The sequence below is a fragment of the Mchenga conophoros genome, linkage group LG3, assembly GCF_057382185.1.
Source record: "Mchenga conophoros isolate Kocher_MC1m ecotype Shallow Benthic linkage group LG3, M_conophoros_male_GT1.1, whole genome shotgun sequence".
NCBI lineage: Eukaryota > Metazoa > Chordata > Actinopteri > Cichliformes > Cichlidae > Mchenga > Mchenga conophoros.
In genome coordinates, this window is record NC_140528.1 from 46,891,239 (window position 1) to 46,963,327 (window position 72,089).

The window sequence follows — 72,089 nt, forward strand, 5'->3', positions numbered from 1 at the left end:
GTATTCAAATGGCTTTTAATGTAAGACAGGTGTTCATTCAAATTAAGCAGTGCCATACCCCTGTGTGTACATAGAGTAGTTTGATGGGATCTGATTCACAGTATGTGTGAGATGATTTTAGTATGCATAATGTTAGCTTCCATTAGCAGAGTTAACCTTTATACAGGTTGCAGCCCATAATACTGCGATTTAATGTATACACTGTAAGTGATCATTAATAATTAATACTGGTTTTATTTTGTTTTATTTATCCACGACACCTTAAAGGCTGGTCTATAAAAATATTGTCGGACATGAGCTCTCCATCAGAAGAAAGTATTATGATAAAATTGAAATTGCAGTATGTAAGCCATCAGGACCACAGTGCATATTCATTTGTGTTGTACATAAACATGCTAACAACCATAGACTGATTCCTGCACATTTTTATTAACATAAATATAAATAAAGAATGTACTGATAAAGGAAACAAATTCAACTGGCGTGAACAAGGTCAACAAACCTAATCAACATAGTCAGCAAAACATGTCATAAACGGACACAAATTATTTTCCATATTACAAAATTAGAATGTGAAGAGAAATATATAGGAGCTCCATCGCATAAATTCTCTAAAAGGTTCAATGAACAATTGATGCTTACGTAATTTTTCCCATGTATGTTTGCTTACAGTACAGCTAAAAATGCCTATAGGATCTGAATGGACAGCATCCTGCCTCAGGGGCGAGTCTAAGATCAAACATTTAACGGGGCTCAGCTTCCAATCATAATGTCAGCAGTGCCTTGTTTTTACTATTAATGTAATATGCTGTTTGCAAATGTAATCGGCCTTTTTCACATTTGCAAACCTCAATTCAGTTGGATAAACATTACATCGTTACCCTCAAAAGAAACCTAATTAACTGGATGACCTTGTCCCGATTCTTTTATTTGAGGTTGAGAACAAACAACCAATGGTCCAGATGGGTTCAATCAAAACAATGATTTATTGAACACACATGTGGGGAGATGTACACTGGGGCATCATCAGCATAGATCTCCGCTAGAAAGCACACTTCAAATTGATTTTGTATGTCAGGGTTCAGCCCCTTCTTGTGTCAACAGATAACATAACATGCATCAGTTAGTTAGTGACAGTTAGATATATTTCCATTGTGAACTACCTTTTAACATACTTAAAGAGGTGTTTCAACCGTCTTACACTCCAGGTGCTTCCTGTTGATCTGTTCCCCTAATGCTCGTCTCCAGAACATCCTGAGTACACCCTAAACTGTTGCTGTGCAGGCACATATGCAGTTGCAAGAAAAATGTCTCTTACCCCTGACCTAGAAATTAATCTAACTGTTCTCTGTGTCTGTAAGCGTGTTTGCATTGACCTTTCTGCACTCTAAGCCACTTCTCACGATATGTCAGTCTGGACAGTCCCGCCAGACGAAGCTTATGACCCTCAAAAGACTGAGTGCCAACTCTCATGAGCACATTTGCAATGTGTGCATGAAAATGATTATAACTACTTATTTAACAAAAGTTTCCACAAAATGCTACTAATAAAAGCCATGTTAATATTAATGTATTTTCCACAACCTATATTAATGTCTAATAATAATCCAGAGTGAATAATCAGAGATTTCAATCTAATCCACTCGTTTTAGGGTTGAGCCTTTAGCAGTCAAACCCAAGGCAAAGGGTAAGATAAGAAGAGAAACATGCATAATCGGATTGAGATGGTCCACCAAATCATCAATCACTTAATCAGTACAGACAATAGAAAATCACCCTGCCACTCCACAGACATTCACATGAAGGAAACTGGTAATAAGGTTGTTTCATATGCAATTTTTCAATTCATCCAAACACCTTTTATTATGAAATAATAGTATATTCTATATTGTTTTAAGTTAACGTTCTTTGATGCTACTTATAGAATAAATAAAAATAAGCAGACACTTTATAATTCACACAAACACCCCTGCATTATCGTAACAGTATGAACTTTTAATATATGTGTCCTGAAATGACCTCTTCATCTTCTTTCTACCAGACAACAAACGTTGTATTAGCATAATGACAAGCCATGGTGCTAAAGCAGCAGCACTTCTGTGTGAGCGCACACTAACATCATGATAACAACAACACTGGGCATAAAACCTTTATTTTCATTGTATCCTGTACTGTTGTCAGTAGACAAGTGGGAAAATATAACATTTGAAGACAATTACAGAAAATAACACAAAAATATGCTATTATTGGTACTACTGATATAATTATTTTACTCTGTTTAAAACTAAACTTGCCTGTGGCCTGCATTTACTATGCCTAGCAGGGAAAATTGGTACAGATGTGATTTTAACAATAAGGTGAACCAAAGAATTTGTTCTATTACTTTTCAAGGTTATGAATGCTACAGAGATTAACTGAGGATTTAATGCCAGGGAGGCCTTACGTAAGCATAGACTTTAACTTTGATTAGAGTCCTGCTGTGTACAACTTCACAACTTAAAACACATATTGTGTATGCAAACAAACACAAAGCACAAACAAACAATAAAGAAGATTTGTGCTGTCATTTTACATAGCCAGCAGCCATTATTCTGTATGTGACCTGAAAACTTCCATCCATCCATGTCTTTGATCTCACATCTAGTAATAACAAGTAAAGGACCCAACATATTTCTCATAATCTATGTCTTTTGTATACAGCTGATTAAAAAGTGCTTCAAATGTCAGGCGTGCATTCCCCATAACCTTGTTTTAGTTGAAATGTTCTCTGCTGCACTTTTGAGTCATCAGCAACATGTAACACAATGTGAATATCTGTGGTGTGATCAAATTCAATCTTGTTCTTCAGTTGTTGGAATAACTACAACATGAGAGTTTTCCTGTCCTATGCAGATACAGCAGAGGTAACACCAAACTGCTGGGCAAGCTATGCCAGAGCAGACACATCAACATCAAACACTTGACAGTGCTGCTCACTGGACCTGAGTTTTCAAGGGCATTTAATAATATCACCCCAAGAAACCATAGCCACAAAGCACAGGTTATTGCTGTCATGGTGTACAAAGCTCTCTGTTTCGATTTTGCGACCATCTCCTTTTCCCCCACCTCCTTCCCCTGGCCCTGGGCAAATCAGAACACAGAGAAGAGAGAAGCTGCAGAAAGATATGATTATAATGGAGGGAACCAGAAGGCAGAACAATGGGGCAGATTTGTAGATAGGACGTAATATGATTGTAACACCCGTCAGTCCTAAGCTCAGCATCCAAGCACAGCCGATGCTGATGTTTCTGATCCTGACCCCATGGGCATTTCTTAGACTCATGTAGGTGATGGGGTGAACAACAGCCAGATAACGTTCTACACAGGTCAGGAGGTGAAAAAATATTTCTCCACAATAAGCAACATTACAAACATCTAATCCTACATTCTCACTCACTACGTGATTAGTGTATGCACCATAATAAATGAGCAAGCACCCCATCACTTTCTTATCCCCCAGTCATGTCTGTCCAGTTTGTAATAACTTAAAATAATAATAAAATAATAATAATATAGATCAATGAAGTGGTCCAGTATGGCAAATACACAATAATCCAGTTGGAAGAGTAAATCCAATCGGCATCTTTCTCGGGCTTCACACAATAATTCTGATTGCTAAACTACCAAACAGGAGAGGCAAATCCCCTCCCCCCAAAAAACAAGCGAATAAACAAAAAAAAAAAAAAAACATCCTTGTTTATTCTCGGCTTACTCTTGTCAGTTTATTTACTCCATCATATCATTACTCAAAAAATTCACTACATGAATACATAAGCACCATTTGAATACAGCATTGTCATGTCTTTAAAAAACTGACTGAATTTTTGAGTGTGTTAATTCGAAGACGTCTGAGTTGATCCTTGACTCTGTCAAAGTGTGTGCTATAACAATGAGCCATAAATATGAATAAATTTAACTAATTTAAGTATTTTCTTCATTTGATTTTTGTCACGGCTGGGGCGGCAGTCGTGTGGAGGGTGAGAAAGGAGGATCCAATAGCAGACAATGGCGGAGGTGCAAGTGGGTTTTATTTACAGTGCAGAAAACCAAGGTGTGGACAGAACCGAACATAAACCTAAACTGGGAAAACTAATGCAAAATGGAGGACACGAGGCGAGGGGCAGAGAGACACGAAGAAACATGGAACAGAGCAGACTACACGAGAGGTTCACAGAGAAACGCAGACGACGCCACAAGGAGCACAGGCAGACACCAACTATAAATACACACACCAGGTAATCAGGAAATGGCACACAGGAGGGGACACAGCTGGAACTAATGGGCATAACGAGGCAGACCTACAAAGTAAAACAGGAAACCCTAGACACATGGAACCAGACAAGACATTGAACTAAACAGACAGATTCACAAACAGATGGGGTGACATCATAGACAGAGGCACAGACGCAGACTCAAAGGCAGACTGAATATAACACATAGAACTCAAACCATCATCATCATCATCATCATCATCATCAACTAGAAAGTGAATACAAACTAAAAGCGCTGGGTCACTGACCCAGGACCATGACAGTACCCCCCCCTCAAGGGCTGGCTCCAGGCAGCCCAACAGAAACACAAAACCCGCCCAAAACAAAACAGAAAACGACCCAACCAGGGCGGGCGGAGGGGGCCCAGGACGGAGGGACAGAGTCCAAAAAGGCCCAGATGGCCAAGTTCAGGAGGCCGACCATGCGAATGGCAGCGGGGCAGGTCCGGATGCCGGCCACGCAGTAGGCAGTGGCGCGGAAACAGTTCTGGGGGCCGGCTGTGCGGACGGCAACAGCGGCGTGGAAACAAGTCCGGAGGCCGGCCACGCGGAAGGCAGTGGCGGCGTTCAGGAGGACGTTCAGGAGGGCGTCCACGGTGGGGGAGATGCCCAACAAGCGGCCTGGCAGATGACCGACGATGTGGAGGTGGTAGTAGGGGACCCGAAGGCTGCGTGGCCCCTGCAGCCCCAGGCGAAGCGGAGGCTGGACCAGACGAGGCGGAAGCGGAGGCTGGACCAGATGAAGTTGGACCAGACGAGGCGGAAGCGGAGGCTGGACCAGATGAAGTTGGACCAGGCGAGGCTGACGAGGATGCGGAGGCCGGACCAGGCGAGGCTGACGAGGATGCGGAGGCCGGACCAGGCGATGCTGGACCGGACGAAGCAGCTGATGAAGATGCTGGACCAGACGAAGCAGCTGATGAGGATGAAGCGGTGGCTGGACCAGACGAAGCAGCTGATGAGGATGCAGACACAGAGGCTGGACCAGACGAGGAGGATGCAGACACAGAGGCTGGACCAGACGAGGAGGATGCAGAGGCTGGACCAGACGAGGAGGATGCAGAGGCTGGACCAGACGAGGAGGATGCAGAGGCTGGACCAGACGAGGAGGATGCAGAGGCTGGACCAGACGAGGAGGATGCAGAGGCTGGACCAGACGAGGAGGATGCAGAGGCTGGACCAGACGAGGAGGATGCAGAGGCTGGACCAGACGAGGAGGATGCAGAGGCTGGACCAGACGATGAGGATGAAGAGGCTGGACCAGACGATGATGCAGAGGCCGGACCAGACGAGGCTGAAGCAGAAGCGGAGGCCGGACCAGGCAAAGCAGCTGATGAGGATGCTGAAGCTGGACCAGGCAAAGCAGCTGATGAGGATGCTGAAGCTGGACCAGGCAAAGCAGCTGATGAGGAAGCTGAAGCTGGACCAGGCAAAGCAGCTGATGAGGAAGCTGAAGCTGGACCAGGCAAAGCAGCTGATGAGGAAGCTGAAGAGGAGGCCACTGCAGGTGATGCGGAGGCTGGACCAGGCGAGGATGAAGCAGTGGCTGGACCAGGTGAAGCGGATGAAGCCGAAGCATGCGCTGGACCAGGCGACGCTGAGGATGCTGAATCCGGACCAGGCGACGGCGTGGAGGATGCAGCAGAGGCCGGGCCAGGCAACGGCGTGGAGGATGCAGACGGAGGCGCTGCAGCAGGTGGCGGCATGGATGAAACTGCTGCTGCAAGCGTGGATGAGGCTGCTGGTGGAGCAGCTGGTGGCTGGACGGGCTCCTTGGGCCCCCCAGCTGACGAGGAAGGTGGCTGGACGGGCTCCTCGGGCCCCCCAGCTGACGAGGCAGATGGCTGGACGGGCTCCTCGGGCCCCCCAGCAAAAACAGTCTCAGAACCAGTGGGCACTGGAGCCCCTGGCACACACAGAACAGAACCAGCAGGTGCGGAGACCTCTGGCAGAGACTGAACAGAACCAGCAGGCACACGGGCCTCTGGCAGGAACGCAACAGAACCAGCAGGCACACGGGCCTCTGGCAGGAACGCAACAGAACCAGCAGGCGCGGGGACCTCTGGCAGAGACAGATCAGAACCAGCAGGCACACGGGCCTCTGGCAGGAACGCAACAGAACCAGCAGGCACACGGGCCACTGGCAGGGACAGATCAGAACCAGCAGGCGCGGGGACCTCTGGCAGGGACAGAACAGAACCAGCAGGCACACGGGCCTCTGGCAGGAACAGATCAGAACCAGTAGGCACACGGGCCTCTGGCAGGAACAGATCGGATTGTGGCTGCGCGGAGCACCGACCCTGCTCAGGCAGCGACAGCCGGGTGCAGTCCTGAGCTGGGTTCTTAGCCTCCAGGGGTCCAGAGTCAGCTGAGGGCTGTAACTTAGCTTCTGGTGAGGCCCTGGAGCAAGTAACAGTCTCTAAACTAGCCAGCTGTTGAGGGACGATTGCATTTTCAACGTGCTTGACTCTCTGCAAATAATGCGTACTAGAAAAAGAGTCCAAAATGGGAGGCACAGGCACAGCCTCCCGTACAGAGGGAGTCGGTGAAGACGGAGACGGCATAGATGACCGGGCTAGCGGGGATGCCGGGGGCCGAGTTGAATGCTGTAGTGCATCTACACGAGCTTGCGGCAGTGCATCTACACGAGCTTGCGGCAGTGCATCTACACGAGCTTGCGGCAGTGCATCTACACAAGCTTGCGGCTGTGCAGCTAAACAAGGCAAAGACAGCCGAGCAGGAGAATGAACAGGCAACAAACAGTTCTCATTGTCATCTGCCGCACCAAACAAAGCCCCTGAATAAACTGTCCCACAGTCCAAAACAGACAAGGGGTCCTTCCCACTAACCACAGCCGGTGGCTCTGAAGTCCTGATATCCGGCTGCGGGGTGACGCGCTGACGCCGCGATCGTCGCCTCCTCCCTGCCGACGGCTCCGACGGGCTGGGCAAAGTCTCCTCCAGCGGGCCGGGTAACTCCTCCGGCGGGCGAAGCTGACGTGGCCGTTCCGGGGCGGCTGTAGCCCGCTGCTGCTGGACAAAGCCTGTGGATCCCCGAGCTTGCACCACCCCCCGGGCTTTATGCAGGTCGCAAACGAAGGCTGAAACTCCCTTAAGCTGGCAGAGGTAGGGATTTCCCTCCAGGATTGCCTCGATGGCGTTTAACCCCACCACTTTTGCCCGTGCGTTGGTGGTGTGGGTTACCCAGTCCATCAGGCGTTGGATGCGTGCGAGGTCACTCTCTCCGGACAAAGCTGCTGGATCCATCTTGTGGTGGCGTCGTACTGTCACGGCTGGGGCGGCAGTCGTGTGGAGGGTGAGAAAGGAGGATCCAATAGCAGACAATGGCGGAGGTGCAAGTGGGTTTTATTTACAGTGCAGAAAACCAAGGTGTGGACAGAACCGAACATAAACCTAAACTGGGAAAACTAATGCAAAATGGAGGACACGAGGCGAGGGGCAGAGAGACACGAAGAAACATGGAACAGAGCAGACTACACGAGAGGTTCACAGAGAAACGCAGACGACGCCACAAGGAGCACAGGCAGACACCAACTATAAATACACACACCAGGTAATCAGGAAATGGCACACAGGAGGGGACACAGCTGGAACTAATGGGCATAACGAGGCAGACCTACAAAGTAAAACAGGAAACCCTAGACACATGGAACCAGACAAGACATTGAACTAAACAGACAGATTCACAAACAGATGGGGTGACATCATAGACAGAGGCACAGACGCAGACTCAAAGGCAGACTGAATATAACACATAGAACTCAAACCATCATCATCATCATCATCATCATCATCAACTAGAAAGTGAATACAAACTAAAAGCGCTGGGTCACTGACCCAGGACCATGACAATTTTACTTGATTACTTAATTTTAATTAAGTTGTTAAAACTAACATTAACATAAGATAAAAAAGATGCACTTAATAACTTTGTACATTTCATCTATGTCTTTAATGATTTCATTTGGCTGCTTAGTTCTTAGGAAAGAACTGTTTAAAATATATCATTATAAATAAGTTACACTAAAATGTATAATGAATGGCTCAGTACATGCATTGGTTGTCTGTATGCATTTTTGACCTAGGGGGCAATAATGAGAAATATTGATCACAATGCATGCTATGTTCTTGAACTGTTTATTTTCATTAGGTTTACTAAGTGTGCTCTCCATTACAAGAAAGTATTATGGTCCACCAATTCATCAAGCACTTAAAGGAGTTTTAATCAGGACAGACATTGGAAAAACACCCTGCCACTCCACAGACCTGTACATGAAGCAAACTGGTAATACATTGTTTTTCATATTAAAAATTTTCAATTCATACAAACAGTCATTTTATTATGCATACAGAGGATAATTTACCCAGGTTTTACAAGTGAAGAATAAAACTATAGTTGGTATGTAGCGGCAGCCATTCTGTTCGAGCCACGTTTAGAGTGAACTTAATTATTTGCTCCCTTGTTCTTCCTCCTCTTGTACAACATCCCTGCCCTCTTTATCCTCCTCACTCAACTAGAAACTAAACAATGACAAAAACTATAATCTTATAACAATTATTATAAGTGCAAGTCCACTCTAATTTGTTTCTTTTTGTTCTTTCTTTGTTCCCCAGCAGAGTAGAGGATCAAAGGTTAAATTTAGCTAATAATCACTAGTGTTTTAAGTTACATTGGCTAGCATTTTTTGACACTACTTATAAAGTGTCTGCTTATTTTTATTTGTTCTATAAGTGATTACATCTTTAGAGGTGCTCCAATGAAATCTAAATTTCGCCTGTACTGCATTTACTATGCCTAGCAGGGAATTAGGTACAAGTGTGATTGTGTAATGGTGAACTGAGGGTTTCATTCCTATTAGTTTTCAATGGTAGGTTGAAAACTAGATAAGACCTTGATTAATATCTTGCTGTCTACAACTTCAAAATTTAAAAAAACATATTGTACATGCAAACAATCAGAAAGCACAAACACGCATAAGTACAAAGAATAAAGAGGATTTGTGCTGTCATTTGAATGGTCAGTAGCCATTATTCTGTATGTGACATATGTATGGACCCAACATTTATCTTATTATTACATTTGTATTTATATTTGTGTAAAGCTGATATGATAATGATTCAAATCTAAAGGCTTGTGTTCCTCAAGACTGTTTTTGTTGAAATGTCCTCTACTGCAGTTCCACAACTGGTAAGCTGAAGTGAGTCTCTGTGGTGTACCCAAATTCAGTCTTGTTCTTCAGTTGTTGGAATAACTACAACATGAGAGTTTTCCTGCCCTATGCAGATACAGCAAAGGTAACACTAAACTGCTGGGCAAGTTAAACCAGAGCAGACACATGTACATCAAACACTTGACGGTGCTGCTCACTGGACCTGAGTTTTCAAGAACATTTAATGCAAGTATGCCAAGAAACCATAGCCACACAGCACAGGTTATAGCTGTAATTGTATAGAAAGCTCTCTGTTTTGATTGGTCAACCATCTCCTTTTCCCCACCTCCTTCCCGTGGCCCTGGGCGAATCAGAACACAGAGAACAGAGAGGCTGCAGAAAGATATGATTATTATGGAGGGAACCAGAAGACAAAATGTTGGGGCAGATTCATAGTTAGGAGGTAATAAAACTTTAACACATGCCAGTCCAAAGCTCAGCAGCCAAACACAGACAATGCAAATGTTTCTGATCCTGACCCCATGGGCATTTCTTAGACTCATGTAGGTGATGGGGTGAACAACAGCCAGGTAACGCTCTACACAGGTCAGCAGGTGGAAAAGTATTTCTCCGTAATAAACAGTGTCACAAGCATATGATCCTACTTTCTCACTCACTAAGTGATTAGTGTATGCACCATAATAGAAGAGGAAGCACCCCAAGATCCAGATCAGCTCCATAGTCGCCATGTGGTAGGTGAAGATGTCAGAGTGACTTGCTGTTTTAAATGAGTGCTGCCGCCGCCATCTTTGGTGACCAGAAAAAAAGATGAGGATAGAGGCGATGAGGAGGAGGATGATTCTCAATGTATAGAAGGGCATGAATTTGGATGAATATATGGGGCAGATACTGTCCACAATATTACTGAAGGTGGAGTTAAGTAACATTTCTGCTGTATGATGTAGGTCTGTGGAGAAAAATATAAAATAATAATTAGAGGGACAAACACGGGTAACAGACAGTTTAAAGTTATAATTGTTCTTTTTAAGAAACTGTAAGAAAGTTATATCTAGGTCCTGAAATCTTTCCTCCTTTAATACTATATTTCTGTCCACAAATGTACAGGCAGGAAATAGCTGACAGTGGAAAGAGAAAAAAATGGCAATGTGCTGCTCAAGTATAATATCATAATAATAGGCTGGTGATGCATGGTGACTAACATTGAACTGATTATTATTATGTTATCTAAAATATCATCGAGTTGTAGATTTGTCTTCACTGAAAAAAAAAAAAAACTGGAGCAGCATGTTATAATTATCTAATCCCATTCAATGTTACCAGATTGACCTAATCTAAAAAATATCTTGCCATTGTTATTATTCCAATTTACTACAGTTGCAAAGTGGGAGCAGCTATGAGATCCAGACAGGATATACTTTGATTACGAGCATCCATTGTGCTGCCAATGGAGGGATTGAGTTGATCACATGAAACCTGAAGTTCAGAAATAAAAAAAAAAATACAAAATTCTTTTGAGGTTGAATTTCTTTCATCTCAATGACATTAGTTTAAAAAGACAAATAACAGCTTAAATACTAATGAAAAGATGTATTTAAACATTAAAGTGTCAATATATTATAAGATGTTAAAGAGCACCTTTTTGTTTGAGTTGTCTCCTCTGGTTCACGTTTCCAAGCTGACTGACTGCTCTTCACTGTAAATGTGCACAGATACTTGTGAGTTTTCAGAGTTGACACAGCAACAGAACGATGGGAGCTTTTTGCATGCTTCAGTAGGTGGTACTTACTGTAAATTACAGCAGCAAGTTATACTTCAGCATTTGGGTCAAAGTGCTATATTCTAGAGTATATCTATATTTTCAGTATTTTCTTACTTTATATAGCAAAAACTGAATTCTTATTTTCACCCTAACATGTAGGAAACCAAAAACAAGGAGTCTGTGTAATTAGTGGAAATGGTTTAGATTTGGTTTTTATATGTGACAGAAAAGAACATGCAGTTTAGGACTGAAGGAGACATAAAAAGTGAAAAAAGTCATTTAAGAGATTTTTAAACTTTTAAATCAGTCCATTACATCTGACAGTAGTCAAATAGCTACTAATCTAAGACAGGTGTTCATTCAAATTAAGCAGTGTCATGTCTCCTGTGTGTACATGAAGCAGTTTGACTGAATACCATTTTCAGTCTGTGTGTGATAATTTTAGTATGTGTAACTAGATTCTTTATCATTAGGGTGCAAAAATGGGAATATCGGGAGAAAATTTAACCCCCTCAGGTTAAATATTAAAGGTTAAATAATTTAACCAGTTTAAATCACTACACCTAACATTTTCTTTGGATAAAAACAAAGCTATAAAAATATAGTTTTTGATGTGAAGTAGTAGCAAAGTTGCAGGGGCTGCAGCCTAAGCAAAGAAACCCAGACCTCCCCCTCTTCAGTCAACTGCTCTAGTTTTCTAGGTGCCACACCCCCAGGGCAGGGAGCACCTCAGTGTAAACTTGAGTAGGTCCAAGTTTACCCGAACCACCTAAAATGGCTCCTTTCGATGTGGAAGCATAGCGGCTATACTCTGGGCCTCCTTTTAAAAAATTCAACTGCTTACCCTATCTCTAAGAGAGAGACGAGTCACTCTTTGGAGGAAGCTCGTTTTTGTATCTGTGATTTCTCCAGTGGACCCAGGTGGCCTTGAAGAAGGGACAAAGACTTCTGACAACAGTCCTTTTATCAGGGAAGAATTTTGTTGTTCCAGTTAGCTTTGACTTTGGCAGACCTCCAGCTGGTGCCAGTGGGATAGTCACATCAGTGAATGGTGGTTTCTATCTATCTATCTATCTATCTATCTATCTATCTATCTATCTATTGTGAGATTATTATATTATCTTATGCCATGTTATACCCCTAATTAAAGATTGTGAAAGTATTATGTATTTTTAGTGTGTATTATTCTCCTGACTTAGAAGAAGGTGATAACTATTGCATTTATTAGACTGCTGATTTATTGTGAATGAAGGATATTGTTTTTTGATGCATGGTACTGCTGCGTTATGAGAAATATTGTTTCCAGAGAAGCATGGCCTTATTTGTCTGATTAGAAAAGAACAGAACATACTTCACAGGAAGCCAAGGTCATAACTTAGGCTCACCAAAAGAGAAAGAATGTGGATGTTTAGGTTTTATGACTAGGTGGAAGGGCTGAAGCTATAAGAATGTGAGAAACGCTCAGACACGTCGAGATCAGGTGGACACCCTCCCGCGCTCATTTCCCCTCCGGATGGTTAATGTGCAAAAGTGTCACAACAAATGTGCATTGAATTTTCTTGGGTTGAGGATGTTCACATGTCCACATAGCAGCAGATCAGTGAGGGCATCTTGGAAAATTATCATTACCAATTATTAGTTACTACATGGGTCGGAATGTTGTACTGCTGCTAACATATCGGCAGTTTCTAATGACTGGAGAGTAAAAAGATCCAGTTAAGAGTTTATTTGATTGTTCTAAAGCTAGAATTATTTTTTTATAGATAAAAAGCTTAAGTTTTGGACTTTTCATGAAAAAATGTAATTGTTATCTCATATGTCTTTTTTTCTATATTGAGCTTTGAGTGGAGTTGACGTATTTCAATACCAGTCAGTATATGTTATGTTTGCCATCCATTACATTTGACATTATTCAAATAACCTGCAAACAAAGGCAGGTGTTTAATGACAGTAGGGTCACGCACACTGCGTGCACTATGTGTGCAATAGGAAAATTAGCTAGCTGCTACCACTCCCACATCATACTGACTATTACTGTAATTCTTTTTTTATGCTATTGGATTTGATGTGCAAAATTTTTACACAAAGCAAAGGTACACCAGTTCAAGCTTTCTTTTTTTTAAATAATTTCTTTGTTTGCACTTTTAATTAATTTCACTTATTTTTTTCACGGTCTTTTTTTGGAATTGAATTTGAGTTTTTATTTTGTGAGTAGAGAAACTGACAAAAGAAGAATTTTGAAGACTAATTTCTGAGTATCGGCTGTCAGCAAACAGAACACTAGAGCATAGGTGGGGGGGGGTGCTTGTGTGCTCATGGTCAGACCTTTGTGTATGAGATGACTGGAGATTTCCCTTCTCTATAACATAAAAAATGGCCTGAAATTGTGTATTTTTTATACTCTGCTGAAACCCAGCTTTTGACTCACACAGATTACAAGTACATCCAGTGAGCTGCAATGGTGTTAGCTGTTCTGTTTGTTTAATTCAAGTAGTAAATTATTAAACAACATTTTTGTGGTTACTGACTTGTAGCATTGCATGAACTCTTCCTTGCTGATTATCAGAATCAGAATCAGGAATACTTTATTAATCCCGTTGGAAATTATGGATTACAGCAGGCAGCATGTTCGTTGACGCATGCACACTCACAAAGGAACCCTCCGACCAAACATACTTTACACAAACATCACATTGACGAGACAGGTCAGAGAGGTAGACTGATAAGAAAAACAATGAAAATACACAACACGAGGTGAGAGGAGGAGAAAAAGAGCTCCACCCAGACTGAGCTCCTAAAGGGAGAACAGTTTGAGAATAGAAGAAAAAAAACCTCAGCACAAAAAAGCACATGAATCTCAATACACCATAGAAATACATGACAAGCAACAGGGTTGTGTAACAGGTGAGAGTGAGCAGGTGTAGACAGCGCATTATCTAACATAGGCGCCCTTGAGCACACAGTCTTGGTGATATCAAATCAGAGGAAAGACACAAATTAATCAGGGTTTTGAGATCAGCAGAAAACATCACTGCCATATTTGCTGAATATTTACAAACAGCTCAGAGCTCTGGGAATTGCAAAGGACCCCACTCATCCTTCTGTGTTTTCACTCATGCAGTCAGAGAAAATGTATGTGAACATTCACTTCAAGTCTTACAAAACCAGTTGTTTACTCGCACTGTTATTTTAATAATTTTGAAGGATAAGCACCATCACCTTCTATCCTTGATCTACAAACTAACTGTAATAACAGTTTCAGATCTATTTATGACACCATATTGGGCTGTATATGTCTTTCATATCAGCATTTTATGTAAAGGACAATTTCATTGTTGTGTGAGTACATAAAAATGGCAAAGTCTAATTGAATATAATCCAATCTAATAGCTAAACAAATTAGTCAGAGTTGGTTTGAGGCACAGAACACAAAAGGAAAAAACTAATAAACAATCTAAGTGTTACTATTATAAGTGCTGGTACATACAGTCAATCATCAGTCCAGAATTTATAATCATCATTCTATCCATTTAAATTATGCCAGGCTGACTTACTCAAGTCCAAACCTTGTCTTCACCCACTGCCATATAAGCAACATGAGAGTTTCTGTGCCCTGTGTAGATACAACAGTGGTAGCACCAAACTGCTGGGTATGTTAAATCAGGAGACACTTGTCAAAACAATACACTGAACAGTGATGCTTAGCAGAGGTGATGACATCAGCGCAACTGAAATAAGGAGCCCAAAGAACCACAACCAGACTGCACAACATATAACTGTGATGGTGTAGAAAGCTCTCTGCTTTGATTGAACTATAGAGTTGTAACACTAGTCAATCCAAACCTCAACAGTCAAACGCAGCCAATGCTGAAGTTTCTGATCCTGACCCCACGGGCATTTCTGAGATGCATGTAGGTAATGGGGTGAATAACAGCCATGTAACGCTCTAGACAGGTGAGGACATGAAAACAAATTTCTCCATAGAAACTGATTGAAGACATATGTAGCCCTATTGTTACCATCATTGAGTAATTTGTATATCTTCCACAGTAATAGCAGAAAAACCCAAACACCCAGATTAGCTCCATAGCAGCCATGTGATGGGAGAAGACGTCAGAATGGCGTTCAGTATTGAAGGAGCTCTGCCGCCGCCATCGTTGGTGACCCAGGTAGAGGACAATGAGTGAGAGAGGGAAGATGAGGATGACTTTCAATACACACAAAACAATGTCAATATAAAAGCTGATTATGAAGCAATTAGCATCCAGAAGATCGTTGGAGATGGTTGAAGAGTTGACTGACATATTCATTGCAAATTCTGGTGGTCTGAGGAGAGTAGAATAATAAGAGGGTAAATAAAGAGTAAATGAAAAAGTGAAGCAGAAAACAAACAGGAGAGGTGAACACAGTTTTGACACATCACGTTTTATCTTGTTATGGAGTTGCAGCTAATGTAAACCCCAAAAAAGTTGAAATGCAGCACCAAGCTCTGCAATACCAAATGAGCTGAAGAACGCAGAAGACAACTAAACTGGATGATGACAAATAATTTCCATGGTAAAGAAAAATAACTTTACAATGTGTAACAAAGCTCACGGTATCATTATCAAAATGTACAACAGAGAGATGCGTTCATTAATATAAATAAAAAGGGGTTACGATAAAGTTCAAATCAGTAGTTACAAGAAGTTACAAGAATGGTCACAGTGCAAATGAATAATGAACCAAAGGAACCAAAGAGCTTCTCAAGGCTAAGAAATGGCTCAGCGGTTATCAGTTAACTGATCTCAACCCAACAAAGCAGTTTTTCGGTTATTAGATACAAAACTTAGTGCAGGCGACTCCCAAACAAGCAGCAACTTTGACTTAGGTAGGTTCAGTCAAGGTCTGGGAGAGCATTTATAGGGCCTAGAAACAAATGGCATTTCATAATGCCATTTGTTTCTAGGCTTTAGGTGGTCACTGACTGCAAAATATTCACATCCAAGTAAGAATAATAACTTTTACATTACATTTCTTTTTTACTATGTTAATATGCTTTTGATTTTGAACCTCTCACAAAGTTGATTCTGTTCATCTGGATGTTGTGTTTCCAATAGGAGCAATGTCTCATCACTCATCCATAAGATTTCTTTAGTCTCAGCTGACGGCAATTTTCCCGACCTTATAAACAGCATATTTGCTTTATGACTAAAACTGGCATTGCTAATGAACAATATGCCATGATGTCAGTTTGCATATCGTTAGTATGCAGTGTCATAACCACTGATCAATGGCCATGAGTTCTCTTCACAGAGAGTTGCCAAATGGATGCAATGGTATCTATACTGTAATGCTGGTTTTACCGTCTGGCAAATGTGTCTGTCTGTGTACATGAATCCAGTTGGAAAGCACGGGGAGAGGGGTTTTCACCCACTACACACTCTCTGCTCTGCAGTAATTCAAGATCTGGACCAAAACTAACAAGGAGATCAGTTTAATCATCTTTTTGTGACATTTGAGGACATTAACAAAGAATAAAACATCTATAACTAGTCATACATAGAACTGAACTTAGGGGGGTTATTTTCACTAACAGTAAAAAATTTAAAATGCTGTGCTCAATATTCATGGCATGTCACTTGAAATCAAGACAGGAAGACACAACAAGACACTAGAGAGGCTAAACTAATCTAGAACACAACAAATCTTTAATTAACAACTTTGATCACCAAGAGAAACCAGAATTCAAAGTAACAAGAACTAAAGGTTCACAATCACAAAGACTAGTACAAAGAAAATAAACTAAATGCAAAGCAAGTGAAAACCCCTGGACTGCTATGGAACAGGAAACAAAAACTTAAAAACACTATAAACAATGACATAAACAGAGGAAGAGGAAGCAAAAACACAAAGTCCAAACAATACAAGTTAAAGAAAACTTCTAAACAACAATACTTAAGGACTATCAGTAAACTGATAATACTGAATAATAAACAAGAATGTAAAGTCCAAAGACACAAAACCGAGAATCCAAAGCCCCAAACGACCAACTAACCAAACGACCAACTAACCTTTGGATCTGTGTTCTCTGATGTTTTTTCTGTTGAGTCTCAGAACTTACTGAGTGACATGTGTTTGGTTTTGGTTCGAAAATATGAAATGTCCTTGTGTGTGGACCATGTGTGAGCTGGCCTTTGAGTCATTTTTATGCAAAGCTGATGCAGATTTTCTAATGATTTCACGGTAAATTGCAATAGGCAAATTTGTCGTTTCCATCTCTTGATAACACAAGAAGATGTGTTTAACCCTTTAAGACCTACCATAGAGCCAAGTGCGCCAGAGCTTATATTATATTTTTACATATTTTTACTGTATTCTAATTTTTGCGTCATAACTTTTGCACTGTCCACTTCCTGCTGTGACAAAACAAATTTCCCACGTGTGGGACTAATAAAGGTTATCTTATCTTATCTTATCTTACATGCTGTGTAGCCATTTTTGGGAGCATTTCAAGTTGTATACATCAATACAACCATTACAGCCCAAATTTTAATAATATGTCTGCATTAAGTGCATAGTAATTACATAAATTGCATAACAGTGCAATAAACTACCAAAAAACAATATGAACAATTATATTGTACAATTATATATATATATATATATATGTATATATATTAATAATAACCTAATAATATTAACATAATTATTATTATTACATAATTAGTTATTGTTATACATGTCTCATTAACAATATTAATAATAATTGGAACAATGGATGTACAGATACCAGTTTTTAATGCAAACAGATGTAAATTATTCAGATTTGCTTTATGGCGTAAGATGATTTACTGATAGCTAAAATTAAAACTGTTAAAAAAACAAAGTGTTATATGTCTTATTGTTCCAAGACTGATTTTAATAATTTTAGAACTTGACAAGGACTGTGTTTTACATTAGTATAAACTAATATCTTAAACATTAGAATTAAAGGAACATCTTTGTTCCTCGTTCTTCAAATTACTGTATCTTGAGTATTCTTAGATTATGTATCTGTAATTATTTTCTCTTGACTTTGATACCATGGTTATAAGTACTAAAAAAGAGTGAGATCTATATCATAGGCATTGTCAAAGTCTGTTTTCTTTATAAAAGCCATGATGGTGTCTGCATTCCTGGCTGGCTGTTAATTCCTGTTAAATTTTATTGAGTTAACCTCACAGATTTAAATTTCAAGGACCGTAACTACTTTTAAAATATGTTGTATGTTAATAAAAAGCTCAAATAAGAACTAAATACATCTTTTGAATGCATCATATTTTCTAAAAGTGCATTTATAATTCAAAGAAATGTGTAATAAATCAAGCCGAGCTGAGTAAAATTTATTTATACACTGAAAAAAATGTTTTTTTGGCCCTGTAATTATTATTTCAATTAGCTATATAAATTTTACAAAAAATTACAAATTCAGTGCTATTACTTTAAAATAGCAGTTTTTCTTGTAGTGCATTACTTGAGGATTGTTTGTAATTATGTGTCCTCAGTTTTGTATGTAAATTGAATCATTCGATCCAAGTAATATTCACTAAACCAATTCATTGGCTTAATTAGTTGATATTTCCAAGTAAAATGTAATGGAGTGACATCAGTGAATATGGCCACCTTCTCTGCATTCGGAGCATGACGTCAAAGCCCCTCCCCACATTTGAGCGGTCTTTCTTCAGACATACCATGGTCCACATTTCGACGGTTGGCAGACTTGACGGAAACGGGAAGAAGTAGAACCATGAATGTAAGTTTTAAGCGGAACAAACTTTGTACGTTCCTGTTGGCTCACCTACTTAAGTCAGTTTCTCCGCACTGAAAGAAGCTGCGCTAGCAAATAGTGTATTTTCCTGCTAGACTTGCTGACTAACTTTCCTGGCAGGAGGTATGTCCAGAATTTCCCACAGCACTTTACAGCTTAGATGGCCACCTAAACAACACACGCCTGCTGCCTTAACTAACGTCTTTGTGAATAAAACGACCACGGTCCAGTTTAAAATAATTGCTGCACAGCTGCCATGAGGTGTATTTTGAAAAATAACAAAACAAAAAACGATATACGCACTCGATTTCACTCAAGTCTTCATATTGACCTGTTTTAAATTTGCCACCGAACTAACATATGTAAAAAAAATAATAATAATATCAGTGTGCATCCTTGAGTTAGTAGAAATTAGTTGAAAAGCATATAGATAACCTTTTTTCTTTTTTTTTCTTTTTTCTTTTTTTTTTACAGAACATAGGACCTTCTGACTGCTAATTTGAACTCCACAAGGTAAGATCAAATTAGTAACGATTAGGTTTAACTTGTCACATAATTTGTCTGTTTAAGGTGCCACAACATGAGATGGATGTGTAAGATATGTAGCTTTGAGTCAGAGAAGAGGTTGGGATTGTTAAAACACTACAGACTAAAGCATGGAAATGGTGGTCGCAGCCAGTCAGTCCCTTGTCTTCACACTGATTGCCCTTGCTCGTTTAAAACATTTAATGCCCTTAAGACCCATTTGTCTCGACACCATGTGAAGATGGTCACACAAAGTGGACCTCTTTCATTTACTTGTCTACTTTGCTGCTCTGTTTTTTTTTAATTCAGAGAAGCAGTATTTTGAGCATCTTAACAACCACTTAAGGAAGTTTGAAGTAGTTGCATGTGTCTTCAAAGACTGCAACTTCAGTACAAATATTTATTCCACCTTTGCTACACATAGACACAGAAAACACCAGTCACACACCCTTGAGGATTTTAAAACTGAAGTATTAAAAAGCAAACCTAATGAACCCATGTTTGCTCAGGATGAGACCTATGTGGAAGAGAGCTTAGAGCTTTGGGATGGGGAACCACAGGAGTTGTCTCAAGATATAAAAGAGAAATTTGGCCATCTATTTTTAAAGTTAGAAAGCATGTTCAATGTCCCAAACAAATGCATTGATGAAATAGTAGATGAGCTTCAGTTTATATCCACCTCTGCATCTGGTCCACTTTTAAGAGATGTGGTGGTGTCCACCTTGAAAAGCCATAACTGTGATCTGGATCCAGCCATTATCTCAGATTTAGTGAAAAATCTTTGTGAGACACACCCTATAAGTACTGCCTTGGGGACAGGTGGCCCTTTCACAACTTATTACAAGAGAAGAGAATTTATGAAGAAGCATTTTTCAGTTGTTGAACCAGAAGAACACATACTTGATAAAAAAAAGGGCAAAACCTTCCAGTATGTCCCAATATTGCCCTCCTTGGTGCAGGTCCTAAGTAAGTCTTTTCAAGAAAACACATTTGAAGGTGAAAAAAAAACTGAAAATGACTTTAAGTACCAGACATTTCGTGATGGATCTCACTATCAAAACAACAAGTTTTTCTCTGTAGAGGAGAACAGAGTGAGTCTCATCCTGTACATTGATGACTTTGAGGTATGTAATCCTCTTGGGACATCTCGAAAAAAGCACAAAGTCACAGCTGTCTATTGGGTGTTGGGAAACATTCCGGTGCAATTACGTTCCACATTGACATCAATCTACCTTGCAATTCTGTGTAAGGCTGAAGACACCAAGCAGTTTGGATTCCAGCGAGTTTTAGAGCCACTGTTAACAGATATCCAAAGCTTGGAGAAAGATGGTCTTTTTGTTCCAGCGTTAGGGAAAGCCATTAAAGGGACTGTGGTCAGTGTGGTGGCAGATAATTTGGGGGCGCACTCTGTGGCAGGATTTGTCGAAAGCTTTGCAGGGTCATACATCTGCCGGTTTTGTGTTGGGGAGCAATCCAAGTTTCAGTCCAATGAAGTGAGATCTGGGTCTTTTCATCAAAGAACCAAAGATCAACATACACTGCATGTACAGACAGCTGTGTCTAGTCCAGATCACCCTCATTGTTATGGTGTAAAAAAACAGTGTGCATTGTCAGAAAAACTTGAGCATTTTCATGTTACATCTGGTTACCCTCCAGATGTTTTACATGATCTGCTGGAGGGTATTGTTCCAGTGGAACTGGCTTTGGCATTTGATAACTTGATCAAGAAAAAATATTTTTCTCTCATGGAACTGAATGATGCCATTTCCAATTTCCCATACAAGTGGAGTGATAAAACAAATCGCCCTCATCTCATTCCTGCTAACTTTTCGACTCGAAAATCAGTAGGGGGCAACGCACATGAAAATTGGTGCTTATTACGTCTTTTGCCTCTGATTATAGGTTTAAAAGTACCCCAACAAGAGCCTGTATGGCAGATGCTGATGACACTGAAAGACATTGTGGACCTTGTCATGTCTCGAGCCCATACTGAAGAAAGCATTTGCTATCTTGACAGCATCATTTCAGAACACCGAAGCAGATTCCTTGATGTTTTCCCCCAACATAAGCTCATTCCCAAGCACCATTTCCTTGAGCACTATCCTCAGCTCATTCGGGAATTTGGCCCCCTAGCTGCCCTCTGGACAATGAGATTCGAGGCCAAACACAGCTTTTTCAAGAAGGTGGTAAGACACACTGGTTGTTTCAGGAATATTTTGCTGTCTCTTGCAAATAAGCACCAGCTCATGGTTGCATATCATCAATCACATTCTGTCAAACCATCACTTGCGGTCACAAAAACAACAGAGGTCTCTTTAGATGTGCTTAAGGATGATCTAAAAGACCTGGTGAAATGCAGATTCCCTGCTGTTACAGCTGTGCATGTTGCCAATAATGTGTGCAGTTTAGGCACCAACTATGCAGTGGGAATGTTGTTGTGTTGTGGTTCCACTGCAGGACTGCCTGACTTTTCTGAAGTGTTACAGATAATGGTGATTTGTAACAAACTGACTTTTTTCGTGAGACAACAAAATACATGGTACAATGAACACCTGAGGAGTTATGAGCTGGAGAACACAGGGAGTGTGCAGTTACTTGAGCAAAGAGAGCTTAAAGATTTTTATCCTTTGGCTTCATACACCCTTGCAGGAAGACGCCTGACAACTTTAAAGCACCACATTTGCCTATCTTTTTGAAATGTGAGGAGAGAAGCTTGTGAATAAATGTCTGTATTTCTCTTCTGTTGTTGCAGCTTCTTCCTGTTGATATGGCACCCTCAGCGAAACTGCGGATAATTTTTGGGGAGGATGATGTCCACAAACTACTTTTACCTGCAGGCATCCCAAGCACACTTCAGGACCTCAATGATGTTCTTCGAGAGACATTTGATATTACAGGACCATTCACTGTTATGTACCAGGACATGGATTTCGATGGTCAGTTCTTCACTTTGACCTCGATTGAGGAAGTACAAGATAAAGCTAACCTCAAAGTAGTAAAAACTGAACCAGTAATTTTGAGTCTCACTACTGTGGACATGTCAGAAGTCGAATCTCCAGTTCCACTATCTAAAGAAGCAAGCTCCTCCTCATCTGTATGCGACACAATCCTGTTGTCCTCCCCAGATGAGAGTGGACCATCCTACAGGTCTAAGCCATGGCCATTTAAGTTTGAAATACCAGACTTCTCTTATGATATAGACCTTGCACTGGAAGCAGGAAAGCAAGCTTATGAAAATGATGGCACACTTTTGAACAACCCAAGCGTAACTAGTAGCATTCTTGAGAAGCTTGCAGAGACTATATTTGGCTTCACAGCATATCCAACTGGTGTCCAGATTTTAGCTGTTGCTGAAGCCTTGGTAGCAAAATACCCATGCCTCAAAGAGCCAGGTTCTTTTAATGGCCTATATGGTTGGCAACAGAGGATAAAGTATAAAATGGGCAACTACAGGGCAAAGTTAAGAGGTCGCCAATTAGCCATTCCAGAGCTCGAGGTGAACACACTGAAGAGACGATGCTCCAGTGAAGAGGGTTCACTTAAAGGCTTTAAAAGGGCCAAAAAAGCTGAAGTCAACTATCTGCCACCACTGCCATTCGGTGAGACTGAGGAAACCTTAGAGATGGATAGACTAGATTTGCTGAAGGAAATGAAGAAGAAGAACAATGAGAGGGCAATTAATGAGAAAATGGAGAAGTCTTTCGCTATGAGAAGAAAAGAGGTTGTCAAGGATTGCCCCGCAATCCAAGACCTCTTAGAGAGGTGGCCTTCTCTGTTCTGTGAAAATCAGGTAAATCCAGTTCTTGTTCATGCAGCAACTAAGTGTATGTGAGATCTCATGAGTCATCTTTGACATGATTTTGTGTTTTATCTCTCATTTCAGATCAAAGAGGAGTTTAAGCGAATAACCACAATTCATCTGGAGCGAACGTTTTTGTCCAGATTGGACAGGTACACCACCAAACTCCTGGAGATATTTCGAAGGAAGGGCGGGACTGCAGGGACCAAAATAAAACCAATGTTGGACTCACTCAATAATTTTAAATTATTTTAATTACATAATCTAATGGAAAAGATGAGGTCATACACACTGAGAATTTATCACTCTTATTTAAAGGACAAGTTGACAAGTTTGTTATTTTAAACTTAAAGCTTTGTTTTCAGATTGTTTATGATGAAATCGAACGATTTTGATTGAAATTTGGACACATGCTGCTGGCCGGAGCTTTTTTGGTTTCTGTGGTAGCACACCCCCACCTCCACAATGGCTTCATACAAAGACGTGAAACTCACCGAGTGGTCAGGGGTGTTCACTGATATGTTCACACACAAATCGTTGCAAAAATGCTTTCCAACAGGTGTTTTACCATTTGTTGTAAAACTGGACCTATTTTTTCAAACGCCTTACACCTGTACATTCTTCCGCCGAGAGCTTGAATAATAGAATGGAATAGCGGCGGACTAATACCGTACATCACAGCACATCTAATACAAGTCAATGGAGTTGGACAAAAACTACAATAAAAACCAGTTGGAAAGTATCTTTTGCAGCAATTTTTGTGTGAACATATCAGTGAACACTTCTGATCACTCGGTGAGTTTCACGTCTTTGTAAACGACAGTTTTATGCATTTTAGGAAGGATTGTTCCAGTGCACCTATGAAGCCATTGTGGAGGTGGGGATGTGCTACCACAGAAACCAAAAAAGCTCGGGCCAGCAGCATGTGTCCAAATTTCAATCAAAATCGTTCGATTTCATCATAAACTGAAAACAGGGCTTTAAGTGTAAAATACTGAACTTGTCCTTTATTCTGATCAGTGTCTGTGTTGGCTGAAACTGTTCTCCTGATCCTGACACTGTGGCCACAATTAACAATTTATGCACATGATTGTCTCTACAAGTGTATACAAACCTGTCATCTCTCCCTTAATATGCGCTCAAAAGCAGAGAAATTTACAGAATTTTCAAAGTGACCCTCTGAGTGCAGCGAGATCCCTTCCTGCTGCCCATAGACTCCAATACAATTATTTCCCAAAATATTACTCTTGTGTGTGGGAATTCCTGTCCTTGACTGGTTAATATTGTGATAGGAGGTACTGATATGTTGCAAAAAATTCATTTGCATGTCCAGTGATGAGGCAGAAAACTTTCCTCACTGGGCAGAGACAGTTTCTGGACCCACAGATTATGACATGCACTGGACTCTTGTCTTAACACACATCGTTGAGAAATTCATGTTAAGTTGTACACTTCACAACGTTAGAATGTAGCTGCAGGCTTACATTCTCCATGGGTAACTTTCTGTTTACATCTGTATGTGCTGTTATGTATGTATGTTACATATGTTATGTTGTGTATTTTCTGCAATAAATTTTCTTTTTGGGTTTAATAGCATCATGTCGATGGCAGAAGGGACATTATCATTCGTTGCTTAGTTGAGTATCTTGGAGAGAGTGGAGAGGAGCTGATCAAAGACCATCAGGTATCTGATGATCATAATGACTGTATTAAAATTGTCTAACCTTATAATCTGGTCTTCACTTGTGATGATATATTGAAGGTCAAAGATTCTCTACCTCTTTTTTATTTTTACATTTTTTTTTCTCTTAACCTTTTCTTTTACTTGGAATCTATTCTAGTTATTTCTAATTGTGGTTTGTTTGTTTTCACAGGAGGACGTCAGCCAAGAAGCATTGAAAGAGGACTGCAGTAATCACATGATGAAGATCATCGTAATCCATCCCAATGTGGCACAGGAAAACCAAGATCCTGTGAACGTGTCGGTCATCATTGAGGGGACAGAAATTCTGGAGGACTGCGGAAGTGTGACAAACGCTTGCCTCCTGCTCATGGGTGTCATCTATGCTGTCAACTTAAGTTACCCACTGAAACTGAAATATACGTTTGAGGTATTTCAGAAGCTGTTTCTTGAGCTTGACATCCTTAAAATGTCACCAAAGGTCCAGTCTCTCCACAAGAAACTTTTAGTGTGAGTGTTCCAGTGTTATTTGTGCTTTTGTCCAGCACAATTAATTTGTTTGCATTTTGTCTGTTTTCTGACAGTAATTTCAAATGTTGCTCAGTTTTATACAAGTTCTTTCTGTCCTGAACGTTCTGAGAATGTCTGCAAAGGTAGTGATTGCAACTGTTAATGGACAGAGTTGATGTATGTGTTCTGAAAGTTGATTAGAAGAAAGGGGACAGTGCACACTGAGTTTTTGAATAGCATGTTGTTGTTTTTTTGTATATGTGTATATGCTCTGTTTTGAAATTTGCGATCAAGAAGTTCTATGGCCATGTTTTTTGTGGTTATAATGTTATGTAGATATTTTAAATATATCTATGCCATTTCAACTGTGAAATAAAAGTGTCTCTTAAGCTGCAAATATTTGTTTTAGAAAATATTGATTTATTATTTAATAGAATAATAAGAATATTTATTCAATTCGATTAATATTAACTAGTACATTCATAATAAATATTACTTAATAATTACATAGAATATAACAAAGAAAAGATGAGTAAGAAACACAAAGAAATATCAGCAATGTTCACTTGGGTTTTGTAATTGGATGCAATGGTATTCTGAGTAAAAGTTACAACCTGTAGATGAGTATTGCCAGTGCAATTTACTTGTGTATTTCACATAAAAAATAGATGGTTCTAGTAAGTAAATATTACTTAGAAATAGCCCGAGTAAAGATTACAAGCACTTTCTGTGTGGAAAAAGTTGCCTAGCTTTTTTTAAGTAAATGTCACTCCAATTTTTTTTCAGTGTAGAGCACTTTGAAAACAGCAACCAATGAAGTACAAGAAAAAAGAAATAAATACAAAAAGGTAGCCCATTTGTGTTGTTAGTGGGGTTTTTTAGAGTCAGAACTGAGCATTCTTTAATGTTGTCTGTACCAGAACTTATCAAATCATGTCATCTGACATACTTAAATTACTCTTGAAAAAGGTTTTAAATTGGTAAAAGAAAAATTATATTTTTCTTTGCCAAATCTTAAGGGAATGATTGAATGGGTGAAACACATGCTGATTGGCAAGGTGAACAACTGGACTCTGAATAATTCAGTTACTTGAGTTTATTTACAGGGACACTACCTGCTATATACAGCATTGAGCAGGCTCTGAATCCAAGGAAAGGGGAATACATTCAAACTCCACTTCTTGATAGCCAGTCACTCACATGCCCCCATTTGCACCCCACACCAAAATACACTCATGAATCACTCTAATACAATATATCCAGAGGAAACAGGGAAAGATCCAGGAAGGTTTGGACAAAGGTTAAAACTCCACAGAAACACGACAACTAAAACACAATTAACTTGAGAGAGCCGGGGCTGCACTGACTAGAATAGTAGAACGATCCAGCAATGAGTACCATAGAGCCTCCACCTTAAGTAGTAGCTGGAGACACACAGAAGATGTGCAGCAGGTGAGTAAACTGGGCACAGGTGCATTGGCCAAAGGCCAAAACCCACAAATGAGTAAGGCAGAGAGGAGAGAGAGGAGAAACAAACACACACACACCAGAAAACAGCAAGAAGCACGGATTGGAAACCGGAGAGGACCATTACAGAGATATGTAACAAAATAAGTCCTGACTTATTTAGAATCCAAAGATTCTAAAGAATGAATTTTATGAATGAATGAATGAATTTTTTATGAATTCATTTCGTTTCAGGAAATGAATTCATAAAAAGGGAAGAATCAATCAATTCATTTTATTCACACAGCACACATACATGACAGATATGTACTGGACACAGTGCCATCATGATATTACATATCTTTGTTGCAACAGTTTACTTGATGCATTTACCTGGATGAAGAAACTGTATGCAGAGGATACAAAACTCAAACAGAAACAATTACAAATATGTCCCATCCTTTCATTACAATTAGACATATTTATGTTGTTAGTTGCTACTTTACAAAGACAGCCCTGAAATGCAGAATTTAAATATAATGGCCATTTAGTCTATGTATCATCTTTTAAGGAGTTGGACAATTAAAAAAAAAACTATATGAAAACTATCATATCACTACACAAATACACAATATATTTAAAGAAAAGACAAAATATCCTACAAATTCTACAGAGACTGCTAAGAAAGCCTTAAAATCACCTTAACAACAGCTACTACAACTAACCCCAATGAAGTGCAAGAAAACATAAATACTTTTTTTAAAGAGCCAATTTGTGTTGTAAATGATTTTTAGACTCCAACTAAACATTGTTTAACTTTGTCCATACCAAAACTTATCAAATCATTACATTTAACATGATTAACATTGTATTCATAAATGTGTTAAATTTAAACAAAAACAAAAACTTGTGTCATTTTGAATTACCCTATTAGATGTCGACTTTACCCAGACACCACTTAAACACACTATTGAAATCTGATTGGAATTCAACCAATTTATCATCTATTAAAGACCTAAGAATTAAGTAATACAAGGACAAATTCTACAGAGACCACTACGAAATCTTTTCAAACACCCTAATAACAAATTACAACACCTGTTAAAATTCTGGGAAAGACTTTACAACCCAAACATTTCAACATGAACCTCTATTACAAATCAATATTGTAAAAAAAAGAAGAATATCTTATATATTTTGACTACTGCAGTATTGAATGTAGCTGGATGGTGACAGAAATATAATTAGGCCTGTTGTCTGGATCGTCCCAGACTACAGATTCATATTTTCCTTCAAGCAACATGAGAGTTTCCCTATCTTGTGCAGATACAGCAGAGGTAACACCAAACTGCTGGGAAGATTAAACCAGTATGTACTAAGTTGCACTGCACACTTCACAGTGCTGCTTAGCACAGGTGAGTTGTTCATAGCTATATAACCAAAGACCCCCAGAAACCACAACCAAACAACACAGGTTATAGTCACGATGTTGTAGAAAGCTCTCAGTTTTGACTGGTTTTGCTTCTCCTTTTCACCACCTGGCCCTGAGTGAATCAGAACCCAGAGTACAGAGAGACTGCAGAAAGATATGATTATTAAACACAAAACTAAAAAGCAAAACAACAATATGGTATTATTGTTAAGTGCATATGTAGCTGTAACAAGTGCCATTCCAAGGCACAGCAACCAAGTACAGCTAATGCTAATGTTTCTGATCCTGGCCCCACGGGCATTTCTTAATCCCAGGTAAATGATGGGGTGAACAACAGCCAAGTAACGGTCTATACAGGTCAGGACATGAAAAATAATCTCTCCATAGTAAGTAAACAAACAAGCAAAAGACCCCACTGTTTGAATCACTGTCTGAGACGTGTATATGCCACCATACTCGATAAAAATCCCCAAAACCCAAATCAGCTCCATGGCAGCCACGTGGTAGGTGCAGATGTCAGAGTGGCTTGCTGTGTTGAAGGAGCATTTCTGCTGCCATTGTTGGCGACCAAGATAAAGGACAAGGCTGCACAGAGGGAGGAGGAGGATGATTCTCAATGCAGAGACGCAAGTGTTTATGTATAAGGTGATTGTGGTGCAGTTGTAGATCAGAAGATTGTTGGAGGTGACATTGGAGGAGTTGGAAAACATTTCTGCTGCATATGTTGCAGGTCTTAGGAGTTAAAAGTAAAAAGAGACGCAGTGTTAGAATAAAAATTAAAGAAAAGAGTAAGTGAAAAAAGACTGAAACACACCTACGATAGATTACATTCTTATTGTTAAACAACTGCAGCAGATATTTTCAACCTCTCCTGATGAAAGGGATGGGTAACTACAGATACAGATAACTACAACTAAAAAGCCTGAGAATTTAAATATAAGGAAGCAAACCAAGTAATATTAGCAACAATGACAAAATCCTAACTGAAAAACTACAATCAGTTCAAATACAAATTGACTGAAAGTACTAATTGGAAAATGCTGTGTCAAAACTCAGGATTCCCTGAGATGAAATGTAGAGCACTTAAATACTTAATACTTAAAAATGATCAGTGACAATAAGACACAAGGTTTTTAGTAGTTTTATGGAGTTATAGCTACCTTTTGCATACATGTTGTGTTTGTTTTACCTTCATATTATCCAACCAAAATATAGACTGCACTGAATCTGACAACCATTAACATAAACTACAAGTTAACTTCTTGAATATGATCTAAAGGGAGTAATTTTTATTTCATTATGTTCCAAAACAAAATTCACTTTCATTTAAGTTGACTTAAATTACACATAAAAGTCTGAAAGTGTATTAGATTAGGAAACTGAACTGGTGAACTAAACAACATAAGTTACACTGTTATACTGGATTCAGTATCACTAATTATATTAACCAGTGTTTCTAAGAATTTGTTCATTTCTTTTATAAAAAAAAAAAAAAAATTGGTAAGAGCTGATAAGTTTGTAGTCCATTCAATTCCACCAAAAATATACCAACCTTTAAATATTCAAGGAGAAAAGGCTCTTTAAAAATACTTTACCTTGTTAGAAAAATGGTTTCTTCTTTACGTTTCTCTCCGATTGCTTTTTTCCTCTCTTTGAGAACTTACTGAGTGGCTTGGACTTGCACTTTATTTGAATTTATGGCACGTCCTTGTTTACAGAGCATGCATGAGTGGGGCTGTGAGTTCATTTCCATGCACATATTTTCTGATACTTTCACGGTAAATTTCAACAGGCAAATTTTTGCTGTCTTGCTGATAGAAGAAGATGTGTTTAATCATCAAGTGTCACATGACAAAACCAAGTTTATTTAATTTTATATGACTGTTTACAATATTCATCTTTTCTGGTTCAGTTAATCATACATTTAAACACATTAATTCAAGGATATAATTGCAACAATGTATTATTAAAATGCATGCAAACATTATCAGAATCAGAATCAGAAAGGGTTTTATTGCCAAATGTTGAGCAGGTTTACAACATTAGGAAATTGCTGCGGTGCTTCAGTGCAAACATACTGTCATAAATTAAATAGACATGAAAATAAAAATAAAAATAAAGAATTAAAAGTGCTAAGTAGATAGATATATACATGAGTGCAGGTGGTGATCAGTGCCAAACATGGAATGCTGCAGTGAACACAGTGTGGGGTCATGTGTTAGTGGTGGGAACAGTCATACGGTTATTGTTCATGTGTCCAACAGCAGAGGGGAAGAAACTACAGACATGATCTGAATACAGTATTCAAATCTTGTCATTCTACATATATGTTTACCCATAATTAACAGAGTATAATAAAAAATTTGACTTTTATGCAACTGATGTCAGAGCCTAAAGCGCCAGAACTCGTTTATCTAAAATCCACACAAATATGTATCTTAGACAAAAAAAAGCTGAATACATATAATTTAGAGTTTTTAAATGATGGCGTCATTTATTAAAGGTAAACGCTAATCAAACCTATGTCCTATGTGAAAAGGTAACTTCCTTCCCCCTCCCCCACACCACCGTTAAAACTTGAATCAGTTTCACCTTCCCAAAAAAGAATTAAATATTTAAATATATAGATTTTCATGTAAAAACATGTTATCTATCGGGGTGGCTGTAGCTCAGATGGCAGAGCAGGTCAGCCACTAATCAGAAGGTCAGTGTTTTGATCCCAGGCTGCCTCCTGGCTGCATGCCAAATATCCTTGGGCAAGATACTAACCCCATGTTTGCCTACTGGTGGTGGTCAGAGGGCCCAGTGGCGCCAGTGTCCGGCAGCCTCACCTCTGTCAGTGCGCCCCAGGGCAGCTGTGGTTACAATGTAGCTTGCCATCGCCAGTGTGTGAATGTGTGTGTGAATGTGTGTGTGAATGGGTGAATGACTGAATGTAGTGTGAAGCGCTTTGGGGTCCTTAGGGACTAGAAAAGCGCTATACAAATGCAGGCCATTTACCATTTTACCATTTATCTACTCTATAGCAGCAGCAATAGCATCTGGACTTTTCCGCTTTAAGACTATAGTAGTGCATATGCAATTTATCATCCTCAAGTTAACCCTCGCATTCACTTATTCTTATAAAAGCAACATGTGAGTTTTCCTGCCCTGTGTAGATAAAGGAGAGGCAAAATCAAATGACTTGGTAAGTTGAACCAGCTTACACTCATATCGACCACACACTTGATAGTGCGATTCAGCTCAGGGTGTTGGTTCATCGTGATGCTAACAAGCAGCCCTACAAACCACAACCAGAACATGCCTAATATAGCTGTGATGGTGTAGAAAGCTCTCTGCTTTGTTTGGTTGACCAACTCCTTTCCTCTGACTCTGTCTCCTGGCCCTGAACGAATCAAAGCATAGAGAACAGACAGGCTGCAGAAAGATATGATTATTATTGACAAAACCAAAGTACAGAACAGCTGAATGGTGACGTAATTACGGATACAAAGAGCTTTAACTAAGGTCATTCCAAAGCTTAGCAGCCAAGCACATCCAATGCTGATGTTTCTCATCTTGACCCCACGGGCAGTTCTTAGACTCAGGTAGGTGATGGGGTGAACAACAGCCAGGTAACGCTCTGCACAGGTCAGGATGTGTAAGAATATCTCTGCATAGAAAGTTATGTAACGAACATATACTCCTGTCACTGCCATTAATGAGTGATTAGTGTGTGTGCCATATAAATAGAAGAAACTGCCCAAGATCCACATCAGCTCGATGACAACCATGTGATAAGTGATGATGTCGGCGTGACTTGCTGTTTTAAAGGAGCGCTGCTGCCTCCATCTTTGGTGAGCCAGGCAGAGGACCAAGGTGCAGAGAGGGAGGATGAGGGTGATTCTCAACGAAGTGAAGCCAATGTTCATATAAAAACGAACCGTCGAGCATTGGCCACCCAGAACATTGTTGTAGGCGGATGAAGAGTTAACAGACATATCTGCTGTTAGAGAGACGAATAACACAAGGAGGAGACAAAGAAAAGGGACAGTGAGATTAAAACAAATTTTAAACAAAATTGTACAAGTGTTATTCTAGTTATACTGTAACTCAGTCTGTGAAAAGGATCAGTATTTATCTTTTTCATCGTTCTTTTTTCTTTATGTCAACAAATTTTAAAATGACACATCAACCGGGTCACTGCTCATGGGGTGGACTGGCCAGTCAGCTGAGCAGTTTTGCATTCTTTTTCTAACTTTAATGCTCTTTTCGTTGTTGTTTTTAGCTGTCTAGTCAGTATCTTTGTATACTTTTCCTTTTCCTTTTTTTTTGTTATTTTCGGACTTCTTTTCGACACTCGACATGACCCCAAGGCTCACCTTGTGTAGTTGAGCCTTGGGGTCATGGCTCACCTGGTGTCCGGCTTTTCCGCAGGGCTCCCACGATCTTCCCCGAGGAAATACTCTGTGGGCACGGAAATCGAAGAACTCACAATAACAAGGTACGAGCTGCAAGCCTGCGTCAACCACCTGCATGAGTACAGAACTGCCTCCGTTCTGGCTTTTATGGAATCGTGGTTAAACAACAGCGACAAAGACAGCACGCTGCACATTGATGGCTTTTCACCACCTCTTCGTATGGACAGAGACCGCGAACGAACCGGGAAGCAACATGGGGGCGGCGATTGTCTGTATGTAAGCAACAGCTGGTGCTCTACAGTCACTGTGAGGGAGAAGCTGTGCACTACAGACATCGTGCTTCTGGCTGTTTCCCTGCACCCCTACTACCTCTCCAGAGAATCCCCACAGCTTATCATCATCTTGGTTTACATCCACCCCAGAGCTGATGCAACTAAAGCCACAGAGTACTTCACCAACACTCTGTACAAACTGGAACAATGATCACCGGACTCTCCCAAGTTTATCCTGGGTAATTTCAACCACTGTTCCCCTGACAAGTCACTTAAGGGATACCAACAGTGTGTTTCATGCAGCACACGTCAAGGGAAGACTCTGGATAAATGCCATGGCTCTGTACCAGATGCATTTAAAGCCCTACCCCTCCCCCCTCTCGGCTCAGCAGACTACCACACCATCCTCCTGGCCCCTGCCCTGCTTACACCGCAGTCATCAAGAAGATTAAAAAGGTCACCAAAAACATCAAGCAGTGGACAGAGGAAAGTATCCTCACCCTACAAGGATGTAGGGTGAGTCGAAGACACTGACTGGGACAGCCTTCTTTCTCCCTCTGATGACATCGACGAACAAGTCGACACAGTGACATTAAACATCTCCTTCTGTGTTGACAACATTATCCCCTCAAAACAGTCTCCATCTACCCCAACAACAAACCCTGGATCATCAAGGAGCTCAAGGAAATCCTTAATAAAAAAAGAGGATTTTCTTCACTGGCTCTGCACTGGATAAAAAGGAGGTCAACAGGGAGGTCAAGAGGGCCATAAAAACTGCTAAACTGGACTACAAAGACACAGTTGAAAAAAAGATTCACCACAGTGGACCTCCACTCAGCCTGGCAGGGCCTCAAAACCATGGCCTCTGTGAATACTGTGGTCACCACTCCGAGAACCATCCAGGTGGAGGGCAGCAACCCCTCCTCCCTCCCTGACGACCTCAACGCTTTGTACACCAGGGTTGAGACAGACAACATCACACAGCTTGAGGAGTCCCGATCCTCACTCAAACCTGACCAGGGAGAGGAGCTCACCCGGCCCTGACAACATCAGCAGTTGAGTTCTGAGGCACTTTGCAGGGCAACTAGGAACTGTGTTCCTGACTCTATTTCAACACTCAATTGACAGTCACACTGTCCCCCAGCTTTGGAAACACTTCACAGTCATCCCCAAAAGAAACAACCCAAAGTCTCTGAATGATCTTCGTCCTGTGGCCCTCACCTCCCTGGCGATGAAGGCCACGGAGAAGATCATAAAACAGCACATCGTAAGAGCAACTGGCCCCTGATGGATACACTCCAGTTTGCTTACTGTGCACGCAGAGGTTTTCGATGATGCAAAAATCTTCATCTTGGACTCCATCCACAAACATCTGGAGCTCCCTGACTCCTCTGCCAGACTTCGGTTTGCTGATTTATCATCAGCGTTCAACACTCTGCAGCCTCATATCCTGGCCACTAAACTTTCCTCCCGATTAAACCTGGATGATCAGCTGAGGATACTGAACTTTTTGACCAACAGGACTCAGCAAGTTCAGGTCACCAACTCTCTTTCTGGTCTCCGTTCCACCTCCACTGGCTCCCCCCAGGGCTGTGTGCTCTCCCCCCTGCTCTTCATCCTCTACACAGATGACTGCAGATCCACGCAGCCCAACTGTCACCTGGTTAAATATGCTGACGACACAGTTCTCCTGTCACTGCTGTCAGGCCCCTCACAACACCACGGGGCTTCAGGAGTTTGTAGAGTGGTGTGACAGCTCCAAACTTGAACTGAACATGAGCAAAACCAAAGAGATGGTGCTGACCTTCTCCAGTAGGCAGAGGGATCTGGCTGCTTCAGTCACCACCACCATCCACGGGAAGCCAGTGGAGGTAGTTGAGGAGTACAAATACCTGGGAACCATCATGAAATTCTCTGCCAGCACTGAGGAGCTTTTCAGGTGCCACCAATAGCTATACCTCCTTAGGAAACTCAACTCCTTTGGAGTCAGCACAGCCATCAGGGTGGCTGTAGCTCAGGAGGTAGAGCTGGTCACCTACTGATCGGAAGGTTGGTCGATCCCTGGCTCCTCCAGTCTGCATGTCAAGTATCCTTGGGCAAGATACTAACCCGAACTTGCTCTCCGATGCATCCATCGGAATGTGTATAAATGTCGCTAGAAAGCACTATATATAGATAAAGTGCTTGTGAGAATGGGTGTGATTGGGTGAATGAGGCATGTTGTATAGAGCGCTTTGAGTACTCCGTGAGAGAAAGCGCTATATAAGAATCAGTCCATTTACCATCATGATGACTTTTTACTATGCCTTCCTGGAAAGCATCATGACCTTCTCCATCACCTGCTGGTTCCACTCCCTCAGCCTTCAGAACAAGAACAGACTGCAGCACACTGCATCAGTGTGCTCTAAAATCATTGGCCTGCCTGTCAGAACTCTGGCACAGGTTTTCAGCCAACAGGCCCTTAGACAGGCAGCCAAAATCATCTATGACCCCTCTCACATTCTTCACCCTGCATTTCTATGGCTTCCCTCTGGGCGATGCCTCCGCTGCATTTCCTGCAGGACTGAGAGGAGGAGACCCACCTTTGTCCCCAAAGCCACCCTGCTTTTTAGCTCCAGCCGATAAGACTATTTCCCACACCAGAAACAGAAACTACTCTCTTCTTATACTACTGATACTTTATTCACTTTTATTCACTTACAGTTATGTATTCACCTTTCAGTCACTTTAATTTTAAAACTGTGTAATTTTGAAACTGTGTATATACTGTATATTCTGTGTATTTATGATCTCACTCTTATTGCCTGTTCTTATTGTCCTTATCTTCAATGTCATGCTGCTCTGTTCTATCTTGGGGATAAATAAAGTCTTTCTGATTCTGGTTCAATTCACACTTTGCACGTTCCTGCAGGTGGTTCTGTGTAAAAGCTTTGAAGAAAAAAAAAACAGATGAGTTTAGTGTCACAAACTATTAAATTAACCTTAAGATGAATCTCTGCTCTCTTTTAAGAGTAAACCTAAATTAAACTGGACAGCATCAGTAGGGACAGGTCAAAGTCAGTCATGAATGGAACTGGGACACCTAAACAAATCTTACTGGCAGTTTAAAGCAACAACAACAAAAAATCTGTCAGGAAGACTATGGAGTTATTCCATCCTATGCTGCTGCAACTGATAATAAGTAAATGGTTTTGCCAATACATATACTTTGTTCATCTTCCTTCATGCTGCAGAACAGTTGTGTTTGCAGTATTTTAGCATATAGCTAACATTACAGAAGAGAAGCAAACTGTTTTTTTTAAGTGGCTGAAAATTTAAACTGCAGTGTTTAAAACAGCCCGACAAATATCAGCAAATACAAACTGAATCTCAGTCCTAGATAAATGTGAAGTCACTTTATGTTCCAGGGGTAAATAAACACACAATAAACAGAGTTAATATGTCATATGTGGTCCTCTATAAAAAAAAAAAAAAGAAGTGTTATTTAGGTTATCTGAGTTATTGAGAATGTCCGCTGACATCTATAGCCTGATAAGACTTTGGCTGCTGTGGCATGTTTCTTGTCTTATCTGCCACAAATAATTCTTTAACTTTTTTAACAACTGAGCCTTTGCCTCAATTGCCTTAATTAGAAGGCATTGTATGTATAACATGATGAATCTTTGAACCTAGAACCACTTAAGTCCAATTTAAGTGAGACAGGACAGTAGAAGCACTCTGAACAGAAATGCATGGGGAATTTTTGAAACATTTCTACATAACATAAATATTACAAAGAATGGTTGTTGAAAGATAAAAGAAAAACTGACATTAGTAGTTAACGAACTAAGCAAATCGAATTTCCACTTTTTAAATCTGTTGAAGATATTTTGTTATGCTGCTTGAATAAATAAACATTGCTTTTGGAAAAAAAACCAAAACAAGTTAAGTATTTGTGTGAAATGAGGACATTTAAAATATTACATTAAACATCACTTACCTTGTTAGTAGTGTCCTTTGCTCCAAAGTCAGTGAGTGCTGTTCAAAGCAGCTCTCCGCTGTGTCATCATGGTTGATGATGTTCATGTGTACAGCTGCAGAACTTTGTGGGTGTTTTGCATGAATATGTGGTGTTATGTGCGCTCATTTACGCCATAACTGCAATAAACATCAAATTATCGTTCACCATGTGGGTCAGAAAAGATTATATACATATTTTGCCTCTGTACAATCTCCAGTTTCTAAGTAACATTTTCCAGCCAAATTTGGGCTGTTTGATTCAAAAATTCAGAAAATTAAACTAGTTTGTATAATTAGCCTTGAGCTGGTATTTATTGTTTAATGCCAGAAACTAAAGTTTGAACTTTTAGTTAAATGTAAAAAATGAAAAAGTAATCCTCCTAAGAAGTGCTTTTTCTAAGCTTATCAGTGAACATAAGTGGCTCATTTCCATATAAATAGCTGTGCTGCATTCTATCAATTCAAAACATTTGTCAGTATTCAAATTTCCCACTACAGGTGTTCATTTAAGTAAAACACCATTAATGCACCATTAATGCAGTAAGAGTGAACACAGGGGAAATAACTTCTCGTTTACATGAGCCATAATTTTAGTACCCAGTTGTGATTATTAATAGCAGGATTAGTGAAATATTGAACTAGTTTTTGTATATAAATATACAAATGATGAATTACAGAAAACAGTAATGGTAGTATTTGTAATTTTTGACATATTTCTGTTATTTCTGATCAAATAATTAAACATTTTGGTGCCATGAATGCCTTTACATTTTTTTTTTATCTGTCTGACCATCCCATGTTTTCTTTGCTGTTTTCTTTTCTTTCTTTTAAATACTTTCCCGTACGTTCTCATTCCAGCACCAAGTCTTCTTATTCTCTTTCCTCAGTCCAAAGGATACACCAAACATTTTCTTCGCCGTTACCTTTGGTACTAAAGCTGCACTTTTTTAGTCATCTTTCTGTCTTAACTCCTTCCTTAAAAAGAAGCACTCTCAACAATGGACATCTGTGTGATTCACTCATATATATTATGTCAAGAGAGGTGGGATTTAAAGAGACTGAGGTCTTCCCATCTTACCTCCCTTTACAACTGAGAGAGTAAAAGGACTCTGATAGGTTAGTAGCTTGAACCTATTCGCTGGAACGTTGAAGACAATATAATTACACCGCAAGCAAGACACGAAGTAGGCAAAGTTCTTCATGTTTCTCGTGCACGGGAGAGAACCGGACAGACGCCGTTCCTTCGCTTGACCCCAGTTGCTCTCGTCTGTTCCCCCGTAACACTGCTCTTTTATTGAGGTTATATGAATATGCATAGGGTCATTAACATATAATGTCTACATACACACAAAGAGTACCTTGCCTGTGTGTGTGTGTGTGTGTGTGTGTGTGTGTGTGTGTGTGTGTGTGTGTGTGTGTGTGTGTGTGTGTAGGGTACTGCTGATCAAAGGGTCCTATAACATGAAAGCACAAAAGCAAACATCCTTGGTCAGGAAGAGGGTAGTCTCACCCTAGATGCTTCACCCTAGATAACACGGTGAGGAAGTCCAGCAGTTAAAGCACTTAGACTAAAACAGACATAACTACGTTAATCCTACCATAAAACAATAAGACAAGGTACGACCTCTCTCGTGCTCCCAAAGTGCTCTCTAATGCACACAAAGTTTGCAGACTATCACTACACAATTGATTATACACCTCTAAGCATATATGGTTAAATATCTCTAAGCATAAATGACAATCAACAATACAAAACCTAACAGACTCAACATCCAGCCTTTCATGCTAAAAGTGATCAAGTGCTAAAAAAGAATTAATCTTTATGTAAGTTTCCTAATATAGTCCCAATCAAAGGTTTATGACCACTTGAAAAAAGGCAAAAAAAAAAATCATATTTTGCCTGGTTGGATCTTAACAAGGTTCCAGGTAAAGCTTCCACATCAAACAAGAAGAAATATGGGTGAGACAAAAAATCTTTTAAGCATGCAATTTATTGAAAACAACACGTAAACTGAAAAAGGCGACAGAAGAAATGTTGTGCAGTTAATGGTTCAGAGATTTCATTAATAAATATATTTAATTAAAAAAGCATCACACCCCAAAATTATGAATAATAAATAAATCAAACTATATAGAACCAACTAACATTTTGTTTATTAATCTGAAAACCATGAAATTTTATGATTCAGTTGAATATAAAATTGCACAGATAATGTATAACGCACAACATAACTTAATTTGCCGCAGTACTCAGAAGCTGTTAAAGTCAGAGAGAGTCAATATGACTTAAGGGGATCAGATTTCTTTAAAAAAAAAAAACAAGATAAGGACAAACATAAAGCAGAGATGTGTTTCTGTTAGAGGAGATATGTTATCTATGTCAAGCACCATAGATAACATATTGGAATGTGTCACTATTGAAATTCATGTTGAAAAAGCTAACAATATAATTATAAGCTGCATCTATAGGACACCAGGTTCATGCCTTGAGATATTCAATGAAAAACTTGCTGCTATGTTTAGCAACCTAAATGATAAAAAAGTGCAAATAATTTGTGGTGATTTTAATATAGATTTGCTAAACCCAAATGGACATCAGAAAACAACAGATTTCATAAATACAATGTATAGTAACTCCCTTTTCCCTGTAATTATAAAACCAAGTAGAATAACAATTGATACAGCTACATTGATAGATAATATATTCACAAATAAAATTGACCATGAAATAGTAGGTGGACTTCTTATAACTGATATAAGCGATCATCTTCCTGTTTTTGCAATTTTTCAAAATTATTTTGGGATTAAAACTAAACAAAAGAATCAAATATTTGATATGATACGACATAGAACAACAAGAGCCATTGCTGCCCTCCAGGTGGACTTAAAGGAACACAATTGGAATGAGGTTTTTGCAAATGAAGATTCAAATAGTGCGTATGATGCATTCTTATCAACTGTAATTTCACTATATGAAAAACATTGTCCTTTAATGAAAATCACTAGAAAGCATCACAGATCAAATAAGCCATGGATCACAAAGGGGATAGAAGATGCATGTAAAAAGAAAAATAATCTATATAAGAGATTCATAAAACAGAGGACAAAAGATGCTGAAATAAAGTACAAGTTATATAAAAATAGATTAGTAAATATTATAAGAACAAGTAAGAAAGAATATTACCACAAATTATTGGAGCAAAGTAGAAGTAACACACAAGAAACATGGAGGATATTAAACAGTCTAATCAAAAAGGGCTCAAAAAATAAGAATTATCCAGATTATTTTAAAAAAGATAAAGATATTGTGCTTGATAAAACTAAAGACATTGCAAATGAATTTAATGATTTCTTTGTAAATGTTGGCTTTAATTTAGCAAAAGAAATTCCAGAGTCAAGAAATAATAACGACCTAAATAAACATATTACTCAGAATGTGTCCTCCATGTTTATTGGTGCTGTAACTCATAGAGAAATAATTAACATTGTGAAGACATTTAAAAATAAAAAGTCCACTGACTGTTTTGGTATTGACATGATATTAGTTAAAAGTATTATAGAATATATAGTGCAACCTTTCGCATACATTTGTAATCTGTCCTTTCAAACTGGTGTGTTTCCCTCACAAATGAAAATAGCAAAAGTTATTCCAATCCATAAAAACGGAGAGAGATGTCAGTTTACCAATTATAGGCCAATATCACTACTCCCACAGTTCTCAAAAATTTTAGAAAAGTTATTTGTTAATAGACTTGATAAATATATTGAGAAGCATAATCTCCTAAGTGATAACCAATATGGCTTTAGAGTGAAAAGGTCCACTTCAATGGCAGTGATGGAACTTGTTGAAGGGATATCTAATGCAATAGATAATAAGGAATATACTGTTGGAGTTTTTATAGACTTAAAAAAGGCGTTTGATACAATTGATCATTCTATATTAATGAATAAACTAGAGAGATATGGCATAAGAGGGATAGCATACAAGTGGATGAAAAGTTACCTGGATGAAAGATATCAATATGTCGAATTCAATAATGTAAAATCTAAGCAGTTGAAGGTAACTTGTGGTGTTCCTCAGGGCTCTGTGCTGGGCCCTAAATTATTTATATTATATATAAATGACATATGTAGTGTTTCCAAACTGTTAAAATGTGTATTGTTTGCTGATGATACCACTCTGTACTGCTCAGGTAAAAACTTAGAACAGCTTCTGACTACAGCGGAAAAGGAGTTAAATATATTAAAAAACTGGTTTGATGTAAATAAGTTATCATTAAATATAAAGAAAACAAAATTGATTATTTTTGGCACTAGACAAGTGAAAAATGTATCTAAAATAAGGGTTAATGGAATTGAAATTGAAAGAGTGTACGAAAATAAATTTCTTGGAGCGATAATTGATGATAAGCTGAGTTGGAAGTCTCATATAAACCACGTGAAAACAAAAATGTCAAAAACCATTGCTATTCTCTATAAAACAAAGCATGTCCTGAACAAAAAATCATTATACACACTTTATTGTACTCTGTTGCTTCCATATATGACTTACTGTCTGGAGATATGGGGTAATGCATATAAAACGAACACTCTTCATATTTTCAAGTTACAAAAAAGAGCTATAAGAATTATAAACCAATCAAACTATATAGAACCAACTAACATTTTGTTTATTAATCTGAATACCCTGAAATTTTATGATTTAGTTGAATATAAAATGGCACAGATAATGTATAAAGCACAAAATAACTTGCTTTGCCCCAGTACTCAGAAGCTGTTCAAAGTCAGAGAGAGTCAATATGACTTAAGGGGAACAGATTTCTTTAAGAAAAACAAGATGAGGACAAATATAAAGCAGAGATGTGTTTCTGTTAGAGGAGTTAACCTGTGGAATAGTTATGACAGTGATTTAAAAAGGTGTAGTTCATTTTCCTTGTTTAAAAACATGTTTAAAAATAGAGTATTAGAAATATATATATATCAAGAATGAAAAGAACAAAAAGGAGAAAAAAAACAACCTCTTGATTCTTTACTTTGATGTAGTTACTTATCTAAGGTGGAAAGTTTTTTTTTTCTTTGTTTTGTTTGTTTGTTTTGTTTGGTTTTTGCTTTGTTTTATTATTTTCTTCAAGCCCTGTGTACAGGAGCTGCATACAAAAAGATATTTTGTGAAAAGGGTTGGCGTAATAAGCAAATGCTTCAGCCAATACCTTTTGATTAGCCTTGTCTCATGCTTTCTTTCTTTATGGTAGATTTTTGTTCTGTTTTCACTGTTTTTTGTTTTTTTTTCTCACTGTTTTCACTGAGATTTGAATTTGAATGCTAATCAATAAAATCAAATCAAATCAAGGAGTTAACTCGTGCAATAGTTATGACAGTGATTTTAAAAAGGTTTTAAAAAAAGTTTTAAAATAGAGTATTAGAAAAAATGTGTTTATTATGCCAACCCTTTTAACAAAGGATCTTTTAGCATGCGGCTCATGTACATAGGACTCGAAGCAAAGAATAAAACAAAACACAGCAAAGAAACAAACAAAAAACAAAACAAAAAACTTTTCACCTTAAATAAGTAACTACATTAAATTAAATTTCTATAAATGATGAGCTGCAAGTATGACAAATCTTCTTTGTGTAACACAGCATTGTGCTTGCCAGTTTTGATACAAACATAATAACCTTAATCCACCAAAGATGCAGAGATCCAACGTTTTTAGATCAAATTAATATCAATTAACTCAAAAAAATCCTTTGGAAAAGAGTAGAATTCTTGGAACCGAGTTTAATTCACTGAATCATATGAATAGCATGAAAGTACATACAGAGAATAGCAAGACGATACATAGGAAAGGAAACTAAAGCAAAACCAGAGACAGACAGAAAAAAGCAGAGGAAACAAAGTGCTGGGGTGTCTTCTGGTCCCCGAGTATATAGGGACCAGTAACCTCGCCCCTGCTGCTTGTTTCATCTTGTTCTCTCTATAAACTTCACAAGATGCTCGGTTGAACTTTCCCTCCTCTGAGGTAAACTTTTATTAAACTCTTAATAAACAGTCATGAGTCTCTACTTCTCACCTTCCGGTGTTACACTCTCAAAACTCCGGGTGGAACACACAGGTAAATGCAATTCCCATTGCTACATCCCTTTTCTTTTACAAAGACAATGAACTATTCATAAATTGAGAACTCAGTTTGCAGCTGGAACAAAAATTAGACATGACATTTCTTTGTTAGACACAATTTTCTTGAAAAATAAAAAATTCTTTCTTCCACTTACTTTTTTACCTTTCTTTCTATTTTCCTTTAGTATTACTTTTATTCATTTTTTCTGTTTTGTTTCACTTTCCCTTATTTTTGTCTTTTCTTTTTTTCTTTTTTTTTCTTTTTTTTTCTCCAAACAAGTAGACAGATCACAAAGCCATAACTCAAAATATTATCTCAGATGTTTTGCTCTGTTCTCTAACCCGTAAACAAATCACAACATATAACTCAAAATGTCGTCACAGATGTTTTTTTTTTCTTTTGTTTTTCCTCTCACAGTGTATAACTCACAGATTACTCCTTAATTGCATACATAGTCCTTCAGATATCCAGGTTGTTGTACTACCCGTCCTGACCTGGTAGTGCTGTTTTGTGTGTTCTCTTTGCTCTGTGTCGGCACAGTAATGTTCTGTCCCACAAGCTGGAGATGTGCTGACATGTCTTTTTTGACCTCCACAGCTCGCCTCAGATGGCAACGATTCCTTCTGAGGACTCTGCCATTGTCCAACTCCACATCATAGGATCTGTTTCCCAGAGTGTTACACACTCTAGCCTTGGTCCATAAGTTGTGTGGTTCAAAAGGTTGGACTCGCACCAAGTCCCCTGGGTTTAATGTGTCCATGTCCTTCGCCATCTTGTTGTAGTACTTTGTTTGTCTCTCTCTGTTTTTCATCAGTGCTAACTTGTTGTCAGTCACTTTGGGTTGCAACAATCTGTCTCCTATTGGGAGGAGTGTCCTCGTCCTCCTGCTTAACAGTCTCTGTGCAGGGCTGGTAGTTAAACCTTGGGTTGGGGTGTTTCTGTGGTCCAATAAGGCCAAATATGGATCCTGTCCAGCCAATTTCGCCTTTTTCATGAGTCGTTTGGCAGTTTTAACGGCAGACTCAGCTTTGCCGTTGCTCTGCGGATAGCCAGGTGATGAGGGATGGTGTCGAAATTCCCATTTCTGGCTGAAGTTGGCAAACTCTGTTGAGCTGTACTGGGGCCCGTTGTCAGAAAAAACAATATTTGGGATTCCCTGACGTGCGAAATGAGCCTTTAGTTTCCTAATCACAGTACTCGACTTGGTATCAGGTAGATAATCTATCTCCCAAAAGTTGGAGTAATAATCAACAGTTATTAGGTAGTCCCTACCCTCAAAGTTGAATAAATCTGTCCCAACTTTGGTCCATGGTCTAGTGGTCGGCTCGTGTGGTTTTAGTGTCTCTTTCTGTTGTTTTGCATCCACAGACCGACATACGTCAGATGTAGCGATGTACTTTTTGATGTGGTCGTTCATACCGTGCCAGTAGATGCAGTCTCCTGAGGCACCCTTCTGTGCCGATGTGTGTTGAGTGAATTCGCTGGGTTATATCTGCCTGCAGTGCTTCTGGAATCACCACTCTCTCTCCCTTGAAGACCAATCCATCCTGTATGCTCAGTTCATCCTGCAAAGATTGGAACTGGGTTATTTCAACAGGTACATCTTTCTTACAGGCTGGCCACCCCTTTTGTATTGTTTTTATCAGCATTTGTAGTGTGTGGTCGGTTCTTGTCCCTGCTCGTATTCTGTGCATGCTTTCTGTTGAAACAGGTACATAGTCCACCATGTTGACACATTCTGTCTCCAACTCCGTCTGGCTTTTGATGCTGTCCTGCAGGTAGGCCCTACTCAGCGTATCAGCAAGTAGCATGTCGCGGCCTGGAACATATTGATTGATTGATTGATTGATTGATTGGTAATTTATTTCAACATGTGAACAATATACAAGTACATTTAGAAAAGAAATAAGAGAGAAAAAAAATACTATACAAATTACATACAAAAAAACATTCTGATTAATTTACATGTTGAAAGGGAGTGGGAAGAAGTATACACTTATTTAATCCCACCCCTGTCCCATATGTTATGGTTATATCATATTTTTGCAGCCTTAATAGCATCCTTTGCAGTCTCTTAGGTGCATGCAACAGTGGCTTTTTAATAATGTTCTCGAGTGGCTTGTGGTCTGATTGCACTCTCATAAGACGACCATATGTATATTGGTGGAATTTCTCCATCCCAAACACAATAGCTAAACATTCCTTTTCAATTTGTGCATAACCTCTTTCAGTGAGCGTCAGTGCACGACTTGCAAATGCCACTGGCTTTCCATGTTGAGTCAGAGCTGCTCCCAGTCCTGTCTCGCTGGCATCACACTGCAGCGTCAGCTCTTCTTCAGGGCTGTAATATTTCAAAACTGGGACTTGAGTTAGTTTTTCTTTCAGTCTTTTAAATGCATCTTCCTGCACGTCTGTCCACTCCCATAGGCTGTCTCTGTGCGTTAGTTGTCTGAGAGGCTCACAGTCGTCTGACAGATGCTTGTAGAACTTTGATAAATAGTTGACCATTCCAACTAGTCTCTGCACCCCTTTTATGTCAGTTGGTGCTGGCATCTCTGTGATGGCCCGTACCTTCTCTGGGTCAGCTCTCAGCCCCTCTGCTGTGAGTAGATGTCCGATGTATGGTACTTCCTGTCTTCTAAGCTTGAGTTTTTCCACATTTAATTTGATGTTTCTCTCTCTGCAGCGTTCCAGGAAAAGTCTCAGGTTTCTGTCATGATCCATTTCTGCCAACTCAGTCATCTCTCCTTTTCCAGTGATCAGGATGTCATCAGCAATGATGTATGTGCCTGGCAGGTTCTCTAACGCTTGCATCAGTTTGCGCTGAAAGACCTCTGGCGCTGGGCTTATCCCCATCGGCATTCTCAGCCAACGAAAGCGACCAAATGGTGTTGCGAATGTCGTGAGATGGCTTGACTCTTCTGTAAGCTTCACATGCCAAAAGCCATGTCTCACGTCACAAACTGTGAAAACTTTTGCTTTTGACACATCTGGCAAGATGTCATCTATTGTTGGTAACGGGAAGTGACTACGCTTCAAAGCTTTGTTGAGCGGTCTTGGGTCAATACATATCCTGGGTTTGCCATTTGGCTTCTGCACTGTCACCATCCCACTGATCCAATCAGTACTACCTTCCACTGGTGCTATTATTTGTCTGTCTGCAAGGCTCATCAGTTCCTCTTTCAGTGGTTTCATCATCGACACTGGGACTCTGCGTTTTGGCAGTTTGACGGGCTGCACTGTTGTGTCGATTTCCAGCTCATATTCACCTTGCAAACATCCATCTTGTCAGGGTCCTGGGACTGGGCGACCCAGGATCCCTGAGCAGTTATGTATTATATTATTATTATTATTATTATATGTATTTTGGTATTGCTGCTGCTCTCCTCCATGATTGTAGATGTGAGTGTGTGTGTTTATGTCTGCGGGGATGCTTGGAGGATGGAGCTCAGCCACCTGCAGGCCTGAGGGGTGTGGCCCTGCGGAAGGACTGGCCACACCCGAAGCCACACACCTGCCGCTGATCAGGGCTCGTCGGGGGAGCTACTTAGGAGAGTCTTGGAGCTCCCACCGACGCGGGATCATTGCATGAGACTCCACGTTAGTCACCCTGTCTAAGTTTAGTCAGAAAGTGTATGCCTGCCATTTCTGAGTGTCCTGACAGCTGCGCTATTGTTTCCCGCAGGAAGAGCGTGGAAGGCACGGAGAGCAGCGAGCACCGGGGGGTGCTGACACGGGAGCAGAGAGCACACGGACTATTCACAGGAGACACGACACGGGAGTCTGGGAGAACACGGGGATTTATTGTTACGTTGTTTTCACTCTGTAAATAAACACTGTTTGTACATAGAGCACCGCGCCTGGGTCCTCCTTCCCCACTCCTTCCACGGTGTGCCATGCCATACCGTGACACATCTCCTGTAAACACATCCTGAAACTCTGTCTTTATCTCTTGCAACAACCATGCGTTTTTCTCTGATGGAGCTGTTGTCACTGAGCTGTTCAAAGCACAGATGTTATCATATTTAACTTGTATTAGCTTCATCGCTTCACTAGCTGTTCTCCCAAGTAGAGGTGTTTTACAATCCTCCTCTACCACTTGGAACTCGACTCTGTACTTTTTGTTGTTTCTTGGGTTTGTCAGCTTGACCTTACACTTTCCTAATGGACACAGCCTTGACTTATTGTACATCACAAGAACCTTGTCTGTGTGCTCCATTTTGATGTTAAGGTTCAACAAGTTGATGGGAATAACGTTGCAGGTTGCACCACAGTCAACTTGAAACTTGACCAGGCTGTTGCCGATCATCATGCCTGCAAACAGCTGCTCTCGTTTTTTCATGTCTGATTCTTTGATCTGGTTCACTTCTACTGCAGTCTGTGTCATAGCTGTGACAGTCATTATGTCCTCACAGGAATCCGAGTCCTGCTCCGTCACTTTCACTCTGTCTGCTTTTACTCCTGCATGCTATAGCAAAATGATTTTCTTTGCCACATTTTTTGCATTTTTTTCCATATGCTGGGCATTTTGATTTGAGTCTTTCATGTGCTCTTCCAAAAAATCTGCATGATATCTCTTTATACAGTCTTTTTCTCTCTTTTTGTTTTACTGCATGCAGTTCCTCCACAGCCTGTCCCGCTATTGTTTTGTTGTATTCTCTTGAAATCTCCATTGCTCTACAAATATCTAGACATCTGTCTAATGTGAGGTTCTCTTCTCTGAGCAACCTTTCCCTCCAACTGGAGCTGTTCGTGCCACAGATGATCCTGTCTCTGATCAGTGAGTCTTTTAATTGTCCAAAGTTGCAGGTGCTCGCCAGCATTCTCAGGTCCGTAACATATTTATCAATATTTTCTCCAGGAGCCTGATTGCGTGCAAAAAATCTGTATCTCTCGACAGTCTCATTAACTTTGGGATTACAGTGTTCATCGATTTTTCTCATCAGCTCACTTACTGTTACTCTTGCCTCAGCTCCGATCAGCGTTCCACAGAGCTCCCTGCCCCGTTCCCCGATCAGATAGTAAAACAGCTTCACTCTCGCCTTTTCCTCAGCATCCGGCAGAGCTAGTTCCGTGTAGAGTCTAAACTCTTCTTTCCATGTTTTCCACGCTTTAGACAGGTTCACTGAATCCATACTCCACTGTGCGGGTGGCTTCAATCCATCCATCGTAGAAGCCACTGCGCTCTTCTCGTCAGCGTCTCACCTGCTGTCCTGAGCCGTTAGCACCTCCGAGGCTAACTAGCCTAGCTGGACGCGTCGATACCGTCCGCTCAATCTGTTGTCTTCAAAGCGCGGTGTGGATCACTCTAGACCCTGCTGCCACCATGTTTCATCTTGTTCTCTCTATAAACTTCACAAGATGCTCGGTTGAACTTTCCCTCCTCCGAGGTAAACTTTTATTAAACTCTTAATAAACAGTCATGAGTCTCTACTTCTCACCTTCTCTCAAAACTCCGGGTGGAACACACAGGTAAATGCAATTCCCATTGCTACACTGCTGGCTAACTTGTACATGTTCACAAGCATTATCTGTATTGACACTCTCTCTATTGATACACTTCATGTATCTTGAGTGTCTGTGTTGAATCTCTCTCTTGGGTCCATCTGGCCAACAGACTGCTGAACACTTCATAGACACCTCACTTTCACTTCGACATTATGCACTCCATACTCTACTTATATGACATTTCATTTGCACAATATTCAACTGCTGACCTCTGTATATTTTATTTTATATACATTTATATGCACGGAAAAACACGTAGAAATATATACATATATATGTAATACATATTTAGAAAAGTACATTCAATCTTATATTTGCACATTATTTATTCTTAAAATTCTCACATTCCTGCTCTTATATTTGATTTGATTTTCTGCTGACATGTGTGACAGAAGAGGTCCATCTACAGATTCTAAAGACATGTCGCACAAAACTATATTTAATCAGACAGCTGGAAAAAAATCTATTTGATTCATAGAATACACATTACATCATTTGATTACAATTTGAAATAATTACACTATTAGATGTTGATTTTACACAGACACCACTTAAACACACTATTGAAATCTGATTGGATTTCAACCAATATAGTATCTATTAAAGAGCTGAAGGATTAAGAAACACTAAAATTAAATGAAAGCTATCTTATCTTATTAAATACACAACATATCTAAATAAATACAATTAATATCCTACAAATTCTATGGAGACAGAAGAAGTCCATCTACAGATTCTACTGTGATCATTAAACCACTACCATCTTTAAAAATAGCCTATTACACATTACAACACCTCAACACCTGTTAAAATTCTGGGTAAGACTTTATAACCCAAACATTTCTACATGAAGCAAAATCTGTGCTATAAATCACTATTGGATAAAAAGGTTCATATTTATATGTTTATATTATAGTTTATATAGTTTACATATCTCAGCTACTACAATGTTGAATGTCGCTGGATGGTAAAACAAATATAATTAGACCTGTTGCCTGGATCTTCCCAGACTGCAGATTCAATTCAATTCAATTCAATTTCAAGATAATTTTTGTTAGAGAGACTTCTGGATGTTATTCAGATCCATATTTTTCTTCTACTGAGTTTCGACATTTTACTAAAAATAAGTGTCCATTTAGCTATAACTTAGTTATACCTGCCCTTTGGCATGTGACTGTTCAACGGACTCATAACCAGTCAATTGACATACAAAGTGTCAGTATATGGGCCATTTGAAATGTGTTCTGTAAGTTAACAGAAGATAAATTAAGATATATATAATTCCTGGGCAAGTTTACCTGACACCATTGCTATCACATAGCAACAGTCAATCAGTTTCATCTTATACCAACAATGTATACGATATACAACAACTATCTAAAAGCTGACTAAATACCAGAAGTTTCAGTCACCATTCGTAAACTCCTCAAGCCTAATTTCTTGCTACCAAAATAAAATATTCTGTTTTCTTTTCTCCAAAACTTAAGGTTAGTATCATTGCAGAGCTACTAAGGTCATGGTTCCAGTTGTATATACTTTTGAACAAACCAGCACAGAATAAAAAGGTGTTTCTTTTGTAAGTACAACTCCAATTCAAAAACTGCTATGATGCTGTGTAAAGTATGGATAAAAGCAAAATGCAATGATTTGCACATCTCATAAAACCATAACTTATTAACATTAGAACACAGAAAACATACATGAAATGTTTCAATTGAGAAAATGAATTGTTGGTTTTAAGTTATTACATCATTTTCAGTTTGAGGGAAGTTACATATTTTATAAAACTTGGGATGGGGACAACAAAAGGCTGGGAAGGTAAGTGGTAATAACAAAAACAGCTAATGAAACATTTTGCAGGTCATGACTGGGTATAAAATGTGCACCTTGAAAAATGTGTTTTTCAGTACTTAAAAAACACTAAAGGTATAGGAATACATAGAAACTACATCTTGGACATCTGGAAAGGCACCATCATTGCTGAAGGATCCTTATAGATTTTAGAGCATCATATGCTCCCAGATGATGCCTAAACTGTATTCTGCCATATATAATAGCCTGGCATCACAGGAGAAGAATTTGGGTGCTGGACAGTCCTGCCTGTAGTCCAGACCTTTTACCAACTGAAAACACTTGGCACATCATGTAAAGAGAACTATGACACACAGGACTATCAAGCAGCTCAAATTCAACATTGAACAAGTACGGGACAATATCCCCAAAAATAAGGAGGAGGAAGGGGGGATGTGAAAAGACAGACTGACACATGAACTAGTTTAACCGTATCTTGTGAATTATTTGTGATTTAGTATGAATTTTCAAAGTGGTACAGTTACTCATTCATCACTGTTAATTCCCATTTATTTAATTTTTGCCTTCAAGTGAAAATGTGATATTAAAAAACAAAATAATATTTTTTTTGTAAAAGAAGCAAAAATAAGCAATAAATGCTGTTCTGATATTCTCATTAACACCTTTACGCCTTTATTCATTGTTATACAAGCAACATGAGAGTTTTCCTATCTTGTGCAGATACAGCAGAGGTAACACCAAACTGCTGGGCAGATTAAACCAGACTGTACTCATTTGCACTGCACACTTCACAGTGCTGCTTAGCAAAGGTGAGTTGTTCATAGCTATATGACCAAAGGCCCCCAGAATCCACAACCAAACAACACAGGTGATAGCGGTAATGTTGTAGAAAGCTTTAACCTTTGACTGGTTATGCTTCTCCTTTTCTCCATGTTGCTGTCCTGGCCCTGGGTGAATCAGAACCCAGAGTACAGAGAGACTGCAGAAAGATATGAGTAGTAAACACAAAGCTAAAAAGCAAAACAACATTATCATGCTATTGTTAATTGTATATATAGCTGCAAGTCCAAAACAAAGAACCCAAGCACAACCAGTGGTAATGTTTCTGATCCTGGCCCCACGGGCATTTCTTAATCCCAGGTAAATGATGGGGTGAACTACAGCCAAGTAACGGTCTACACAGGTCAGGACATGAAAAATAATCTCTCCATAGTAAGTAAACAAACAAGCAAAAGACCCCACTGTTTGAATCACTGTCTGAGACGTGTATATGCCACCATACTGGATAAAAATCCCCAAAACCCAAACCAGCTCCATGGCAGCCATGTGGTAGGTAAAGATGTCAGAGTGGCTTGCTGTGTTGAAGGAGCGCTTCAGCCTCCATTGTTGGCGACCAAGATAAAGGACAAGGCTGCACAGAGGGAGGAGGAGGATGATTCTCAATGCAGAGACGCAAGTGTTTATGTATAAGGTGATTGTGGTGCAGTTGTAGATCAGAAGATTGTTGGAGGTGACATTGGAGGAGTTGGAAAACATTTCCGCTGTATACGTTGAAAGTCGTAGGAGATAAAAGTAATAAGAGAGTAAGTGTGTGAACAACAACGAGAGAAAAGAGAAAGTGAAAAGAGACTGAAAGACATCCTACATGTGTTTCAGTCTCTTTTCAGTCATTTACAGTAAATTTAACTGCAGCATACAAGAAATCCAGCAATATATCATGGCACTGTATTTATTTATTTATTTATTTTTTGCCTGTCCCATTTGGTTCTTTAGCCATCAGAATTGTTGTCTGAAGACCAACAAGGATACCCAATGGATTTACTTTGCCAAATGGATCATCGTGGCATTGCCGTATTGGTCCATTTGGTCGATCTTTGTTTTTATTATTTATTATATTTTATTTTCAGATGTTACAGACGGGACAGACATGAGTGAGGGATAGGAAAGGGAGAAAGAAAGAGGAAGGAAAGGAAAAACAGAAGGGGAGAGGGACAGTGAGAAAGGGGGGGAGAAAAAAATGTTATGATATTAAGTTTATACAATAACTGATAAAGAAGGACAGGTGAGAAATCAAAGTTAGGGGTCGGTTTATTTTAGATAACTACCCCTAAAAATCCTGCAAATTTAAATATAAGGAAACCAATCATTTGATATCCTTAATAGTAACAACACTAAAAGAAAAAAAAAAAACTAGAAGAAAAAAAGAAGTTGAAATACATAAAGCAAAATGCTGCGTCAAAACTCAACACATCTAGAGGTGAAACGCTCGATGGCTAAAAATTATCTATGATAAGTTTGTTTTTTTTTCTTTTGCGTTATACTTACTTGTTGTATACATGTTGTGTTTGTTTTACCTTCACATTCGACCAAAATACTGATTTGCAATGATCCATTAATATAAGTAACATTTTGACTATGTTTTAAAATTAGTGAATGTTATTTCATTGTGTTCCAAAAATTTAATCTAATTAATTTAAATCTAATTCACAAATAAAAGTTTATTAGATTGCACAACAATGAGCACAACAATTGTGCAATATATTAGCTAGTTCACAAAAAGGACAGTGTTCGTTGTGGTCTTTTAATGCCATTAATGCATTTTATCAGTTCATTTCATCTGTGTATGAATTGCAGTTTTGTCAATAAGGAGCCATTTCTTGAGAAGTGAACTCTAAACTAAACAACATGAATTACAATAACAACAACAATAATAATAATAATAATAATAATGGACTGCATTTATACAGCGCTTTTCGAGACCCTCAAAGCGCTTTACAATTCCACTATTCATTCACTCTCGCATTCACACACTGGTGGAGGCAGCTACAGTTGTAGCCACAGCTGCCCTGGGGCAGACTGACAGAGGCGAGGCTGGTATATCGCGCGATCGGCCCCTCTGGCCAACACCAGTAGGCGGTAGGTGAAGTGTCTTGCCCAAGGACACAACGACCATGACTGACGATTATACTGACAGTATCACTGAATTATACTTACATCTTACTTATCACTTCATTATACTAACCACTTTTTGGTAGGAATGAGTGAGTTTTGTCAATTAAACAAAAAATATAAAAAACATTTAAAAGTATCTGAAAATTTGTAAGCGCTGATACGTTTGTAGTCCTTTCAACAGCATCAGTAAAATTAACAACTTAAAAATTCAAGGAGAAACAGGCCTTTAAAAATACTATACCTTGTTAGAAGAATTGTTTCGTGTTGACGTTTCTCTGATAGATTTTCTCCTGACTCTGAGAACTTACTGAGTGGCTTGGACTTGCACTTTATTTGAATTTATGACATGTCCTTATTTGCAGAGCATGTGATGAGCAGGGATGAGTTAATGCAAAACTGGCAAAGATTTTTGGATACTTTCACGGTAAATTTCAACAGGCAAATATTTGCTCTCTTGCTGACACGAAAAAGGTGTGTTTAATCACCAAGTTTCACGCGATAAAAACAAGTTTATTTAAAGGGCATATTCATGTGATAACAGCAGACTGACTGTTTACAATATACATCTTTTCTGGTTCAGTTAATCATACATTTAATCACATTAATTTGTCAAGGATATAATTGCAACAATGTATTTTTCTAAGCATGTAAACATTATACAGACATGATCTGAATACAGTATTCAAATCTTCTTGTCATTCTAAATATGTTTACCCATCATTAACAGAGTATAATAAAAAATTTGACTTTTATGAGACGATACAACTACTGTCAGAGCCTAAAGCGCCAGAACTCGTTTGTCTAAAAAAAACAAGTATGTGTCTGAGAGAGAAAAAAAAGCTGAATACATATAACTTAGAGTTTTTAAATGATGACTTCATTTATTAAATGCTAATCAAACCTATGTGAAAAAGTAACCTCCTTGTCATGTTTGCGAGGCAAGCCATGTGGAATTATTAAAGGACCCAAGATGCGGGCGCTGCTGATGTGAGTGAGCTTTATTGAGGAGGATGACATACAACAAAAGGCAAGGGTGGCGAGAACAGAACTTACTAACACTACGACGAAAACAAACCTGATACCTTGAGACCAGGGCCGGCCCGTGGCATAGGCCGTATGCCATATAACTTCATTTATTAAATGCTAATCAAACCTATGTGAATGCACATCAGAAAACACAGGGCTTAAATACACATAGGGCAATCAGGGAATAGGAGACAGGAGGGAGACACAACTGGGAATAATTGGACATAACGAGACAAAAGGAAGCGAAACTAGAAACACTGACAAGAGAGACAGACCTTCAAAATAAAACAGGAAACACACCGACTGAACTCTACACATGCAAACTTAACACAGACTGGGGAGACAGATCAAAGGAACGTGAAACGTGGATCAGGAGAGTACTAGTGATGTGCGATACCACTGATTTCCTTTCCGATCCGATACCAAGTAATATTCAGGGTGGTATCGACGATACTGATCCGATACCGATACTTTGTACAAAACGGATTTTATTTATTGTATCTCAAATTATAGCGTCATAATGATTACAGGACATCAGAATACCTTCTTCTTATCACTTAATAATGCAGAGTTCATCATATAGAAATAAAAAAACTAAAGTTGTGCACTATTTGAACACCTTGCCTGCCTGGAGGACTAAAGGACTCCGTGAGAGACTCTCACCCTAGCAGCACCTGTCCCTCTCCTCCTCTTCAGTTCGCCTCAACATACGCTCATCATATTTTGTGATATGATTTACTCTGAGGTGTTTGACAAGGTTAGTGATGTTGCCACAACCATACATGCCAACCCTCCCGATTTTTCCGGGAGAATCCCACCTTTCTCCAGATTTTCCACCCGGACAACAAAGTTGAAAAACCATATCGCAGAATTCATAGCGCGGCCCAGCCAATTCCAATTTCCAACAATGACGGCAGCGACTTAGTTTTAATATCACTCTTATTTCTCTTTCTGGGTCGCAAAAAAACTTTTAACATATTTTCAGGTGAGAATGTAGCTGTGTAAACTTCAAATATCTGAGCCGACCGACACATCGTCTTCAAACCCCCGCGGTCTTTCACCACTCGGGTTAAACATGATGTACAAGTCACTTTGATAACTTAAAAATGTTCTTGTTTGGCTTTTTCAGTGTTTTATTTGTTCGTGAGTAAATCGGTTTGGCTGAGATTAAAGTTATTAGATTAGATTAAATTAAATTAAACTTTATTATTCCCTCGGGAGGTTTCCTCCGGGGTTTTCACACAGCTGAATAAACGTCAAACAGAAAACTGATTAAACAGAAGAGTTTACGTCAGTGTCCGGTTATATTTTAGACAGCAAGGAGCAGACGGCAGAGTTTCACTCCACCGAGGGAGCTCGTGACGTACTACCCGGCTTTCTTTAGACCGCGAAGGCCGGTCCTCAGGTGGAAGCAGCCTCTGAATTTGGACACCCCCGCTGTTTCCGGGCCGGCCAATAATAACGGTGACATTTAACGTATTTTATCCGATAAATAAACCCTGTAAAATATATTTATCCGCCCAAACAGCCCTTTTGAATGTCTCCCTAATTCTGAGGTCTCAAGGTTGGCAAGTATGGCCACAACACCTCACTTTTTTTGCCACATTTATTGCAAACCACGGCTCAGCTGTTTGTGGAGGTAAAATACATCCGCACAATTACGCTCAGCCATTGTTGTGAGTGCGCACGCCAAGGGGCTGCGAGACATTTATACAGCCGTATTTCGCACATGACTATGAAAGGCGGAAGAGGAAGTAGTTCCTTTGAATGTAGGCAATCCGAATGTTATAGTTTCTTTCCACTGTGTTCCTGTTAATGATAAACTACAAATTTACTCTAAATTACTAAAATATCGATATTTTAATGTGAGAATCAATTCTAGAACATAAATGATTGGTATCGGAGGAATCGATATTTCAGGATCGATCCGCACATCACTAGAGAGTACAAAGGACATGAAACTCTAGGGATAATCATAAAAAACAACCCAAAATAAACAAAACGACAGAAGATTAATAAACTTAAACATAAACACTGAGTCCACAGACTCCGGACCATGACACTCCGTCCCCCTTCTTCCACACCACCATTAAATAATGAATCAGTTTCACCATCCAAAAAAAAGAAATAAAGTGGAAAAATACAGATGCAATTGCTGCTGTTATGGAGTAGATAACAAATTTTTTCATGCGAAAATCTATATTTTTAAATATGTAATACTATAGTATGGTAAATAGTAAATGGCCTGTATTTGTATAGCACTTTACTTAGTCCCTAAGGACCCCAAAGCGTTTTACACTACATTCAGTCATCCACACATTCACACACATGTTCACACACACACACGCACACACACACACACACACACACTGCTACATTGTAGCCACAGCTGCCCTAGGGCGCACTGACAGAGGCTGCCGGACACTGGCGCCACCGCGCCCTCTGACCACCACCATAGTAGTGCATATGCAATCTATCATCCTTAAGTTAACCCTCGCATTCACTTATTCTTATAAAAACAACATGTGAGTTTTCCTGCCCTGTGTAGATAAAGGAGAGGCAAAATCAAATGACTTGGTAAGTTGAACCAGCTCAGGGTGTTGGTTCATCGTGATGTTAACAAGCAGCCCTACAAACCACAACCAGAACATGCCTAATACAGCTGTGATGGTGTAGAAAGCTCTCTGCTTTGTTTGGTTGACCAACTCCTTTTCTCTGACTCTGTCTCCTGGCCCTGAACGAATCAAAGCATAGAGAACAGACAGGCTGCAGAAAGATATGATTATTATTGACAAAACCAAAGTACAGAACAGCTGAATGGTGACGTAATTACGGATACAAAGAGCTTTAACTAAGGTCAGTCCAAAGCTCAGCAGCCAAGCACATCCAATGCTGATGTTTCTCATCTAGACCCCACGGGCAGTTCTTAGACTCAGGTAGGTGATGGGGTGAACAACAGCCAGGTAACGCTCTGCACAGGTCAGGATGTGTAAGAATATCTCCACAGAGAAAGTGACGTAATGAAAATATACTCCTGTCACTGCCATTAATGAGTGATTAGTGTGTGTGCCATATAAATAGAAGAAACTGCCCAAGATCCACATCAGCTCGATGACAACCATGTGATAAGTGATGATGTCGGCGTGACTTGCTGTTTTAAAGGAGCGCTGCTGCCTCCATCTTTGGTGAGCCAGGCAGAGGACCAAGGTGCAGAGAGGGAGGATGAGGGTGATTCTCAACGAAGTGAAGCCAATGTTCATATAAAAACGAACCGTCGAGCATTGGCCACCCAGAACATTGTTGTAGGTGGATGAAGAGTTAACAGACATATCTGCTGTTAGAGAGACGAATAACACAAGGAGAAGACAAAGAAAAGGGACAGTGAAAATTTAAAGGAGTGATAATTTTTGTTATTCTAGTACTGTAACTCCAGTGTTTCTCTGAGTCTTTTTCATTGTTCTTGTTTCGACATGACGAATGACTTCTGAATTCTTAATTCAGCTCAAGATGCTGTAGATTCCCGTCAGTAACACTTTCGGTCTGCTAGTGAAACTTAGTTCTATTAATCTGCGCTTGAACCGGAACCGGATGTAAGTCCCAAAAAACTGAATTGTAGAACTGAAACTGAATGGAGAGAAGTGAATCTGAAATTATTTGAGAGCTAAATTTTTAAAGGATAAAATACAGTTTCAAAGCAAATGAATTCATTTTCAAAATATAAAATTCAATTTCAGTTTAGTGATGATCATTTTCAAACCAATAAATTGAATTTCAAATTAGGCTAATTCATATTCAGTTTGTAAAAGCATTTATTCTAGTTACAATTCAGATTCAATCCGAGCAATTCAAATTCGAATTTAACTTATTCAAATTCAGTTTCTGATGGCACAGATTTCTGCCCATAGTTTGGACTTGCACTTTATTTGAATTCATGACATGTCCTTATTTGCAGACCATGTGATGAGCAGGGATGAGTTAATGCAAAACTGACAATGATTTTTGGATACTTTCATGGTGAATTTCAACAGGCAAATTTTTTGCTCTCTTGCTGACATGCGACAGAAGCAGGTGTGTTTAATCACCAAGTTTCACGCGATAAAAACAAGTTTATTTAAAAGGCATATTTCATGTGATAACAAACAGACTGTTTACAATATACATCTTCTTTTGTTAAGTTATTCATACATGCAATCACATTATTTCTCCAAAATATAATTACAACAATTTATTATACTACACATTACAGAACAGTACCAATAACACAGACACTATTTAATTACAGTATTCAGATCTTCTTGTGATTTAGTATATTTGCTGCTATGAGAATCTCCTGTACACCCACATCTGTCTACAGTGCTAAATTAAAAAAAAAAAAAATCAGTCTTAGACAAACATGAGATCAAATCAATTTAAATTAGAGTTTTTAATTAGTTTAATTAGCCCCAAGGCCCAACCCAAAACAGACACAATAATATCATCAATTAATTTTCCTAGCTGCCGATTACTGCTAATCACGTGGAATGCCCTATTAAATCACATTTCCCACACGGAAGGAGCCAGCCAACATACCCTGAGTTAGAGGTCCAAGATGGTGCCACCTAAAGTAAAATCTAAACTATAAAATGTTAATCTCTACTGTCAATTTTGTGTATTTTTGACTCACTAAATAAGCCATAAAAAAGCACTATCCTGTATTGCTGGTGATGCCTGCATTGGTCTACCTTGAGCCAGGGGCGATCGTGGCTCAAGAGTTGGGAGGTCGCCTTGTAATCGGAAGGTTGTCAGTTTGAGCCCCGGCTTGGACAGTCTTGGTCGTTGTGTCCTTGGGCAAGACACTTCACCAGTTGCCTAAATAAAATTGAATTGAATCCTCCTTGAATCGCTACCTTATCGTGGTGGAGGGGTTTGTGTGTCACAGGGATCCCAGGGGCTATGTTGTCTGGGGGCTTTTGCCCCCTGGTAGGGTCTCCCATGGCAAATTGGCCCTGGGTGAGGAACCAGACAAAGAGCGATTCATAAGACCCTTATGAAAAGGACACCGAGGGAACAGTTTACCCTGCCCGGGATAGGGTCACCGGGGCCTCGCCCTGGAGCCAGGCCCGGGGAGGGTGCCCGAGGGCGAGCGTCTGGTGGCCGGGCCTTAGTCCATGGGGCCCGGCCGGGCACAGCCCGAAGAGGAGACATGGGCCCATCCTCCCGCAGGCCCACCACCCGCAGGAGGCGCCATAGGGGTCGGGTGCATTGTGTGCCGGGTGGCGGCCAGGAGCGGAGGCCCTGGCGGACTGACCCCCGGCTGCCAAGACTTGCAATAGGGACATGGAATGTCACCTCTCTGGTGGGGAAGGAGCCTGAGTTAGTGCGTGAGGTTGAGAGGTACCGGCTAGATATAGTCGGGCTCACCTCTACACATGGCTTGGGCTCTGGAACCAGTCTCCTGGAGAGGGGCTGGACTCTGTCTCAGTCTGGAGTTGCCCCTGGTGAGAGGCGGCGGGCTGGGGTGGGTATCCTAATATCCCCTCGGCTTGCTGCCGGTACGTTGGGGTTTTTCCCGGTGGACGAGAGGGTTTGTTCCCTGCGCCTTAGGGTCGGGGAATGGGTCCTGACTGTCATTTGCGCTTATGCGCCGAGTGGCAGTTCAGAGTACCCAGCCTTCTTAGAGTCCCTGGGGGGGCATAACGAACACCCTGTTCGAACATAAGAGTGTCCATAAGTGCACGTGGCACCAGGACGCTCTAGGCCGTAGGTCGATGATCGATTTTGTAATCGTATCAGCAGATCTGCGACCATATGTTCTGGACACTCGGGTAAAGAGAGGGGCTGAGCTGTCAACTGATCACCACCTGGTGGTGAGTTGGATCAGGTGGCGGGGGAAGACGCTGGACAGACCTGGTGCACCTAAACGCGTAGTGAGGGTGTGCTGGGAACGTCTAGCAGAGGCCCCAGTCCGCGAGATCTTCAACGCACACCTCCGGCAGAGCTTCAACAGCATTCCGAGGGAGACTGGGGACATTGAGTCCGAATGGACCATGTTCAGCATCTCCATTGCCGAAGCTGCTGCATTGAGCTGCGGCCGCAAGGTGGTTGGTGCCTGCCGTGGTGGTAATCCCCGAACCAAATGGTGGACACCAGAGGTGAAGGGAGCCACTAGGCTGAAGAAGGAGTCCTATCGGGCTTGGTTAGCCTGTGGGACTCCGGAGGCAGCTGACAGGTATCGACAGGCCAAGCGGAATGCGGCTCGGGCAGTGGCTGAAGCAAAAACTCGGGTGTGGGAGGAGTTCGGAGAGGCCATGGAAAAAGACTTTCGGACTGCCTCGAAGAGATTCTGGCAAACTTTCAGACGTCTCAGGAGGGGAAAGCGGTGCTCTACCTGCACTGTGTATAGTGCTGGCGGAGCGCTGCTGACGTCGACTGAGAAAATTGTCAGGCGGTGGAAAGAATACTTCGAGGACCTCCTTAATCCCACTGACACATCTTCCGAGGAGGAAGCAGAGTCTGGGGATGAGGGGAATGACCCGCCAATTTCCGGGGGCGAGGTCACTGAGGCAGTTAAACAACTCCTTGGTGGCAGAGCCCCTGGTGTTGATGAGGTCCGCCCCGAGTTCCTGAAGGCTCTGGACGTTGTAGGGCTGTCCTGGTTGACACGCCTCTGCAATGTTGCGTGGAGATCAGGGGCAGTACCTGTGGACTGGCAGACCGGGGTGGTGGTCCCCATCTTTAAGAAAGGGGACCGGAGGGTGTGTTCCAACTACAGGGGGATCACACTCCTCAGCCTCCCTGGGAATGTCTATACCAGGGTGCTGGAAAGGAGAGTTCGTCCACTAGTCGAACCTCGGATACAGGAGGAACAATGCGGTTTTCGTCCTGGTCGCGGAACACTGGACCAGCTCTTTATCCTTTCCAGGATACTTGAGGGTGCATGGGAGTTTGCCCAACCAGTCTACATGTGTTTTGTGGACTTGGAGAAGGCATTCGACCGTGTCCCTCGGGGTGTCCCGTGGGAGGTGTTGCGGGAATATGGGGTGTCTGGCCCATTGCTACGGGCCATTCGATCCCTATATAACCGTTGCAAGAGCTTGGTTCGCATTGCCAGCAATAAGTCGGACTCGTTCCCGGTGGGTGATGGGCTCCGCCAGGGCTGCCCTTTGTCTCCGGTTCTGTTCATAATTTTTATGGACAGGATTTCTAGGCGCAGCCAAGTGGCGGAGGGCTTTCGCTTTGGTGGCCTCAGAATCTCATCTCTGATTTTTGCAGATGATGTGGTTCTGTTGGCTTCATCGGGTGAGGGCCTCCAGCTCGCACTGGAACGGTTCGCAGCCGAGTGTGAAGCAGCGGGAATGAGGTTCAGCACCTCCAAATCTGAGGCCATGGTTCTCAGCCGGAAAAGGGTGGAGTGCCCACTCCGGGTCGGGGATGAGTTCCTGCCCCAAGTGGAGGAGTTCAAGTATCTCGGGGTCTTGTTCGCGAGTGATGGGAGAAGGGAGCCGGAGATCGACAGACGGATTGGGGCTGCAGCTGCAGTAATGCGGACGCTGCACCGGTCCGTCGTGGTGAAGAGGGAGCTGAGTGTAAAAGCGAAGCTCTCAATTTACCGGTCGATCTACGTCCCTACCCTCACCTATGGCCACGAGCTGTGGGTAGTGACCGAAAGAACGAGATCGCGGATACAAGCGGCAGAAATGAGCTTCCTTAGAACACATATGCATCAACACTACAATGAGCGGGTGGAGGGAGGTTTGGAGTCTTCTCCCACCCCCATTCTCTGCGGCCTGCTGGAGCGGGAGGGCTAGTAGGAGGAGTTGGCCGTCCGACTGCGGTCTGGGGTGTGGGGCCTCCCTGCTGCTGCGGAGTCGGGGTGGTCTGCCTCTCCCCACCGCAGGGAAAAGGGTAACACCACCTGGGTCTGGGTGCAATTCCCCCCTCCAGGGGCAAGGGTACCTAGACCCAGTTTGTAGAGTACGCTTGGGGAGTGTGATTGTGTGTACAGCGCCTCTTTATGTCTGTCTCCACGTCGGTTGAGTGTGGAGTGAGTGCATATGAGAGCATGAGGGTGGGAATGGATGTTTGTGTCTGTGTGTGCCTGTATGTCTGTGTCTATATGTCAGGTTGGGTATCAGACGCCACCTCTCTGGGGACACCTCAGGCCCTCCAAGGTTTGGAGGCCTATCTCCACCCACCACCACTTCCCCTGCCGGTGGCGGACTCCCTCAGGTGTCGGTGTGTTGGTGGTTCTTTGTGTCTGGGGGTGGGCGTCCGGGTACACACCGGCTCACTCCTTGGCGGCCGCTTGTCGGGGCCTGGGGCTCGCTCGGGCCACTTCGGAGGTGGGGTGCCCCCGGCCTCTCGGCCTGGGGCTCGGTCACTCAGGCACAGCTGGGGGCCGGCGGAGCTCACGGGCGCGTCACTGCAACTCCCCCTGACTTCTGCTCCGCGGCTGCTGGGCGAGCCCTCATCTGGGACTCTCCTCAGCTCTTACTGGAACAGTGGCGCGGCTGCCCCTCTGTTGGTCTTCCATGGTCTCTTGTGTTCTGGGGGCCTCTGGATGTCTGGAGTTTTGATCTCCTCCATACCCGCTTCACACCCTGGAGGACGGGGCTGTGGCCCCCCCACACTCCCTAGCAGATCATTACATGGAGAAACCTTTGGAATGCAAGCATGCTGATCCACACAGGTATGCACACATGGGTATTCACAGACGCGGACTAAAGCTTTCTTGGCTGCTGCCTCAAAGCACACTGTGCGCTGTCTATCTTGCGTGCTGCACAATATCGTTTATTATTTAGTAAATATTGATATCTATGACTAGCTAGTTTATTGTGATGGTGCTTTGTTTTCTCTATTATTATGTTGCTCTTTGTTGTTTGCTGTCTCCTCTGTTTGTTTTTTTTGTTTGTTTTTTTTTTTTTTTCTCCATACAGGTGACCCAGGAGTTCTTTTTTTTTTTCTCTCTCTTCCCCCCCCTTCTCACCGTCTCTTCTCCCCTTTGGTTTTCTTTCTTTCTCTCATTCATTCCCCCTATCCTATTTATTAAAAAAAAAAAAAAAAAAAAAAAATGACAAAGGATGAACTGAAGCTCTGCCATCACGTAATGTCGCATACTGCTGTTTCTGATGTCATTTAAAAAAAAAAAAAGAGAAATGAGCTTCCTCCGAAGGGTGGCTGGCCTCTCCCTTAGAGATAGGGTGAGAAGTTCGGCCATCCGGGAGGGGCTCAGAGTAGAGCAGCTGCTGCTCCACATCGAAAGGAGCCAGCTGAGGTGGTTCGGGCATCTGACAAGGATGCCCCCTGGGCGCTTCCTGGGTGAGGTGTTCCAGGCATGTCCCACCGGGAGGAGGCCCCGGGACAGACCCAGGACACGCTGGAGAGATTATATCTCTCGGCTGGCCTGGGAACGCCTTGGTATTCCCCCGGATAAGCTGGAGGAGGTGGCTGGGGAGAGGGAGGTCTGGGCCTCTTTGCTTAGGCTGCTGCCCCCGCGACCCGGCCCCGGACAAAGCGGATGAAGATGGATGGATGGATGGATGGATGAATTGAATTGGTTGTGTAAAGCGCTTTGGGGTCCTTAGGGACTAGTAAAGCGCTATACAAATACAGGCCTTTTTTTTTGTTACCTTAATAATAACCAAAACTAATTTTTGGCGTCACAACTGAGTTTTGACACCTGAGTACTTAGAACACAGTATTACATGTGCTACACTTAAGACAGTACTTTGCCACATCAGATATCTTGCAATGCTAGTATTTGCATGTATGTTAAGTAATGATGGTCAGATTTGTCAACATGGTTCATGTTTGGCCAGACAATCTTCATTACATAAAATTGCCTACCCAAACACTATACTGTGTCAGTGTTAGGCCTTGTCTTTTTGTAGAGTTTGTCTTGAAGTCTTTCCTGTGTTGCGAGCCAACCGTTTGATGAGGTTAGTAGGTTCTTTTTCTGAACTTGCCAAAGTCCTTTGGCTTTCAAATAAATTAAGTCTCAAGTTCTTTATATAGAAATGAATTACCTCGCTGATAGAATAATTGAGGAAGGTGCCACTTTTTCCTAGCAAATTTGTAAATTCAGATCTATCCATATGCAGCACTGCAGTAGTTGTTCAAATAACTATAAATATAATATTGAAATAAAGTTATTTTGAGACAAATAAACCAAAATATAAAGTGGAAAAATCCAGATGCTACTGTTGCGAATGCTGGTATAGAGCAGATAACAAATTTTCTCATCTTAAAAGCAATTTATAAAATATGTAAGACTATAGTACTGCATATGCAAATCTATTATCCTCAAGTTAACCCTCATGTTCACTTATTCTTATAAAAACAACATGTGAGTTTTCCTGCCCTGTGTAGATAAAGGAGAGGCAAAATCAAATGACTTGGTAAGTTGAACCAGCTCAGGGTGTTGGTTCATCGTGATGTTAACAAGCAGCCCTACAAACCACAACCAGAACATGCCTAATATAGCTGTGATGGTGTGGAAAGCTCTCTGCTTTGTTTGGTTGACCAACTCCTTTTCTCTGACTCTGTCTCCTGGCCCTGAGCAAATCAAAACATAAAGAACAGAGAGGCTGCAGGAAGATATGATTATGACTGAAATTACCAAAACACATTGCTGGATGAAGATGTTATTAGGCATATATAGAACTCTAACTAAGATCATTCCAAAGCTTAGCAGCCAAGTACAGCCAATGCTGATGTTTCTTATCCTGACCCCACGGGCATTTCTTAGACCCAAGTAAGTGATGGGGTGAACAACAGCCAGGTAACGCTCTATACAAGTCAGGAGGTGTAAAAACATCCGTGCATAGCAAGTGGTGTAACGGACATTTAGTCCTACTGTTTTCATTAATAAGTCATTAGTGTATATGCCACTTAAATAACAGAAACCCCCCAAGATCCAGATCGGCTCGATGACAACCATGTGATAAGTGATGATGTCGGCGTGACTTGCAGTTTTATAGGAGCGCTGCTGCCTCGATCGTTGGTGAGCCACGCAGAGGACCAAGGTGCAGAGAGGGAGGATGAGAATGACTTTCAATAAATCAAAGCCAATGTTTGTGTAAAAATTAACTGTCGAGCAGCTGTCATCCAGAACATTGTTGTAGGCGGATGAAGAGTTGACAGACATATCTGCTGTTAGATGGAAAAATAAGGAAACACGAGGAATAGACAAAGAGAAGCAGGAAAAGCAAGATAAACACAACGTAAGGATCAGGGATAACTGTTGTTCGGGTTTTATTGTAATTGTACTTTAAGTCAATCTGTGAAAGGTTGCACAGTGGTAAAGATTGGGACCAATCAGTGTTTCATTTTGTATCATTTTCTTCCTTTGTTAGTTTTTGTCAACAATTTATAACATGACAAATCAATTCACGCTTTGCATGTCCCTCAGGTGGTTCTGTATAAAAGCTTTGACAAAAAAATAGGTGAGTTCAGTGTCATGAACTATTAAATTAACCTTCAACTGACTCACTGTTCTCTTTTAAGAGCAAATTCCTCCTTGTAGCTGTAAAGTTTGTATCTGTGTTGTGTGAAACTTGTATGAAAAGCATACAAGAGTGAAAACACATATAAGATCCCTTGAAATTATATAAATGAAACTTGTATGTTTTGGATACTTACTAAAACAATATATGAAAGTAATGAGAAAGTGGCCACTTTCATGAGTAAATCATATAAGTTTTATATGATTTACTCATGAAAGTGGCCACTTTCATGAGTAAATCATATAAGTTTTATATGATTCACTATATGAAGTAGGCCACATCTTATGCAAGTCTTTTATAAGTTTATATAACAGTGAAACTATAACAGTAAAATACACAAAAAACCTTAAAAAAAAAACCTAAAAAAAATCTGCTGGAGCTCAAAATAGAAAGTATTATGTGACTTATTTATCATTTTTGTGTCCTGCATTGTTACATCAGAAATTATGATTCATCCACCTGCCATAAATCCACATTAGTCCCACTTTATACGCTTCATGATAGTTTATAATGATTCCAAACCTTATCCAGGAATGTTTACCATGACATAAATGAGAACAGTTAAATTTGGAGACATGTAGATAGCATAAATGTGTTGCTTATGTTACAAAATAGGCTTCTTGTAATATTAGTATGTGGACATTGTCTGGATGTCTTTTCATGATGCAAACCAATCGAAATAGCTGCCCACTATTTTTTTTTCTTTTACATTAAATAGATAATAATAATAATTAACTGAACTTTTGCTCTCTTTATTGCTACCACCTTACCAATTTTGTCTTTGGTAATTCTTTTGAATCCGTAGTTCAAATGGTGTGCAGGAAAATACGTAAACAGCACAGACAAAAAAGAGGCAGTAGATGATATAAAAAAGATAAACAAATAAAATTTTACCACTTTAGCTAAGGAAATGTAATGAAATCACTTGCATTTGCTGCTTGAATAAACCAAAGTCACAAAAGTAAAAAAAACCCATTTATGTAAAGGAGGATATTTAAAAATCTATTAGGCATCACCTACCTTGTTGGCAGTGTCTGCAAACTCAGTGAATACTAGTGATGTGCGGATCGATCCTGAAATATCGATTCCTCCGATACCAGTCATTTATGTTCTAGAATCGATTCTCACATTAAAATATCGATATTTTAGTAATTTAGAGTAAATTTGTAGTTTATCATTAACAGGAACACAGTGGAAAGAAACTATAACATTCGGATTGCCTACATTCAAAGGAACTACTTCCTCTTCCGCCTTTCATAGTCATGTGCGAAATACGGCTGTATAAATGTCTCGCAGCCCCTTGGCGTGCGCACTCACAACAATGGCTGAGCGTAATTGTGCGGATGTATTTTACCTCCACAAACAGCTGAGCCGTGGTTTGCAATAAATGTGGCAAAAAAAGTGAGGTGTTGTGGCCATACTTGCCAACCTTGAGACCTCAGAATTAGGGAGACATTCAAAAGGGCTGTTTGGGCGGATAAATATATTTTACAGGGTTTATTTATCGGATAAAATACGTTAAATGTCACCGTTATTATTGGCCGGCCCGGAAACAGCGGGGGTGTCCAAATTCAGAGGCTGCTTCCACCTGAGGACCGGCCTTCGCGGTCTAAAGAAAGCCGGGTAGTACGTCACGAGCTCCCTCGGTGGAGTGAAACTCTGCCGTCTGCTCCTTGCTGTCTAAAATATAACCGGACACTGACGTAAACTCTTCTGTTTAATCAGTTTTCTGTTTGATGTTTATTCAGCTGTGTGAAAACCCCGGAGGAACCCTCCCGAGGGAATAATAAAGTTTAATTTAATTTAATCTAATCTAATAACTTTAATCTCTGCCAAACCGATTTACTCACGAACAAATAAAACACTGAAAAAGCCAAACAATAACATTTTTAAGTTATCAAAGTGACTTGTACATCATGTTTAACCCGAGTGGTGAAAGACCGCGGGGGTTTGAAGACGATGTGTCGGTCGGCTCAGATATTTGAAGTTTACACAGCTACATTCTCACCTGAAAATATGTTAAACGTTTTTTTGCGACCCAGAAAGAGAAATAAGAGTGATATTAAAACTAAGTCGCTGCCGTCATTGTTGGAAACTGGAATTGGCTGGGCCGCGCTATGAATTCTGCGATATGGTTTTTCAACTTTGTTGTCCGGGTGGAAAATCTGGAGAAAGGTGGGATTCTCCCGGAAAAATCGGGAGGGTTGGCATGTATGGTTGTGGCAACATCACTAACCTTGTCAAACACCTCAGAGTAAATCATATCACAGAATATGACGAGCGTATGTTGAGGCGAACTGAAGAGGAGGAGAGGGACAGGTGCTGCTAGGGTGAGAGTCTCTCACGGAGTCCTTTAGTCCTCCAGGCAGGCAAGGTGTTCAAATAGCACACAACTTTAGTTTTTTTATTTCTATATGATGAACTCTGCATTATTAAGTGATAAGAAGAAGGTATTCTGATGTCCTGTAATCATTATGACGCTATAATTTGAGATACAATAAATAAAATCCGTTTTGTACAAAGTATCGGTATCGGATCAGTATCGTCGATACCACCCTGAATATTACTTGGTATCGGATCGGAAAGGAAATCAGTGGTATCGCACATCACTAGTGAATACTGTTCACAACAACTGTCCACTCTTTCTTCATGGATTCAGCTCATTTCCATATAAAAAGCTATTCTTCATTCTTTCAATTCATTACATTTGGCAGGATTCAAATGTCCTGTACAGAAAAAAACAAACAAACAAGCAGGTGTTCACTAAGGTAAAGCAGCATTAATGTATTAAGAATGTACATAGGTCTTAGAGAAATGACATTTCATTTATGTTATTTATAATGTTGTTATGCAAACCAGTTGTTACCCAGTTGCCACTATTATTTGCTGGATTAGTAAACTATTGAACCAACTTTGGGAGTGAATTATAAAAATAGAAGTACTGAATTACAGAAAAACCATAATGCAACTATATGTTTTGTAATGAATCAGAGAAATGGTGCCAATAGTTTCTGACACATTTCTGTCATGATCAAATGATTTAGCATTGTGGTGGTTGTTAGATTTATATTGGCAAAATATAAATCTAATATATAATCTTATATTGTTGATTGTCATTTATGATTAGAAATATCTACTCATATATGCTTAGAGTTGTATAATCAACGTCATGTTGGTAGAGTGTTGATCCTTAATAGTCTGCAAAGACTTTGTGTGCATTCCAGAATGTTCTGGCATTCACACCAACATCCTGGGAGCATGGGAGAGGTCGTACCTTCTCTTATTGTTTTATGGTAGGATCTGTTTTAGTCTAAGTGCCTTTTGTTTAGATGAACTGCTGGACTTCCAGACCAGCAGGTTTAGGGAAGTCATTATAGGGTCACACACTGACCCTAAAGTTGTTCACTTTACATGGACATTTGAATGCAGTATTCAAATCTAATTGCCATTGAGTCAAAACATCATTTGTTTGCTTTGTTTTTGTCCTTAGTGCTGTCTTTCTAAGGAGCAATTTAAATATGAAGACATCTTGTTTGGGCCTCATCACCTTAAAGGGCTTGAGTTATAATATTAATCAAATTAAAAATAATTAAAAACTAACCTGTCAATGTACAGTCAAAGACATTAAGTTCTAGATGGAAAAAAAACTACTCTACTGTATTTGCAAATGAAGGTTTTCAACATTTTCAAGCAATTTGCCTACTCTGTTCCACATAATCCTCCTCTTGGTTTGTTGTCTGTGATGCCACACATAGCCACTACTACTACTACTACTATTTATTCTACTACATGTACTTCTACTACTACTAATGCAAATGCAGGAGAGGAAAACACGTTAGAAACATTTTGCCATGAGCATCAACAACTTTGAAAGGCCTGTCCATGCCCACCGCCCTACGCACTGCACTCTATGCCACTGAAGGAGGATCGGAAACTAGCGTGGCTTGCAGCTTTAAGACTCAAACACCCTCCGAAGAGAGTTTGTTTGCTCCTTTTATTTTATCGGTAAAAAGCAAACAGAGCTACACCTAGACTAGTGGACTGCTATGGATCAGGAGTAATGGCTCGAATTCGGAAATACTGTGGATAGTATGTTTATGCAAGTGTACCTTTGAAGTCTGTGAGAATAATTTGCAGCCTGGTCTTACTGGTCACTTCTGCACAGACGCCATTAAGCACACACTCAATTTAGAGAAGGCTGTTGCTGCAGTTTTGTGGTCTTCTGAAAGCAAATTAAAATTGCACTAGGAGTCGAGATTTTTCTGACAGCGAAGAAGGGGAGGAATTTTTGCCAGGCAGTGAGGAGCTTTGCAGCTCATCTGAGGAGGAGGAGGAAGAGATAAGACTGGAGCATGACACTCACTGGAGATCGAAGAATGGGGATATCATGTGGTGTCCCACACGTGAAGAGGATCAGCAGCCCTGTGAGCGCTTTTTATCTTTGTTTTTTGCGGAGGACATTATGCAGCTAATCCTGCATTGTACCAACCTGCAGGGGAAGAGGTCAGTAAAAGATGGGAAGGACGTAGGTGAGGAGGAGCTGCGGGCTTACATGGGGCTACTGATCCTGTACAGGTCTCAACATTAAGCTACAAAGAGCCTGTGGGGTGGGGTGACAGGACGTGGTGTTTTTCCTGCCACAATGTCACAAAAGAGATTCCTGCAAATGAATCTGGCCCTAAGGTTTGTCTTTCCCATCCAGGTCGCTACAGGGGGAACAAGCTGGCTCCTATAAAAGATATATGGAGCAAGTGGAGTATCCGCCTACTCAAACTTTTCAATCCAGGGAGGGATATATATGTGTGGATGAACAGCCGCTCTTCATTTAAACAATATATGCCCTTCAAACCTGCAAGATATGGGCTAAAGATCTGGGCCCTATGTGATGTGCAGACCTATCCCTTGAGGCTTCAGGTGTACACAGGGAAGTCTGCATCATCGAACAGGGAGGTTAATCAAGACATTCAGGTGGTGTTTGAGTTGACAGGCTGCAGGGCCACACAGTAACAACAGACATTTTTTTAAAGTCATTTCCTCTTGCAGAGAAATTGAGGAAGAGGAGGAGGGCCCTGGTGGGCACTCTGATGTTGAACAAACCTGAGCTGCCCCCACAGCTGCTTAAGATTCAACACCGAGAGGTACTGTCCTCTCTTTGCTTTTAGTCGCAACAGCGCTGTGGTATCCTACGTGTCAAAGAAATCAAAAAATGTTCTTGTGTTGAACAATAGGCACCATGAGCCACAAGTCCAGGACTCTGGCAAGCAAAATCCCCAGAACTTCCTGGACTATAACAAGTGCAAAGGGGCTGTGGATCATCTGGACCAGGTAAGCACAACTTTACATCAGTTAACAATTATTTGCAAAGTCCCACCAGTTACCTGATAACATAAATGTGATTATGATAGTTTTGATAGTTACAGAAAGTGTGTGTGTGTGTGTGTGTGTGTGTGTGTGTGTGTGTGTGTGTGTGCGTGCGCGTGGGGGGGTACAGTTTGACGGCACAGACAGAAAGAATCTGTCATCTGATCATTTCTTTTTCACGTAGACGGCCAGTGTCTGCTGTATCACATGATTGACGTAATCTGCTACAACTCTTTTGTCCTCTTCACTGCTGTGGACCAACACTGGAACAGAGCAAAGCACTACAGGCGGCATCTGTTCATAGAGCAGGGTGGACCTCATCACCCAGACCATGGGGAAGAGAAGAAACCTGCCTACAACACCATTTGCAGCCAGCCTGGTCTTACAAGCCCAGGGCAAGGAACAGGAGCAGCAGGAGGAGTCTTCCAAAAAGCGGCAGCAGTGCGCATCGTGCAAACAGTGCTGAAGGGTCCTAACCAACTGCTGCAAATGTGGCGGCCTTGTCTGCAAAATCCATCTAAAAACACTTTTTGGTTATTTTATAAAATGTAAATTACATCTTTGTTCAGTTTGTTCTTGATTTTTTTCAGCTCAGTTTAGTTTGTTTTTGCAATGAATTTTCATTGTTAAAAAAAAAAAATGCATCCAAATCAATGTTGTTATCAATTAGCAACCTATTCAAGCCCCTAATTACCTCTTGCCAAATAATTTATTTT

At 40.5% G+C, this 72,089-nt stretch overlaps 1 protein-coding gene across 1 annotated transcript; it reads left to right on the forward strand.

Annotated features, from left to right (window-relative positions):
* The first annotated feature begins 21,720 nt into the window (after positions 1-21,720).
* On the forward strand, positions 21,721-25,920 carry LOC146579040 (uncharacterized). Its single transcript, XM_085267883.1, has 5 exons — positions 21,721-21,759; positions 22,326-23,363; positions 23,457-23,610; positions 24,965-25,056; positions 25,250-25,920. The coding sequence occupies exons 1-5, from the start codon at positions 21,721-21,723 to the stop codon at positions 25,565-25,567; spliced, it is 1,641 nt and encodes a 546-aa protein (XP_085124009.1). The 3' UTR covers positions 25,568-25,920.
* Positions 25,921-72,089: the final 46,169 nt, after the last annotated feature.

Bases quoted from the DNA above. Each gene is read 5' to 3' on its own strand.
- LOC146579040 (XM_085267883.1), top strand. From the start codon at position 21,721: ATGAGATTCGAGGCCAAACACAGCTTTTTCAAGAAGGTG. The intron at 21,760-22,325 runs GTAAGACACACT...CTGTTGTTGCAG, and splicing joins ACAGCTTTTTCAAGAAGGTG to CTTCTTCCTGTTGATATGGC. The intron at 23,364-23,456 runs GTAAATCCAGTT...CTCTCATTTCAG, and splicing joins CTCTGTTCTGTGAAAATCAG to ATCAAAGAGGAGTTTAAGCG.